Source organism: Talpa europaea (genome assembly GCF_964194135.1).
Source record: "Talpa europaea genome assembly, chromosome: 4".
Classification (NCBI taxonomy): Eukaryota; Metazoa; Chordata; class Mammalia; order Eulipotyphla; family Talpidae; genus Talpa; species Talpa europaea.
This window is the reverse complement of record NC_140070.1, coordinates 68,488,720-68,560,808: the sequence shown is the minus strand read 5'-3', so window position 1 is coordinate 68,560,808 and position 72,089 is coordinate 68,488,720. Positions and strand designations below refer to the sequence as shown.

The window sequence follows — 72,089 nt, the reverse complement described above, 5'->3', positions numbered from 1 at the left end:
ATATAAATCAATTCCCATTTAGTAGAGAAATGTACATGCATATCATTATGTACTATAAGATCATCTTTTTATTAGAAATTTGCAAAAATTAATGCTAAATTATTTCTACTTCTACTGTTTTTTTGTTTTGTTTGCTCTTTACATTTACTCTTGTATTCAGACTCATATCTCAGCCATATTCTCAGGTCACAACTTCTTTGCTTGTAATGCACATTTTCCCCTACTGAACTGCCTTATATTTATATTCTTATAAAGTTGTGATTAAAATGTAGGAGTAGGGCCTCCCTGGTGGCGCAGCGGTTGAGCGCTGGGTTGCGAAGCTGCCCGCGGCCTCTGCGGCGCCGGTTCGATCCCCGGCTGCTCCCCGGCCACCACAGGAGGGTCCCACATGGCGCGCAGACCTCTCCTGCCGCCCGCTGCTCCCCTCAGCAGTGTACTTCGGTCCTTCTGCCTGCTCTGCTCCCCGCTCTGGCTCTGGTGAATTCTCTCACCCTCCCGCGCTTCTGACTGTACCCAGTGCTTGTATAAACAAAACAAACAAACAAATAAATAAATAAACAAACATGCCTCTATTAAAAAAAAAATAAAAAAATAAAATAAAATGTAGGAGTAATTTTGAAAGGAAACAAAACTGATGTCTAACTTTAGGGTTGCACCTATGCTTTCAGATGTGTTGGTGAAAATTTATTGCAGATAAATTTGTGAAGACTTAATATTATGTTTTTGCATTTAATTTCCATTCATTAATTTTCTCAAACAGTATATTTGAGTGCCTAAAACATGACAAATCAATTTCACGATAACTCTATAGACAGTGCTTGGTAGTCCTGAACCCTGAGTTTTAACTATAGCCCCACAACCAATCAGCAGTTTGGTTCAGTAGAGTATTACTTAACTATTAAAAGAAATGGTCAACACACGGAAAGTGCTCTTTTGAGGTGACAGTATGATGAGGAAGTTGAAGGTTGTTATGTTGGGCAAGAATTTCACCCCTGTGGGGCCTAGTTTCCCCAGCTGAAAAATGCAGAGTTGAACCAGGTTCTATTTAAGTGCAAATAATGATTATTTGCTGGTCTAGGAAAGCTGCTAGCAGAAAATACTTGAATCTTTATGCCTTAGAATAAATTACACATGCTGGGAGACTAGTCATAAGGGCAAATGCACAGTAACAATCCTATTTTTGAGATGTCCACAAGTCTCCATAGTGTTTGCATTGCCACATCTGTGACTTATTCCAAATCACAGCAAGGACTCCTTTAACAATGTGAAATAGAAATTTATCTTGGTCAAAAAGCTGAAGAGTCATTGCTGAAGGAACCTCTGATTCTATTTTTCCTACTTTCAAAACCTGTTTTGTAAACCTACCCAGTCACAAGGCCAGATAAATTACTACTGGAAATGTTACACATGGTAATGACTGAATGTTTCAGGATTTTTATACCTAAAAAATAGAACTATTCATTTTTGAAAAAAAAATTCAAAAATATATAAATCAAGATCATATCCGATGACTTGTTCTTTTCCTATACTTTTAGTGGAAGTGGTTCCATTTTTGTCAAATGATTATATTTTTGTCATTGCCAGATAGTATTCAGGGCAGATAATTTGTTTTAGACTGTTACTTTCCTTTGTTTGATGTTTTGAGTTTTGAGGTTTTATTTGTCTCATTTTTCTTTTGAAATTTATTCTCAGAGCTGAGTTCTTGTATTGATAGCTTGAACACACTGTCTCTTGGGGGAAGAATGCATACAAAATTGCTAAATTGCCTGCAAGTCTTCCCTCGTCTGTTGCTATCATTTAGACCTTCTATAGCATGTTATATTTTCAATGTATTTTAACACTGTTTTAATTTGTGTTAAGCCTGTGAAATGAAAACACCATAAATAACCCCAAAAGTAGGTTAGTTTATGAAGGGTTAGCGAACTTCTTGATTTTCAAGAGAAAATAAAGGCCTAATATAAAAATCAGATATAACAGGTAAATAAATTTAAATAAGTGAAGTATGAAACAAGTCTAAAGAAAATGTTCTTTGCAATGGAGTGCGGGGAGGTGCTAATAACAAATGCTATTTTAAAAGATGTTTTAATAAAGACTCTGTTTTAAACAACTTTAAAAATGTCTTACATTGCATGCAATAAAATGCACACATCGTAAGTTTGCACAGCCCAATTAATTTTGACAAATACGCACTATGAACTTTCCTTTGTTACCTTGCCTTCCAAAAAAAATTATAGTTTCTCTGAAAATAAGGGCTGACACAGGCTTACCTGGTTCTCTATACCCTCACAGAGCCTGCTCAGTAAATGATGAATTAATAATTAATGGACATTCACTAATAAGCTATCCTGTTATTACTGCTTAGCTTTTCTGAGAGGCACAAAGCTAAGAAGAGATGATGAGGTTAAGGGTCATTAATACCTGAAGCAGCCTCAGCCTGAGAATGCTGGAGGGCAAACCATGATTCATGTCTCTTCTTAGATGTAGTTTGCTCCTCAGAGAGAGGTAATGAGGAAAAAGATGCAAGGTCCTGGGGCAGACTAATCCAGGAAATGAAAGACTGTTTCAAGTATTGTTTCTGGGAGCCAGAAACAAAGAGGTGATAAAAATCTAAATCAATATCTGTTAGTTGGCTCACTGGGTCTGTGCAATAAGATCCTTCAGGTGCCAGTGCTGGAATATTCTTCCTGAAAATGTCTTTCATTACTCAACAATTTTTGGTGAAAGCATCCTCATAAAAATCAGCATTAATTTTAAATAAATATCTTGTTGCTTGGAGACCACACTGTATTCTGAGATAAGTGTATCATACAGTACATTATTTGGTAAAATGTCAAGGAAAAGAAAGGTGAAAAATAGTGAAAAGGTATACAGCATGTTTATGAGGATAAATCAGCCATGTGCATGCTAGGAAAAGTCACGAACTGCTATAATAAATTCAAATTTAGTGACTTAACTGCACAGATTGTAGCTTTTGCTCATGCACAGCTCAAATTAATGTTCCTGATTCCCTGGCTCTTCTGGACATGTCCTCTCTAAGTAACAGCTCAGGAAACAAGGAATCTTCTTCTTAAGTTGCTTCCAGATCCTAGGGCCTGAGTCCCTCACCAGATATTCTGTACTCAGTCAGCAGATAAGGGAGAGAAAGAAGTGGGAGATAGGGAGGTAATATATGTTCACTCACATAAGTTTCACCAAAATTGTGTACCTTGGCTGCAGCTGACTGCAAGGCAAGGATATGAAGTTTCTGTGTGCCCAAGAGAAAAAGGAACTAGAGGTGACTAATTATTCTCCCCACTTTTTTTTTTTTTTGCCACATGGTTAGTCTTGCCTTTTTTTCCTTCCTAAAAACCATCATGTTCATTTAAAAAAAAAAAAATCTTTTGACCTCTTTCACCCATTTCCTCTATTCTCATCTCTAGTCTCTGGCAACCCCAATCTTTTTTATTTCCATGAGTTGAAGTTTAGTAGATTGGACACATGAGATCACATAGTATTTGTCTTTCTCTTTCTGACTTATTTACTTAGCATAATATGCTCAAGTTTCATTCAAGTTGTAGCAATGGCAGGATTTCCTTCTTATAGCTCTAAGCAAATGGAATATTATATTATATTATATATACATGTATATACACACCATGATATATATATATATAAATTCATGTATATGTGTATATATTTCACATTTTCTTTATCCATTCATTCATCCATATTTTATCTTCTATGAAAAATACAGCAATGAACATGAGGGTGAAGATATCTCTTTGAGATACTTATTTTGTTTCCTTGAGATAGATATCAAAAAGTGAAATTGCTGGATCATATGATAGTTATATTTTTAATTTTTGGCATCACCTTCATATTATTTTCTATAGTGGAGTACCAATTTATATTCTTTTCAACAGTGAACAAAGCTTCCTTTTTCTCTACATCCTCTCCAATATTTTATCTTTGTGATGTCAGCCAGTCTATCAGGTGTGAGATGTAATCTCATTGTGGTTTTTATTTGCACTTATCTGATGACTAGTGATGTCTAGCACTTTTTCAGGGACCTGTTAGCCATTTGTATCTCTTCTTTGGAAAAAAAAATGTCTTATTTAGTGTTCCTCTGTCATCTTTAATCAGATTGTTTGTGATCTGGGTTTTTTTGTGTGTGTTTTGGGGTTTGTTTTTTTTTTTGCTAATGAAAGTGATTTTTTTTAATTGTTTTTAAATTTTTGAAAATCCGATTCTCTATAAAAGATACCCTCTGGTTGATAGTAGCTTGGATTTTTACTTTAAGAAAAAGCAATAGCAGGTGCTAAGCCGGACCAAAGGAGCTGTTTGAGGTTGCAGGGCGGGTGTGGGAATGTCTTGGGTATAGTTTGAGTTGCCAGGATTTAGGTTTATTCTCCAAACAGCAAGGAAGTACTTAAAAAATACAAACAACCCCAAACATTTAAGAGCAGATGAATAAATAACACCCTTATGTAGGTTGCCCAAGAATTGCTGTTCCTGGTGGCATTCATGGAGAACTGTAAACTTGCTCATGTCTACCTTCCAGTCATATCACTGTCCAGAAATAGTTTATGTCTATCCATAGCTACAATTCTACCCTTAGGAACTCCAATCGGTCACCTTTTTGCTTTCATGGTTTAAGTTAACTGTGGTCAAACTTAGTCTGAAAATGTTATTTGCAATAAGATATTTGAAAGTAGATAGACCACATTCATATACTATTTAATAGAGCATATTATTGTAAGTGTTCTATTTTATTAGTAGTTATGGTTGTTAATCTCTTTGCCTAACTCATAAGTCAAATTTTATCTTAGGCATATGATATATATGCAAAAAAGCACAGTATATAGAATGCAGTATTATCTGTGGTTTAAGGCAAGCTAGAGATCTTAGGACATATCCCAGTGGATAAGGAGATAGTATTGCATATCCATGTTCTAGCCATAAAAATTCTTTCTATGCCAGCACTGGAATAATCTTCTTTACCTGAACCTGAATATCAGGATCAAAAAGTTTCCTGTTTCTGCCACGCTGGTGCTTCACACAGGTAGGTCTATCTGTGGTTTATCAAAGCATAGTGTTTTCCTAATCCCAGAGACTAAGTTTGGGGGATCTAAAATGCTTTCTAAAGTAGAGAGAACATCTAGCTAACAAGGCTTTGCTGTATCTTTATTCCCATTAAAGTGATTTTCTTTTATCTTTTCCTTTTTTACAGACCAGAGGATCAATATGTAAATACCTTTTTGTGGTAAGTTATGTGAGAAGCAGACAAGTATAGATTTCAGTATGATTAGGCATCCACATGTGCTTTACTTTAGAGACCATCTCTTTGGAAATGTTTTTTATATAGGTAAACAATTTCTTGCATTTTTCTTGTTTTAATAATGTCACACAAATTGCTTTGATTAGCTAAGTAGATTTATTGAGCTGAAAATAAAAACCTGAAATCATGCAATTAGGCAGGTTATCTTTCAGTACAGAGGGAAATAAATCAGCATTCCAAGTAAAAAAAAGAAAACAATCTTCTGATGCCTCTTATTTGGGATTTATGTAGAGCTGCACCTCTTTACCCACCTCCTGAGGAACTCACTATTTCATCTGTGCTCAGCTGCACCCAAAATTAGCTATTTTAACATCACCTGCCAATACAGCTGCCTCCTTGAACTAGATTTCAAGAACTTTTAAAACCTATTAGTTAAGTGTCTAATTATCCTTGTATCTCCAGTGTATGATAAAGTAGTAATTGTTAAGTGAATACCAAACTTCAGTAATAGTGATCCCCAAAGTCATTGGTGCCAGTCTTAGTTAAAAAGATTTGTTTTTGAAATGTTTTCACTAGAACCCATTTTATAAAATAAAGGGTGACAAAAAATGTTGCCTCTAAATCCATATATATGCAATCAGTCCTTTGTACTAAAACCTAAGGACTCTTCCAATAATATTTTTTAACATTCAAAGACAGTCTATCCACCAGAAATGATAAAAGCAGTCTTAAAACAACCAACTAAACTTACTTTCCCTTTCTGGGTTCATCAAAATAGCAGAAAGAGATATATATGGATTCCCCTTTAATCATTGTGATTTCACCGTAGGTTATGAAACAAGAATTCCAACAGGAAAATTAATAAGAATGGATACTTCATTTATGATTTGCTTTTCAAATATATAACCAAAATATATTTTCTTCTTTTATTATCCATGCTGTGTTTTTTTTCTCACAATTTTATCTCCATTCTGGCTGGCAACAGAATTTTTCACAGGCATCAAAGATATCATCAAATGGGTAGAAAGCACTTTCACTGTATTTTTTAAACTGGAACTTTTATTTCTAGTGAGTCACAAGTATTATTCCAATTCAATCTGAATTAGAAATAGGCTAGATGAAATAATGTCATGAAAATGAAGAGGATTTTATTTCAAAAGAGTAAAAGAGTATTATTCTATTCTCTGAAAGTTGTCATTGAAGGCCAGAGACTCATTCCAGGGTCTACTTTTCATAATTATATGTAGATATGGGAAGATAACTATAACATTACCAACTGCTTTGTATCTATTATCTTTGTATCTATTTGAGTAATTTTTTTCACCATTCTAATTTTAACTGTTGAAATAAAAGCAGTTACTAGTTTTATCGGCTTATTGGGATTACAGTGACATCTTGTGGCATATCATTTTCCCTTTTAAACCTTGCCTAGTTAAAAATTTTACACTTTAGTTCTTGCTAAAGAGTTTTAATTTATTAATGAAATATATACATTGATTTAAAAAAAATCAGAAACTACTATTTGAGGTAAAAGTCAAATGAACACAATACATTATACCTTATTTTGTTCCAATACATATTTCTGAATAATTTCAATTATAAAAATTATTTTGTCAAAATTAACATATGGTAGTATTTATTTTAAATTTTCTTTCATTGGAATTATCTTGGTATGACATAGGAAATACCCTAGAAGTTGGTTTCAATTTGATTTTTGTAAAGACAATGAAATTTAAAAGTTGGCTGGTAAGGAAATATTGTGTGATCATAGCTTCTATGAATTCTTAAGACCAACTATTTTGTATAATAGGTAAAGTGAGAATGCTATTATGCTATATGAAGAAATGTTTTTCTGGGCCTCCCTGGTGGCGCAGCAGTTGAGCGATGGGCTGCGAAGCTGCCCGCAGCCTCTGCAGCACGGGTTCGATCCTTGGCCATCGGAAAGAGGCTCACATGGCGCTCAGACCTCTCCGGCTGTGCCCACTGCTCCACTCAGCAGTGTACTTCATCAGTCTGCCTGTTCTGCTCTCTGCTCTGTCTCTGGTGAATTCTCCCACCCTCCCGCACTTTTGACTGTACACAGTGCTTGTATAAATAAATAAATCAATCTTTAAAAAAAATGTTTTTCTTTAAATTGCACTTTTTTAAACTGATATAACCTTTGTTTAAAACACTGTATAATTTAGGGGTACAGGTTCATACTCCTCAGATGTATGTTACCACATCACACCCACCACCAAAATACCCATAATCCTCCACCATAGTCCATTAAGCACCTGATCCCTTTGCTTCCTACCCCTTCTTCCAGCCCCCAGCCCCTGGTATGACAATTTTATGTTCAGATTTCTAGGATTTGTTTTGGCTTAATTTAGTCTGTTCTTATGTTTTATTTCTTTATATTCCACATATACGTAATGATCTTTTCTCCTTTTGACTTATTTCATTTAGCATAATCCCCTCCAGTTCCATCCATGTGTCACAAATGTTAAGGCATCATCAGTTTTCAGAGCTGAGAGGTATTTCACTGTGTATACATACCACATGTTCTCAATCCATTCATCTGTCATTAGGCACATAAGTTGTTTCCTTAACTATAAATAATGCTGTGATGAACATGGGAATGCATGTATCTATTCAAATTAGTGTTGTTTTCATTCTTTGGATACATACCTAGGAGTTGCTAAATTACAAGCTAGAGTTATTGTGAAAGAAACTATTAGTAAAATGAATAGACAGCCTACCAAATAGGAGAAAATATTTTTCCATCTTAGGTAAGCAACCTAAGTGACCAAGGGTAGATGGTGGACTAAGAAGATATATATGCGTGTGTGTGTGTGTGATATCGAGATATATATATATATATATGTGTGTGTGTGTGTGTGTGTGTGTGTGTGTGATCTATCTCTCTATATAGATATATGTATATATATGTATGTCTTGGGCTACTACTCAGTTTTTTACCATGAATCAACATGAATGGAATGGGAAATAATTTTGCTAAGTGAAATAAGTGAGAAGGAGAACAATAAAAATAGAATGACTTCACTTATATGTAAATATAGAGAAAGCAAAGGAATAGACAGAACTAAACCAAAACAGACTCTAGTAATATGACTGTAAAATTGAGACCGCCAGAATGAAGGGTGGGTTAATGAGCAATGAGGGAAAGGATCCCAAGGATGCCCAGTGGCAGGTGTGGGGTACAGGAACACCATGAGAATAGGTTATCAGCTTGTACTTATACTGAATCATATGCAGTGCTATAAACTATAATTACCTCAAAAAATATACAAAGAAAAAAGACAAAGTAGATTCAATATTCCTACTCTAGGACTCTGGTCTCATTGGAAAGAGAGTGAGAGAGAGAGAGAGAGAAAGAAAGAGACCGATTTCATTTATTAACATTCACATCTACATGAAGGATATCAGAAAAATTCTTCTTTTGGATATTTTTTCATGACCAAGCTTGGTTTGCGTCAGGTACTGTAGACATTTGTTGAGAATAATTACCATTTGCAAGTGGCTTGTAAATATTTGCTTTTCTTTTCCCTTCCTTATTTCCTCTCTCTTCTATTCCCTTCCTCCCATACTTTTGATTTCAAACTTTTAAATAATCTTTGGATAGTAATGAAAGCAATCCCTAGAGTAACAATAGATGACATTTCTACTTTTTTATATACTTTACAAAATATGTTCCTTCACAAGTCTTAGTGAGAACAAGATGCTATTTCTCCAATTCAAAACATTAAAACAAAATACAATGATTTGTAAAACAGAGCCTAGTCCTAAATCTTTGGATACTTTGTGTATTCTTTTTTTTTTTAAGATTTATTTATTTATTTATTTATACAAGCACTGGGTACAGTCAGAAGCACAGGAGGGTGAGAGAATTCACCAGAGCCAGAGGGGAGAGCAGAGCAGGCAGACTGACGAAGTACACTGCGATGGCAGCAGCGGGCGGCAGGGGAGATCTGCGCGCCATGTGGGACCATCCCTTGCCCAGTGGCTGGGGATCGAACATCTGCTGCAGAGGCTGTGGGCAGCTTAGCAACCTAGCACTCAACCTCTGCGCTACTGGGGAGGCCCGATACTTTGTGTATTCTTACTGATGTTTACCTGTATCACTGATGTCTAATTATATCAATATCCTCTATGCCAAAAAGCATTGGCAGCACAGCAATGCCTCCAATACACCAACTATTGTCTTTAGGAATTTCTGCTATGCTATTGACCTGCCCTGCAAGTTTTGAAATTCTCACTGTTTATTATAGAAAAATCAGCAAAAGATTTTTAGACAACAACCAATATTTATGATACTTTCTCAAACAGTCATTATGATTTTTTTCCTCAAATAGTTTGTTGACTGAGATTCCAAGGCATTCCTCTTAGACAAGAACTGTGCAACAAGATTATTATGTATGCTGGTACGGTCATCTAAGTCATGACTGTTAACTTTACAGCAATTTAAAATCACCTTTGATCTCTGGACTTTCATAAATCTTAATATATGAAAAATGATATACCTTAGAAAAGCCAAAATACGATAACATTAAATTTAATAGGTAGTCGTTCATGAGTGACTGATGTAAGTCAAATACTTCTTATATGCTTCATAAATATTATTTATTTAATCCTTAATATAAACCTATGCAGTAGATGTTATTTGAATATATAGATAAAAATTAACCAGCAGGGAAGGATTCATGGTGCTGTGGTGGTGGGTGTAGTTTGTAACATGCATTTGAAGAGGTGTGAACCTCTATTTCTACATAATATATGTAGTGTTATAAACCAATGTTACCTTAATAGAAAATAATATTTTCTTTAAAAAAGAATATTAAGCAACTTGTTCCAAATATAGATATCTAGTAATTGTCAAATGTCAGATCTGGGGTTTAAAGTTGGTTCTTTCTCATCCCAAAGCCCTTGTTTTTCCATAGGCATCAGGTTATAAATGTTTGGGCAAATAATAACAAAAGAGGATATTCACTTAATTGTATGGAAAAAATAGATACTTTCTGTTCAGCAATTTTCCTTGCATAACAGAACAAGGAACAATTGTGTGAACAAATGTCAAATTTATATATTCACTAGTTATCACAAAACTTTCAGAAAAATGAGATGAAACATTGTTTCCTACTTAAGAAAAAGAAAAAAAAAACTGTGATATCATTTAGAAGCTGTGATGAAAGATTTTCTGGAACCTGCCATATGTCAGAAATAACTATTTTTCTAAAAATAAACAGAGAGGCTGTAATTTTCAAAGAGAGGAAAGTTTATCTATATATAATACATACTAAAGAATTTAGACAAAGGATAGTATGATTTCTTGTTTGCACTTCTTTTATTTCATTAATTAAACATTCCTTTCACAAATCTGTGTCTCATAAAAATCAGAAACCAATATGAACATGATGCAACTTTAGCTTGTAGCCCATTAATGTTAAATGGCTTTCTATACTTTGAATAAAACTAGTTAAAAAAAAAATTTTTGAGTCTTCTCTGGAAACACTATCCCTGTCTTCATAAGGCACATATTTCTGTCCCTAAGTTATTTTTATGTGCATATAGAAGCTTCAAAATTCCTTCAAAAATAACTTTATTGGGCAAGAGAGTAAAGATGGTGTCTGAGGAGTTTCCCTACATCACTCCTGTGAGAATATTTAAAGAACTCCAGGCAGGCATTGGATTTGTTCTCGGGATGCTGTGACTTGGGGCAGTATTAGCATAACCTCTGGACATCTGAAAAATGCTGATCATACATGACAGAAAAGACACTGAGGAAATTCAACTCTAAACAACAAGAAGCACTGGTCACTAACGCAGACTCTAGGGTTCATATTCAAATTCCCATGATAACATCATAACATGGAGGGCAGAACTGCTTAGTGTGGACCTAACAAACCATGAGGCTATGTGCGTAGAAGTGCTGGGATGAGGCAATTATAGAGGACCCCAGTGAAGACAAAGTGCAGAAATGTGAGACTCTCTCCCCTTACTTCTCTGTGGCTGGAGTGGATACTGTGAAATAGAACTGGAAAGTGATGCATGAAGCTGCACAGAAAGCTTTCCCCTCAGTCTGAAGAGATTTTAATCTGAAAATAGAGATTAGGGCTATCAGTGGCACCACAGACATGAGTTGCCTCCCTTGTACCCACAAAAAACACTTACTAGTTATAGACCCCTCCTGACCCCATTTCCATCCTCAGCAGCAACAGATTAGTTCTCACTGACATACAAAGCTATCAGCTGGAAGCTCTGCACTATTAAGAAACAAAAACAAATAGCAACTTTAAACAAAACTAACAAGAGGGAAATTGAAAATTACAACAAAGGGCACCTTGAGTCCTAAGGAGAATACTTCACCAGAAAGAGAGAACAAATCTCACAAACCACAAAGAAATGGAAGATCTTTTCCCTATATTAGGCACAGAGTTCAAAATTGCCAAGAAAAAGAAATTTAAAGAAACGAAATAAAATACAGAAAAACTGATCAAAGATATACAAGAAAACTCAGAACAAAACAATGACTATGATGATAAATAAGATTAATAAACAGAAGATTAAAATAGAAACATTAAATGAAAAAATATCAGAGAATCATCATAAAAACAGATCAATGGGGTGGTAAAAATTCTGGAGAAAGCTACATACAGAAGTAGAACATATGGCATATAACGTAAATGACCTTAAAGATTATAATGCACCAAAAAAAAAAAAATAGGTGGAAGAAGAAAGAGAGATATGGGGGAAAAATGAAGAAACACTTTAATTATTCAATTCCATGAGAAAAGGTGAATATAAAAATAATGGTTATTCAAGAATGGAAAGAGAGAGGAAAGGGAACAGAGAACTTATTTAAGAGAATTATTAAAGGAAAACTTCCTAAACCTAAAAAAGAAACTAAATATTCAAACCCATGAAGCAAAAAAAGAAATAAAACAAAACAAAACACCAGGTTACCTATGTGCAATGAGACCTATATCAGACTATAGCAGTAAAACTTCTAGATGTCCAAGACAAAGAAAGAATATTGAAGCTGGATAGAGTAGAAGAAGCAGATAACCTATAAAGGAACCTTGATCAGGTTTTCATTTGACTTTCTTGAAGAAATACTCTGGTCAAGGAGAGAATGTAATGACATGATAAAAAATACTTAAAGATTAAAACTGCATTTTTTTGTTCCAATCTCAAACTGTTTTAATTATTATGGCTTTGTAGTATAGCTTGAAGTTTGGAAGTGTGATACCTTCTTTCTCCTTTGTTTTCATCAGTAGGGCTTTGGCTATTTGTGGTTTTTTGTGGTTCCATATGACTTTCATCAGTATTTGTTCTATTTCTTTGAAGAATGTCATTGAGATTTTTATTGGAATAGCAGTGAATCTGTATATTGCTTTTGGGAGGATGGCCATTTTAATAATGTTGATTCTTCCAATCCATGAGCAGGGGGTGTCTTTCAATTTCTTTGTGTCTTCTTCTATTTTTTTAAGTGTTTTATAATTTTCTTTGTATAGGTCTTTCACCTCTTTTGTTAGGTTTATTCCCAAGCATTTGATTTTATTGTTTCAATTATAAAAGGGATTTTTTTTATTTCTTCTTCTAAAGATTGATTGTGTATAGGAAGGCTACTGATTTTTGTGTTGATTTAGTATCCTACTATTTTACTGAACTGGATGAATATTTTGAGTAGCTTTTCTGTGGAGTTTTAGGGTTCTCGATGAATATTATCATAACGTCTGCAAATAGTGATAGGTTTACTTCTTTCCCTATCTGGATTCACCTATGGAACCAAATAGAAAGTCCAGAACTAAAACCACACTTTTATGGACAACTGATCTTTGACAAAGAAGCAAAGAATATGCAATGAAACATGGACAGTTTGTTCAATAAATGGTGCTGGGAAAACGACCTCCACATGAAAAAAAACGAAACTAGACCACTACCGTTCACCATGTATAAAAATCAACTCAAAATGGATAAAAGAACTGGACATAAGACCTGAAACCATATAAACATAAGACCTGAAACATAAGACCTGAAAATATATAGAAGAAAATATAGGGAAAACACTACAAGACATACATCTCAGAAACATCTATAAAGACTCATCACCCAAAGCAGTGATAGTGAAGGCAAAGATAAACACCTGGGATTACAACAAACTGAAAAGCTTCTGCATAGCAAAAGAGACATTAACCAAAACAGAGAGATACCCCACTACTGATAAAAAAATCTTTGCATTCTATTCAAATGATAAGGGACTGATCACAAAGATATAAAAAGAACTCACATGACTCAACAAAAAGAAAATAAACAATCCAGTCAAGAAATGGGCAGAAGAACTTAAAAGGTATTTCTCCAAAGAGGAAATGCAAATGGCCAACAGGCATATGAAAAAAATGTTCAAAATCCCTTATAAGCAGGGAAATGCAAATTAAAACCACACTGAGATACCACCTTACAGCAGTAAGAGTGGCACAAATCAAAAAACCAAGCAACAACAAATCTTGGCGAGGATGTGGTGAAAAAGGAACTCTCCTACATTGCTGGTGGGAGTACAAACTGGTCCAACCACTATGGAAAGCCATCTGGAGGTTCCTCACTCTACTAAAAATAGAGCTACCATATGACCTGGCAATTGCACTCCTAGAGATCTACCCATAGGACACAAAAACATTGATTCAAAAGAACACCTGTACACCTATGTTTACTGCATCACTATTTACAATAGGTAAAACCTGGAAACAGCCCATATGCCCAAAAATAGATGATTGGATCAAGAAGATGTGATATATATACACAGTGGAATGTTATTCAGCAATCAAAAAAGATAAACTCATGCCATTTGCAGCAAAGTTCCTAGAAGGAATTCCTAAAATGAATTCCTAGAAGGAATTCCTAGAAGGAATTATGCTCAGTGAAATAAGCCAGAAGGAAAAAGAAAAATATCAGATGGTTTCACTTATAGCGGGAATATAGGGGAACCAAGTAAGACATCATTGTAAAAAAATAATAACAGTACAAAACACAACAAAGCAAAACCAGACAATTATAAATCAGAGACATCCTTCAGGGGAGGAGGAGGAAGAGGGATCAGAGGAGGGAGGGAGAGAGGGAGGACCACAGGGGACTGTGGTGATGGTGCACAGGTGCATTGGTGAAGGAAACTCCATGGGGACTACACCTGAGGGGGTGGGGGAAGCAAATATTGCTTAAAAATGAACAATGATGCAAAAAAAAAAGTTTAAAAAATTAATAAAAATAAAATTAAAACTGCCAGCTAAGAATACTCTGTATTACAAGATTCTCCTTCAGATATGAGTGAGAAACAAAGGCCTTCTCAGCCAAACAGAAGTTGAAGGAGTTTGTAAACACTAGCTTCTCTGCCAATAAAATTAAATATCTATATCAAAGAGAAGAACATCAGCAAATAGCTGAACAAGGAAATAAAGAGAAACATTCTTTGCACCAAATGGGAGTATCAAACCTTTATACCCAAAATAATCACATGAAATATAAATAGACTAAGCTCTCCACTCTAAAGGCACAGAACAATTGTTGGCTGAATCAGAAAGCAGATTCCAACTTGTCCAAGAAACACACCTGAGTTCCAAATATAAACATAGGATTGTTTGTACAATCCTATAAACAAATGGAATCCAAAGTAAGACAGGGACAGTCATACTCATATTACATAAAATAGATGTTCAGCTAAAAAAAAGTAACCAGAGAAAGGTATGGACAATATATAATGATTAGGGGAGCAATAAACTGAGATGATAGAACACTCACCAATATATACTCATGTATAAAGGGATATCAAAATATATAAGGCCTTTATTATTGAATCTGAAAGCAGACACTTGGGGAAAAATTACCACATATTCACCATTGGACAGAAAAAGCAGATAGAAAATTAATTAGGACAAAACAGACTTCAAGAAAGAATTAGACCACCTGGGCTTAAAAGACATTTATAGGGTACTGCAACCCCCAAAATCTGAATACAGTCTTCTCAAGTGTACATAGGACATTCTCTAGGATTGACCAAATATTGAATAACAAAGTAAGTATCAATAAACTAATGAAGATGGAAATCATATCAAGCAACTTCCTGACCACAAGGAATCAAAACTAGAAATCAGCCGCAAAAATAAAGCAGAAAAACCTCTAACATGTGGAAACTGAACAACACACTAGTAAATGACTATTGAGCTAATGTGGGAAGCAAAGGAGAAATCAAAAAAATACCTTGAGTGAAATGAAAATGAGGACACAACCTACCAGAAACCATGGGACATAGCAAAAGCAGTAATAAGAGGGAAATTTGTAAGTATACAAGTCCATATTAAGAAACAAAAAAGAACTGAAACAAATAATCTATTCTCTTATTTAGGAGAACTAGTAAAGGATACGCAAACAAAAATAAAAGGCAGTATAGCAAAGGAAATAATAAAAATAGGGTAGAAATTAATGAAATGGCAATAAAAGACAGTCCAAAAGATGAACAAAACAGACAAACCTCTAGCTAGTCTCATAAAGAAAAAGAGAAAATTCAAATAAATAGAATCAGAAATGAAAGAGAAGTTACAACAGATGTCTACAAAATATAGATAATCATAAGAGATTAGTATGGACATGTATATGCTAGTAAATTGAATAACCTAAAAGAGATGGGCTGATTCTTAGAAATCTACAACCATCCGAGACAAACCTGGGAAGACCAACTACATACAAAGGGCAATCTGAAACAGTAATCAAAACTCTCCCAAAAAGTGAAACCATTTGATATTTTTTTCCTTCTGACTTATTTCACTTATGGGTCAGGAATAAGACAAAACTTGCAAGCTGACCATAATTTGAGGCAAACAGCAAGGGAGAAGGGTCAGAAGAGGGGAGGAAAGTGCACAAGGGACTGTGGTGATGGTTCAGGGGTGCTGTGGTGGTGGGAGAACTACAGGGACTACACCCAAGGGGAGTACAATGATGTGAGAAAATAGACAAAAGAAAACAATGCTCCAAAAAAACCAAAAGAATATGGTAGGGCAAATAAAGATATTCAAGTTCAAAATACAAAAACCTCCCACAAAGAAGAAATTGGAACATATCTGTTGCAGCATTCAACTCATGGCCTGTCAGTTTCCAGTATCTTTACTAGCATGGTCTTTTTCTTAATCCTCTGGTAACATACCAAAAGGTATATTATTAATTTGCTCATGATTCATTTTAGGAATTTTGAGAGTTTGTTTTCCTTTGCATTTTGCTTGTGGCAAACAACAACAACAACAACATGGTGATATACCATGAGTGTACTCTACATCAGGTTTATAAAGTCAAGAGTATTTTTTAAAATTATGTTTATTGAGTTCAAGTGGATTTTTAAAGACATAGTAGTTACAGCTATAATCTATAGGTTTGCTCAGTCCTACTACCATTGTAAGTTTTGCCATAGAGCCATGTTGAGTCTGCACTCTTTTATATTACACAATATGCCATCTTTAGATAAATGACAGTTAAAACCTTTGTGGAGCACTAGTCTTCACCTTACTTATTATCCCTTGTTATGTAATATGGGACTAATGTTAATATACGTCTGTGCTCTGATACTGCATGATTGAAAGATTAAAGGTGTCCAGAAACATTCTTGTTTCCAAATTTCACCTAGAGGTATCTTTATACCTCAACTTCTAAAATGAAAACCAGAGATAGTAACAAGTTTGGTATGTACTTTTATTTTAGATACAGGCACAACAAACACAGTGACATGACAAGACCATTACCCCAGTAACACTGATAACATTCCTAGACAAGTTTGCTTATAATTTACAAACACTGTTTTTTATCTGCAGCTATTTTAAATATTATCTTTAGATACACTCTAAAACGCAAATCTTAAATATATACCAGTTGCAAACATTATGAACTTAGTTACTATGTTCCTTGTTACTCAAATGAAATGACTTAAAGTTCCTCAAAATCATGTCCATTTGTGTTCATTGATTCAGGATGCATGACTCGTCCCATGAATAGGATTGTACCTGCATTGGTTTGGAAGTGAACAAAAGAGGGTGAACAAAAGAAAGGGATATTTATTTTCCTTCTTGCTTACAATTAGTGATGTTCTAAAAATCAAAAGAAATAATTTGTTTCATTAAAAAAATCATTCAAACATTATAAATTATCTGATAACTCTTGTGGGAAAATGTTCTCAATATTAAAAAAAAAGTTTACTTTTGGCTCATTAAGTAAAGTTCTGTTCAACCAACATACTTACCTGTTTTCCTGTTCCTGATAAGAAAGAAAAATGGATGGTCGACAATAACTTGAGGATACAGCACCGCCATCCTACTAATTGCAATCATTCCTACAGTGCAGAAAGAAAGTAATTATACGTCTGTGGAAGTGTTACAGGGCAACCCCAATGTGAAATAGGTTGGCCTGACTGTGGGCCCTCATCTGCATGCTTCAAAGGAACGTAGAATGAGACTTAATTGCAGACGCACACAAAAAGGCTAATAAAGGTTTCTTTACAAAAAGAGGAAAATGAAAAAAGGAATAACTCAAGTAGAAATAAGGAGAGATAAATTGGGGAATTCGTCCTACCAGTTCGGCTGAGCTGGGACCCCAACTGCATGCTGAAGTCCAGCGAAAAACCAACCCCAGGCCCAGGTGTCTGGTTATATACCAGGTCTGGCTGCTTAACTCCACCCTCATTTCCCAGCAGTCCTCCCTTCGGTGGTGATGACATTATGGGATTTGTAGGCCTTGGTGCCTTGGTATCTCTTTGGGCTGAAGCGGGGATGGGGTCCATAAAACCTGTCTGTAGAGTTTGTTCAGGACGTCCTTACCACCCAACAGAAGTATAAGGACTAATGAATAATTTCTCCAAACCATTTATGTCTAATGTAAAAAGCAAGGATTCAGGGCCTCCCCGGTGGCACAGCGGTTGAGCGCTGGGTTTCGAGGCTGCCCACAGCCTCTGAAGCGCTGGTTGGATCCTCAGGCCCCAGGCGAGGGTCCCACATGGCTACCTCTCCTGCAACGCCTGCTGCTCCCCTCAGCAGTGTACGTCAGTCTGCCTGCTCTGCTCTCCGCTCTGGCTCTGGTGAATTCTCTCACCCTCCTGCGCTTCTGACTGTACCCAGTGCTTGCATAAATAAATAAATAAATAAATCTTAAAAAAAAAAAAAAAAAAAGGCAAGGATTCACAGGAAACAAATTCTAATGACTGAAAAAGAAAAACTGCAAATATGCTAACATTTCTTCTTGATCTTTAAGCAAACACATATAGCACACAGTTGACACTCTATATCCCACCAAAAATAATAGGGCAATTTATTCTGCCTGTTACAAAAATTTTATTCTCACTATAGCTTTACTAAAATGACCTTTGATTGAAGAGAAGGAAGAAATAAAGAACAGACAAAACAGGAAAAAAAAAAACCCTAAGAAAATTTCTTTATATTCTCAAATTATTATTTCTTTTGTCTGAAATAGGTATTTTTATATTACTAGTCACAGAATGGCAGTGATTAAAGAGAAAACACAACAGTGAGAAATGCAGTGGTGTTTCCTGTACTGAGAAACTAAATTCCCCGGGGATCCTTATTATGGAATAAGCATTTTAAAATTGCTGCAAGATGATTCTTTGTCATGAAGAGGTCAATATTAAGTTGCATAAGATTTAAAGCTTTCTTGATAGCCCCAGCCTACAATAGACTACTGTGTTTTTGTTTCTTTCTGAAAATACTGTTTTAATTGATAAATTCTTTTAATGGACACATTTATGCAGAAGTTAGAAATAATATGTGCAAATATGTTACATTTTACCCCAGAGTCCAGGGGATGAAGGGAATCTTATTCCTATTTGATAACAGCTGTTGATCATGATATTGAAATACATCTAAACAAACAAAAGGAGGGAATAAAGGCAACAGAAAAATAACTCTTACTGATCTAGGAAAGACAAAACTATCAAAATTATCAAGAGTATTTAGCATTTTGTTTTGGACATGTGATTTATGTCATTTTTTATTATTTAGCTAAAATTATTATCATCATTATTATTCCATTTAAATCACTGATTACATGTTATCATATATTCTTGTTCACATGGATAGTTTAAAAAAATCAAAATTTTTATTGAAAAAATTGAGAACTAACTTTCATAAGTAATTATGTTCCACAAGTAAGAATACTCAGATGTGTAGGTAGAAATATTTAAAATATTAAACAGGCAATACCACAGGTCAATCTATTCTACAGAGCAACCAGTCCGAGGGAGAGTACATCTTGGCAACCTCCCAGCAGGACCTGTGCACCCCTGGTCTCTAATTTGAGAGAAAATAAGATATAGGAGTTACTCTGCATAGGAACATTGGAGTGAGCGATGCTTGACACACTATTTAGAAAATTCTAGCTGGTTCAGCATTAGCCTGATTTCTATGGAAGAACAGAGTGAGAGCAAAACTGGTTTGGGGCATGGTTCAGAAAAAGACCTCTACCTCCCATCCAAATGTGCTTCAAAAAATACAAATCTAGGGCCTCCCTGGTTGTGCAAGGGTTAAAGTCTCAGCACAATCATGCTACTACTGCTGTGGCCTGAGTTCATTCCTGGCCAGGGAGCTAACCCACACATGGCTCAGAAAACCTCTGCTGTCCCTGGTGAATCTCTCTCTCTCTCTCTCTCTCTTTCTCTCTCTCTCTCACACACACACACACACACACACGCACACACACACATGCACACACACCCCACATACACCCCTCTGGCCTACACCCCAGTTCTTGTATGCATAAATGAATAAAAATAAATCTTAAAAAAAAAATCTAGCAAAAGTGAAGATTTTAGAAAACAACTTAGCACCTGAAGTGGCAGCAGCTTCTGAGCCTTCTTCATTAACCTCTATGAAGGACTTGTGAATTGCTTTAGAAATGAAAATCTCTTTGTTATCTGCAAATGAAAGGGATAATAAGCATTTATTCAGTATCAGAGATAGGGAAGCACTTTGCCTCTAATTAAACAGATTTGAAAAATATAAGCAATATAAGATACTGATATAAAATGTAATATTAAAAGATTACATTTATGATTTAAAAGAACAACTGAAGGGCCTCCCCGGTGGCGCAGCGGTTGAGCGCTGGGTTGCGAGGCTGCCCGCAGCCTCTGCAGCTCTGGTTTGATCCCCGGCCACCTAGGGTCCCACGTGGCGCACAGATCTCTCCTGCCGCGTCCGCTGCTCCCCTCAGCAGTGGACTTTGTCACTCTGCCTGCTCTACTCCCTGCTCTGGCTCTGGTGAATTCTCTTACCCTCCCGCGCCTCTGACTGTACCCAGTGCTTACACAAATAAATAAATAAATCTTTAAAAATTAATTAAATAAATAAAAGAACTGAGGCTGTCCTGATCTGTGCACATTTTATATTCTCTTGTTAATATCCTCAATGTTTATTTCTTATATTGCCAGAATAAGTTGAAACATGATTGTTTTCATAACAACTCCAACTTAGTTCATAACTCAAGATAAAATCATGTTACACATCGCACTCTGCTGTGAAATTTAAAAACACAAAATGAAAACCAGCAGAAATCCAGATATAACTGGAATAAGAAATTTTTAAAAATCTAATACTGAGATAATGAAATTATTCTTGGCAAAGGAAAATAAAATCAACTTCAAACCAATTTGTAGAAATGTAAGTATCGAAGAAGTTTCCATTTTGGTTAATTGGTTTATCTGAGGATTCATAAACATGCTTTACCCAAAAGTTAGAGAAAATAACCTATTTTCATTATTAAGAGTACTTTTTTCTTTTGAATTATCTATCTGTTGATGCTTAATTTTAAATTAATGGCTATTATAAGATGAATTATATTCTTTCAAAATTCACATGCTTAAGTCCTCATTCCCAAGATTTAGAATATGGCTGTATTTGGAGACTGAATCTTAAATTAAAACAAAGTTATCAGAAGAGGGCCTAATCCAATATAACCAGTATCCGTATAAGAAGAGTAAATTTGGACAGAGATAGAAAATAGGGAAGAGCATATGTGATGGTTAATTTTATCTGTCAACTTCACTGGGTTATGGTACACAAATACATGGTCAAGTATTATTCTGGATGTTTCTGATACTATGTTTTCTGGATGAGATTTTAAATTGGTGGACATTAAGTAAGGCAGAGTACTCTCTTGATGTGGGTGCGCCTCATCCAGTAAAGTGAAAGACTTAATAGATCATAGACTGACCTCTGAGCAAGATGCTGCTTTGTGACTGCCTTTGATTGGAATGGAAGTTCTTCCCTGTGTCTCCAACATGCCAGCCTAACCTGCAGATTTTAGATTCCAAAGTCTCCCCAGTAGAAATTGAAAAAGCTTATTTTCTTAAAATTCTCTCTCTCTCTCTCTCTCTCTCTCTCTCTCTTTCCATCCTGTTGGTTCTGTTTCTCTGGATAATGCTGACTAATACAACATGTGAAGACATGGGGGAAGATGCTTGACTTCAGATTTACAACTTCCAGAACTGTGAGAAAGTCCAAAACTGCTGATTAAGTCACATTATGGCAAACCTAACAAACTATACAATAGCTTTCAGTCTTGAGTTTTCAACTATTCCATAAGATTAAGCAAAAGAAACAAAAGTCACTCAGATACATAAAAGGAAAAATAGCACAAGGAAACAAGATACAGGATTACTCAAGTATGTACCCTTTCCCCCCCTCCCCCAATTTCAGGGGCTCTAATTAAACTTTAAACAAAGAACTTGGGTTCTGTAAAAGCACATCTCACAGCAGAGCAAGACTTTGTAAGTAAATGAGTCCTGCCCAAAACGTAGGTTTTCCTTTCAAGCTTTCAAAAACACATAATTTTCTTATATGCAGGGAGGATGATATTCAACATTTTGGGTACATCTGTTTGTTACTCAGCACCTGCTAATTTTGAATGAGGCCCAAAACAACTAAGAGTGGCATCTCTGAATATACTTCTAATCAGGATAGTACTTCCTCAGTTCATATAATTATAAGCACTGCATTATGAAAGAATTTCTCACATTTTATGACATTTTATACTACAATGCACTTGAACATAAGAAAAATAAAAGCAATAAAGTTTTTACATGAAACAATGAAGTATAATTAGCTCTCTCAAATCCAAAATACTAGGTGCATTCTTCTTTTTAACAAAAAGAAAAATATGAATTATATTAAGTAACGGCAAATATATTTAGTCGGTAAAACAAACACATGAATTTTGAGACAGTAAAATATATCAGCTATTTAGTAGTATTAACTGGTATTGCATTATATTCAGATTCCATTGTCTATTTTCATCAGTCTGCCAGTTAAGGAAGGTTTATGTATGGAGAACCAAAATCATGAGTCTGAATGCAAAAGTGACAGAACCCAGTTCTTAAAGAATCTACATTGTTGCAACGCCCTCCTCAAGTATTCTGAGGGATGTTCTCAAAGACCAAATGATATTTCAGCCCTTTCAATTTGCACAGTGGAAACTGCCTCCTGTAGCTCTTGAACCCCATCTGCTAGCTATCCTGGGCAGCTGAAAGGAAGGAATCCCGTCCGTCCCTTCAACTCTTGAAGTCTGACCTCTGCCCCAAGTGTTCCCTCTTGGGTCATCTGGGCTTGCACACTCTTATTTTCTCACACATGTTGCTGGGAGGGATACTATAAGGTCATGTGGCATCAAGATCAGGGACACAAGGGTGCTGAGGGCTTTTCCCAGAGAGCTAGTTATTTCACAGATAATGAAACAGACAAACCTTTTAATAAGACTCATGAAGATGAGATTAACCTAAAAAGCAATATTAATACCCAAAAAAACTATCTAAAAGTACAAACGATAAATTTTTAGATCATAATAATATACTATGTATAGTTTTCTTGGATAAATGATAACCAATGTTATAAGGTATAATTAATTTATTTACTGTGAGTTGTGTCTACAAAACACAATTGCCATATGTGTGCCTATGTGACCCTCCCTTCACAAATAAGATACAGAATGTCCATCTCCTTCAAAAGATTCTTGTGCTTCTTTATCCAGATAACTTTGAAAATGAACAGATTTGTTATAAAGTAGGCAATTTTTTTAGAAATGAATACATTATAGGATTCAATCAAGAATAAAAAGAATATTGTTATAATCCAGTAGCCATTAAAGAAATTGAATCAGTTAAGAAAAACTCCCCATATCCTCAAAATTAAAGACTCTAGATAATTTGTAGGTGATATTAACTGAACCTTCAAGGAAAAAAATAGAATTTTCTATTATAAAATATCTCTAGACTCCAGAAAATGAGTGAAGATACATGCGATCTTTACCTAAGTAGTCTTACCTTGCTATCAAATTGAACAGAGACAGTCTAACAAAATCATAAAGCAAGCTCACTTATTAACATGGAGATAAAAGTTTTTTAAAAGTCAAAAAATTAAACTTAGTGACAAAAATATTTTTAAATGATTGTTAAGGGTTGTCTCAGTTTATCATAACACAGCAGTTTGAACTACTCTGTCTCTATTTCACTTTAAAGCTTCCTACAGGATGGATCTCATAAAAATACAAACCAATTTATGCCACTACCTTGCTCTAAATCCTCTGTCTGCTCTCCTGCCTGCTCCACCACCCACTTCTCCTGCAGTACCTACCAATAACTCAGTGTACACTGAGAAGTCCATGAGCTTGACTCCGCTTTCTTCATTAAATATTCTTTACTCCATACACTGTACTCCAGATTATTTGAACTACAGCAGTCTGAATGCACTACTCTGTATCACCTCTGTGTCTCTGCTTCTTCAGAAACTCCCTCCACCCTTGCTATACAGTAAGATGTCTAACCTACATTTAAGGCTCAACTTTGAGCCCTGTCTGGCCTGTTCTGCACTCCTCTGACTCCTACCTCCCACTAAAGTAGAGCTGACTACTCCTTTCCACTGAAATCAGGATTTAATTTTATCGGTCTTTATAGTGTTTCATATTTGCATTGATATCTGACTGTCAGTTTCCTTAAGGTAAAGATTGTGTAGCTCCTCATAGCAACCTTGGCTTCTGAAATAGAGTGGGCCTAATGACCAAACTACCCTATGGACAGGGAGTTTCCTTAGGTAATGTGTACTCTTCCAATATTTAATATAGTATACAACATAAATAGGAATTTAGTTGTTATTGAATAAAATGGGCTATTTAATACTGTAAAACTTTGGGTGTAGTCATTCTTTGGGCACAAGGTCCACAATTCTTTCTTTTTTTCAAGATTTATTTATTTATGCATACAAGAACTGGGGTACAGGCCAGAGGTACAGGGGGTGAGAGGATTCACCAGAGACAGAGCGGGGAACAGAACAGGCAGACTGACTGGAGTACACTGCTGAGGGGAGCAGTGGGCGAGACAGGAGAGGTCTGCTGCGCCATATGGGTAGCTCCCTGGCTGGCCAGGGATCAAACTTGTGCTGCAGAAGCAGCGGATAACTTCACAGTGCTGTGCTTAACCCCCTGTGCCACCAGGGAGGCCCTAGGTCCACAATTCTGATCACAATTCTGGCTAAAGTGTTTATTCTAATAATAAATAAAACATAATAAATGAATTCAACATAGATGCTCTAGGAACAGCAACAGACACGAAAAGAATATAAAGACCACACATACACATAAAATGTTTTTAAATAAGTAGAAGAGCAAAGGGGATAGGATCCAAGAGACCAGTTCAAGGGTAGCAAAATAGAGATCAAATCCAGTGTTCTAGCTCCTGCAGAGTGATTAAGTGCCACACAATGGACAGCAAATATCTGCAGATGTAAATGAGATCTCATGACACTGAACCTTCAGAAAATACCACCCCTTTGAATATACAAGTAGGACAAAACCTAACAAATAAGAAATCACATCACCGATACTGAGGGGGAAAAGTGAAACATTTTTTTCTTGGGGGATAAACTTGAAGCAGTCACATTAAAATACAATATAAACTGAAAGTGGTTCCAACAAGAATGTATCTGTTGCCAAATCTTTAGAAATACAAGGTCTCGCAGGAATACAGGCAAGCTCCAGATTTGTTTGCCTCCAGTGTTACCAATCCTCTTGTAATTATGTACCAGTCAAGGCTATCTTTCTTGTGAGGCCATCCACTTATGCCTCGAGGGCCTGAACCTTGCCTCTCCTTTTCCTCTCTTAGGAATCATCTCAAGAAACTCTAGCCGCAGCTCCTTGCATGCTGCCAGACACCAAGTAGGCACTCAGTTGTTTGATGAATCAGAACATGAGGGGAATTAAGCTAGTGAGCTGGTCTTAATGACTAGAGAAAAGTTAACCATGCCTAAATAAGAAAATAAATGGATTAAAGCAAGCAGAGAAACAAACAAACAAAAAAAATTATAATTCATACACTGGCCCCAAGCGGTCGTTTGCAGCTACATCAGATATTGCTGCCAAGTGACTGGTCCTATTTTCCTCCAGCAGTGTGGAGCCAGGCTTTTCAGAATGAGTAAGATGGGAACAGGGCCAGCAAGCCCTAGGTTCCCTTAGAAGAGCTAGGCAAAAATTCAAGGCTCTTCAGAAGAAATCAGGACAAAATACCAAGACATTCATTCAAGCACTAGCAAATATTTATCGAGTACCCTGTTCGTATAGGCATTGTGCAGTCACCAAAGACATAACGGTGGTGGAAAGGCCTTCATGCAACTGGATGCCACTACTTTCTTTGTGGCACTGTTCCTAAACCCAGCCAAATTAAATGGATTTCTGCGTCACCAAGGGCATGCTTAAAATAACAAAATGAAAACAGTGCCATAATGGAACCCTAAAATACCAAAAATGGCTGTGTACTTTAGTTGCTAAAATATTTTTAGATTCAGCCACACCCATGAACTTTAGAAAGTCCTAGATTGTATCTCTTTCAAGGTGGGAATGATGTTTATTTTTTGAGTTTTTTTTTTCACAAAGCCAACAAATATTCATTCATTCGTTTATTTTTGTACTAAGCACTTCATATGCCTAACACTACAGAGGCACTGGACATGCTTTGGTGAGCTAAACAGTTCCTTCCTAGTAAGGGGAAAGTAGAACTAAATAACAAGCACAATTTTAAAAAAGCAAATCAGTAAATGACCATAATTTCAGGGTGTGTTAAATGTAACCAAGACAATAAGGTGATGTGTTTTTGTCTGGTGACTAATGCAGAGAGGAAAATCTTTTGACATAGAATATTAGGAAAGGTATACCTGAGGCCAATTTGAGCTAATACCTAAAGAATACAAAGGAGTCAGCCATTGAAAGATCTGAAGTTGAGTTTTTCTGCAGGAGGGAAAAGCTAACACAGAGGCAGATACAAGCCCCAAATGTTTAAGGGCCCAAAAGAAACCCTGTGTGGCTAGAGCATGGGATAGTTGAGGGTTTGAAAGAAGCCCCCACACTTGGAATAGGTAAGGCCTAGTGCCATTTCCTCACTGCCCACACCCATGCCATCTCTCCTCCACCCCATATTGTGCAGGGCTCTGGAGACAGTAAGAAGTCTATCACACAGTCCCAGCTTCGAAAGGTTCAGAGGCAGGAATGTGAACACGCAATCTAACAAAAGTGAAGAAGTGTCATAACAGGGGTAGGTGCAAAATGCTAGAAGAGCAGACCATCATGGAAAGGAAAGATGTCAGGGGGCTTCTCAGAGGTGGTGACATTTGGACAGGTTATTGAGGAGTAAGTACAAGAGTGAAAGTCAGAGAAAGGGGCATGGACGAGCCAAACAGTTTCACACTCGCAAAATGATAGAAGCAGCGGAGATGACCTGAAGGTCCAATGAAGGCTGGGTTGTGAGGACATGGGGAGTGGCAAGGGAGCCACAGGACTTTAAGAGTTTGGATCATGATGCTGGAGAGCCTGGGCTTTGCACAGAAGTAATTGGACACGACTACCGTGATTTTAGAAGATACCCAGGGCAACAGCTAAAGAGGGTAAATTGGATTAGCTAACAACTAAGGGTAAGATCAAGTTTGTTGGCTGTTTTAATAGTCTAGAGAATTGAGGAGAAGGAATTTGCAATGAAGAGAAATACAGTCCTCTCATTTCCAGGTACAAGGAGAAAGAGAACAAACATGGGCTAGATATAAGAGTCAGTCCAGCATAAATCTAAGCACTTGAGTCTGACCTGAATATGGCTCTTGCTGTGTCTTCTTAATTTCCTTACTTTATTGGCACCTTCATTAAAGCTTGTACTTTATGCTGAAGGATTTAGTACTCTCTTTCTCCTTCTCCTTCCACCTTTCAAGAGGATTATCTATTAATCCAAATGCTGACAGTCATTCATTTCCATTACAAAAATAACCCTATTCTGTAACAGGATCCTCACTGCAACTAGATGAACATTTTAAATCAAGTCTGTGAAGAAAATGATTCTCAGCACTCTCTAGATGTTTATTGTATGAGCCTTTACCGTGTTTTATGTTGATGGAATTCAGCGTCAAAAGCAATGGACATCAAATTGAGATGAAAAAATAAACACAATAAATACAGAGCATTTCATCTTAATTCATTCCTTCAATCGTGAATACTAAACAGAAAGCTGGGTGCTTCCTAAACACATGTAAGAATCTTCGGGAGATTTATATTGTGGCTGGGGCTATCTGATGCATTCATGATACAATGAGACCAGCTGAGATAAGTGGATTAAGGAAAAATGCAGGATATTGTAGAATTTAAGGAGTGATTACTTCTGGTTGGTGTAATCATGGTGGCCTAATGGAGTTGGGGACATTTGAGCTGAGATACTGAGAGATATTTTGGGTGAGAGGTTTCATGAAAGTGGGGAGCTGGGAGGTGTGAGGCACAGAGTTAGCGCTGTTTGGTTGGACACAAGCTTTGTATAAAGAATCACCAGAGTTAATTCTGGAGGGAGCTGAAGTCTTAAAGTCCTGCAGAGCAGTAGACTGTGCACAACAGACCAAAGGGCAGGTTTTGAATAGGAACTGGAATGAGCTGACTGAGTTTTAAGGTGATTAATCTTGGCAGTAGTAGATAAGACAAATGAGGTAGGAGAGAAACTGGAAACCATTTAGGAGGCTACTGAAATAGTCTAGGGCAACATTAATGAGAATCTAAAATGAAGGTGGGTGCCATGGAATAGAAAATGAAAAAGTGAATTCAAGAGGCCTTAGCAAATGATTCTCAAGTCACCCATTTCTTCTAAAAACAAGAGAAGGTGAAATAGGCTCCTTTTTTTTGTCTACTGCTAAGTCACATATGCTAATTTTGAAGAAAGATACATTTTGATTCTCTAATTTAAGAATGCAGCAATGTTAATAGTACAAAATTGCAATTATTTTCTGGGCACTTCAAATTTACAAATTCTACTGACAATGTTATTTTTAAAAGCTATTCCTGGTTTTTAAGTACGAATTTTAATTGAAGAAGTAACACATAAACAAGTAAAATTCCAAATTATACCCTGTGGTATATGAAATGAAAAATCTCATTTAAGAGCCTCTGAACCATATTCTAGAGTCATTTACTGCTGTCACTTTCTAAGATGTTCAAAATGTCCTATGCCTCTGCAAGTCTATGTACATGCTGATATTCTCTTCTCTCCTTTGATCCAATATGTTCCCATTCTGCCCTTTGATTTTCTTTTTCCCCTCTCTGCTTCCACAATGCTTTATTCTGCTACAGGGCTTCTCATCTAATCACTACTGGACATTTAAGGCTGGATAATTCTTTGTTATGGGTGGCTATCCTGTGCACTGTAGATCACCAGGCTCTCCCTAGCCTCTAACCAGTAGATGCCAGGAACATTCTCTTGCCAAAAGGCAAGAATTCTTTTGCCAAAAGGCAACTCTGTCTTGATTGAGAATCACTCCTCCAATAAAACATTGCTATCACTCTTCCTTTTATTAAATTCAGTTGTTCATGTCTTTCCCCCTGTAAGTCTGTATGCTTCTTTAGAAGAGGCCAGATAACTTAATCATTTCTTCATTTTTATGACATAGTACTTTGCTCATACCACCGACCTCACAAAGGAATAGACAAGGCATGGTTAGACATCTCAAAAAACATAAAATTATGACTAAAGCATTTAATAACACCAAAAGCATACTAATAATTTTCCTGGAGTTACTAAGTGTTGTACACATTTTAATCATTAAGGTTTCACATTACTTGCAGAAACAAAAAACTAGACATGTGAAGAGGATAACAGCCATATATGGCAGAGCACAGGGTGCCCAAATAAATGATGCAGGCAATACATGCCATCACAAACTATTGTGAATGAATAAGATCAGACATAAATTGAGAGTGATGGATTGGTTGGGGTGGTTAGCTGGCAAACTGGTAGATAGAGCTACCAAAAATCTGGCAAAACTAAGAATATGAAAATCAAAGAATTTCCATTGACACTTGTGAAATTTGCTTTATCTCTCTAATCAAATTGTGTAGTGTTTAAGGACAGCCAATCCTGGATATCTTATTGGTGCTTTAAGAAGTTAAATAGTCCAAGAAGTTTATGTATCAGGTGGCTCCAAATAAGCATTTCTCCTTCCCTCCCTTGTTTTATCCTTTAACAAACATCAGCACTGTGCCAGCTATATGTCACTACTGTACTGAGAATGAAGCTGTGAGAGAAGGATTTGGTTCTGTTGAAGGCTTAATCAGAGACTTTGCATATGACTATAAGAACCTGAGAGATCTTAATGTTATTTCAAGTCTCTAAACCATACGCATTCATAATGTGTATTTATGCTTTACTGTCTCTATGTAAATGCAATTAAATATTATCTTACAAACCTTCCAAAGAAGTAAAATATGTTCAGCTACATTAACCACAATAATTGATTTGCCATTGCAGAGCTACTCCCTTAGGACTGTGCTTGTGAAATAACTGCCAAGACGTTTGGGTGAGACAGCAAGGAATCTCTGATCAAACTGAAAATAGAGTCAAGGTAAGAGAGCAGAACATAATCATCCAGTTGGAATTTGGCCAGTAGGTAAGACAGATTCTCTTAATTCCTAAGAAAGAGAGCTTAAGAATTAAAATATACAATGCTTGAACCATGAATATATTTCTCACTCAAATACAAAGGTAGTCATTACTTTTTGAATCCCCACCAGTCCTATGTCCTTGACAATTCCACCAGAGAACTGAGACTCCTAGGATCTTGGATATGAGCCACAAAAATCTTTGCTCAGGTAAAATTCATTTCTCTTGTGTAGACAGGAACATTTATATAGTAGACATTTAGAAAAGCTCTATTAATGTCTTGGGCTGCAAGCTCTCCAAAGCGCTCTCTAAACTAACCCTTAAGCTCATGGGTATCTTATAATCAATGATAAATGTCTTGATGTTAGCGGCTTCAAAATATTTCTATAAGGATTTCACATGTTCTAAATAATTTAAAAGTTATAAATATGCTACAATTTTTACTAAAAACAAACTAGGGCTTCTAAATTAAATAATTCAACTGGATTTTTAATCTTGGGATATTTAAAAATAAATTACTTAGCATCCAATATGCTAGGGATATTTTGAAGCTATCTCTTGAAAACTATTTTTTATTTTAGTATTGAAAACTTTTTACATTAACTCACTGGGTCTAGTTCTCATAACAAGAACTCATTTTCTTTCTTTTCTATATGATATATTATAAGAGGACATATTGAAATATTTAATCAACATATTTATTGATTGATTATATACTTTATAAGTCATTGTGTTAGATGGGATGGGAAAATCAAAGATGTATAAGATAGGTCCTCTGGAGAAGAAAATCTATTATCAAAGATAAGAAATGGACCAGAGGAAAATTAATGTCATGACTATATTTATAGGTTTGTTTATAGAGTTAAATATATTTCTTTTATATTTTATCTAGCAACTGATAACTATACTTCAGAACACCATAATAAATAGAGGTTCAACATGACCATTGTTAAAAGCTTTCATGGAATAACATTTTTAAAATAGGTGTGTTCCTACCAGACAGGGCTGTGAAATTTGCGCCTTGGATGAAGACTTCAGTTATTCCGAGGGCCTTCAAAACATCTTTTAAATCAATTTCCTGTTCCACTGTGAACCTGGAGAACACATAGGAGGAAAAGTATTTAGTTACAATATTTTAAAAGTATTTAGTTACTGTACCTTGTTAACTGGGACAAAGGTAATATGCTAGATATAGTCATTTTATTTTATTTTATTTTTGTTGAAGATTTATTTATTTATTTATACAAGCACTGGGTACAGTCAGAAGCGTGGGAGAGTGAGAGAATTCTCCAGAGCCAGAGCGTAGAGCAGAATAGGCAGACTGACGAAATACACTGCTGAGGGGAGCAGCGGGCTGCAGGAGAGATCTGTCGCGCCATGTGGGACCCTCTCCTGGCAGCAGGGGATCAAACCGGCGCTGCAGAGGCTGAGGGCAGCTTTGCAACCCAGCGCTCAACCGCCACGCCACCAGGGGAGGCCCCGATATAGTAATTTTAAAAGCCTATTTTATAGAGAGTAAATTATTACTAAAACTTTTTACTGCAAGTCACATTTAAATTCCTAAGTAGGAAAAATATGTAATTGGACACAAAATTGCAAAATATGATGGAATAAATGTTCTGAGATCAAGGATCATCACCACAATGCTATTTAAACCTTTGGAGCAAATGAATAGCTTTCAAAATCTTTCTATCTAACAAATATTATATTTGATTTATATTTATTTACATTTGATTTGTGTTTGTTTTGATAAGCTGATGACTAATCATACATCTACCTGAGGTAGCTCATTCTCTTCTTAATATCCAATTTAGGATGTCTCCCTAAGGAAAGGGTTAATTAAGAGCCCAGTTTCAAAATACAATGGCTTTAGCATCTGAATTCCACAAAACTCAGAGAAAGAAAACATAATAGCTACCACAGCAATACCTATATCTTCATGCTTCTATTAGTCTCTAGAACACAAGCCTGTTCTCATAGCAGCATCACAGAAACATGGTGAATGAATGAATGTGAGTTAAATACTACATCTTAAAAACCATGCCTTTTTTAGAGGTACTGTAGAGATTTTTCAAACAAAAGGAAAATGTTATCTTAATTTTTCATTCTAGTTTTTCATTCACTTTTTTAAAAAAAATTTTTATTTATTATGTAAATCTGGGGTATAGGCCAGAGGTGTGGGGGGGCGAGAGGATTGACCAGAGACAGAGTGGGGAGCAGAACAGGCAGATCTACTGAAATACACTGCTGTGAGGGGCTTCAGGCAAAACAGGAGAGGTCTGCTGAGCCCTATGTGGGTTAGCTCCCTGACCGGGGATTGAACTCAGGCCATCGGTATTGACAGTGCTGAGACTTAACCCCTAGGTCACCAGGGAGACCTGAAATGTTCATCACTTTCATAAGAAGAATAAAAGAGTGTTTTAAAACATATAAATAAGTACAGTGGCATAAACAGAACATTAATTTAAAAAAATAGTTTCACAGAAAGCCATGACTGATACTAATATTGAGTCTGGGAATCTCCTTCAAGGCAATTAATTACATTACACATCTTAAGAGTGAAAGATAGGAACCAAGCATCATGGCTGCTTTAAAAATAACTGCTTTTTTTTTCTTTATTGGTATATAGTTGTTTTAGAATACTGAATTAATTTAGGGGAACAGATTTATACTTCCTCAGATGTATGTTATCACACCATTCCCAACATCAAAGCACCCACAGTCCTTTAGCCTAGACCAATGTGCCCCCTCCCCACTTTTTCCCCACCCTCATGTACTTCCCCTCTGTAGCCTCACTTCTGCAGTCATATTTCTAGGGTATCTTTTGGTTTGGTTTTGTGAGTTCCTTTATTCCCCAGTATCCCCTCCCCGCCCCCATATTCCACATGATTGAAACCATCTGGTATTTTTCTTTCTCTTTTTGAGTTACTTCATAATTCCCTCCTATTCCATCCATGTTGTCATAGACAGCAAGAATTAATGCTTTTCTATGGCTGAATAGTATTCCTCTGTGTGTATATATACATATACATACATATACACACACCACATCTCCTTAATCCACTGCTCTGTAAATGGACATTTAGGATGTTTTCATAGCTTGGCTATTACAGTGTTGCAATGAACACAGGAGCGTATATATATCCCTTCATATAGTGTTTTGTTGGTTGGTTTGTTTGCGTGAATTCTTTGGGTATATACCTAGGAGTGGAACTGCTTTATCATATGGTAGATCTATTTTCAGTATTTTGAGGAACCACCCTACTGTTTCTGCAAAGGGGCCAGACTAGTCTATATTCTCACCACCAGTAAATGAGAGTTCCTTTTTCACCACACCCTCCCCAAAAATTGTTGAGTTTAGATTTTTTTTTTTAATATGGGCAGTTCTCACAGATGAAAGTGTTATCTCACTATGGTTTTGGTTTGCATTTGCATTTCCCTGATGATAACTAATGTTGAAATCTTTTCATGTGCTAGTTTTTCATTAGTACATTTTTTTTGGAGAAATGTCTATTTAACTCTTCTGCCCATTTTTTGATTGGGTTGTTTCTATTGTTAAATTGTCTGAGTTCTTTGCAGATATTAGATAAAAGCCTCTTGTCAGATGTATGATATGAAAATATTTTCTCCCATTCATTAAGGTACTTTTTTTTTTGTTTTAAAGATCATTTCTTTTGCTGTATGGAAGTATTTTAGCTTGGTGTAGTCCAATCACTGATTTCTACCTTTTCCCCCCTTGCAATTGGATTCAAGTCTCCAAAGATATCCCTGAAGTCAATGTCATGTAGTATTTTGCCTTTGATTTCTTCTGTGCTTTATGGTTTCTGGCCTTAAAGTTAAGTCTTTTGCCCATTTCAAGTTAATTTTGTGTATGTGGGGGAGAGGTCTAATTTAATATTTCTATATATTATAGTCCTGTTTTCCCAGTACATTTGTTGAAGACATTTTGTATACTCTTTGCTCTTTTGTCATAGAATTACTATCCATATAAATGTGGGTTTTTTACTAGGTTCTCAATTCTGAGTCAGATTCTACTTTCAATTCTACTCCAATGATCTGTGAGTCTGTTTTGTATACCAATAGCATACTGTTTCAATTACCATAGCCTTATTGTTTAGTTTGAAGTTGGGAGCATGATACTTCCTATCTTCTTCTTTTTGGTCAAGATTGCTTTGGCCACTCATAGTCTTTTGTGATTTCATATAAATTTCAATAATATTTGTTCTATTTCTATGGAGAATTCCATTGAAATTGTGGTAGGAATTGCATTGAATCTATTGATATGTATTGCTTTGGGTAAGATGGTTATTTGAAAATGTTGTCTTCCAATGTATGAGCATTTAATATGTTTCCATTTCCTTCTGTCTTTTTTATTTAACAATGTCTCATATTTTTCAATGAAAAGAACTTTCACCTTCTCTGTTGGGTTTATTCCTAGGTATTTAATACTTTTGGTGCTACTAAAAATGGGATTGTTTTCTTTATTTCTTACTCATTATATTAATATAGGAATGCAACAGACTTTTGTATGTTGATTTTGTAGCCTGACTCTTTACAGATTTATTATTTCTAAAAGGCTTTTAATGAATCTTTAGTTTTCTGTATGTATATTACTTATCATCTGCAAACAGTGACAGCTATATTTCTTCCTTTCTAAATTAGATTCATTTTATATAATTCTCTTGAAAAAATTGCTCTAGCTAGGATTCCAATATTATGTTGAATAGTGATAAGTGGATATTCTTGTTGGGGACCTGATCATAGAGGAAAAGCTTTCATTTTTTTTCACCAGTGAGTATAGTGATAGCTGTAACTAAAACAAAAATATACCCAACCAAATGGAAGAAAATATTTGCACATTATACATCTAAGATATACAAAGAAATCATACAACTCAACAAAATGTAAACAAATAACCCACTAAAAAATAAGTAAAAGTGTTAAATATATAGCTCTCGAAAGAAGATACATAAATGGCCAAATAAGCACATGAAAAAATATTCAACACTTATCAGCAGGGAAATGCAAATCAAAACCATGATGAGGTACCATCTCACAACAGTGGGAATGGTTCTTATGATAAAGACCAAAAATGAGAAGTGATGGCAAGGATATAAAGAAAAAGGAAAACTTTTACACTGTTGATGGGGATATAGACTGTCCCACCCTCTATTGAAAGCAGTATGAATGTTTCTCAAAAGATCAAAAATGGATCTTTAGGATCTTTAGGTCCTTCCCTCAGGACCCAGAAATTCCACTCCTAGATGCTACCCCCAAAACACACTAATTCAAAAGGAAACTTGTACTCCATATTCATTGCAACATTATTTAGATTAGCCAAACTATAGAAACAACCTAAATGTCTAAGTGGATTAAGAAGATGTGGTATACATAATGAGATATCACCTCACTCCAGTGAGAATGCCCATATTAAAAAAAAAAAAAAGGCAACAACAAATACTGGCAAGGATGTGGAGAAAAAATAACACTCTTACATTTCTGGTGGGAATGCAAACTGGTCAAGACACCATGGAAAGCTGTGTGGAAGATCCTTAAAACAGTAAAAATGGATCTTCCATATGATCCAATGATTTCACTCCTGGGAATATAACCAAAGGACACAAAAACTAATTCAAAAGGAAACCTGCACTTCTATGTTAATTGTAGCACTCTTTATAATAGCTAAGACATGGAAACAACTTAAATGCACCAAAATAGACAAATGGATCAAGAGCATGTAGTGTATATATACACAGTGGGATACTACTCAGTGATCAAAAAAGATAAAATCATGCCATGTACCACAACATGGGTGAGACTGGAAGGGATTATACTACATGATATAAGTCAGAAGGAAAAAAGAAAAATATCAGAGGGTCTCAATTATAGGGGGAATATAGGGAAACAGAACAAATGATCAAGAAAAATCAAAACATGGGCCTCCCCGGTGGCTCAGCACTTGAGCGCTGGGCTGCGAAGCTGCGCGCAGCCTCTGCAGCGCCAGTTCGATCCCCGGCACCAGGTGAGGGTCCCACATGGCGCGTAGACCTCTCCTGCTGCCCGCTGCTCCCCTCAGCAGTGTACTTCATCAGTCTGCCTGCTCTCCTCTCTGCTCTGACTCTGGTGAATCCTCTCACCTTCCCGTGCTCCTGACTATACCCAGTGCTCGTATAAATAAATAAATAAATCTTAAAAAAAAATTAAAGAAAAAAAAATAAATAAAAGAAAAATCAAAACTTACAAGCAAACCATAGATCTGAGGTATACCACAGGGGAGCAGGGAGAGAGTAGACAAAACAGGGGAAGGAAGAGCAACGGGACTATCGTGATGGTCATGGATGCCATGGGAGGAGGAGAATTATAGGAACTAAACATGAGGGGAGAAATAAAACACTGTACAAAAATGAACAACAATGTAAGAAAATTTAAAAAATAATTAATAAAAAAGCGCTATATAAACAAAATGGAGTACTATTCAGCAATCAAAAATGATAAACTCATGCCATTTGCAGCAATTGGATAGAGCTGGAAGAGATTATGTTAAATGAAATAAGTCTGAAGAAAAAAGACAAATACCAGATGGTATAACTTATATGGTGGAATACAGAAAACCAGGCAAAGGGTCAGATAATGTCACTCTCGAAAATTAGCCCTTGAGAACTGAGACATTCAGAGGGGGAGAGGAAAAGGGTGGGAAAGGGGTGAGCACAAAGTGGGGAGGGAGCACAGTGAACTGCAGTGGTGGACTTCAGGTGCTCTGGTTGTGAGAGTGCTATGGTAACATCAATGGAAGGGAGGATCCTATACTCCCAAAATACAGTGATGTAAACCAACATAACCTCAGTGAAAAATAATTTTAAAAAATAATTTTCTTTTGCTCTGTAATAAAGTAAAGGAAAGCATGAAGTCTATGATAGTCATTAAATGTTGCATTAGCATCATTTCTCATGCATAGTTTTATGAAAATAATAATTGGATAATTACTATAAAACAGATGCCAACAGGTATAATCAGGGGAAAAGGGTTTTAGCAGATCCATATTTATGGAAAAATAGGACCAACTCATGAGTACATGTATATGAAAAATACTAAACTACTGAATTTACTTCTATCTTACACTTCAACTTGGACTTAATATGTTTTCGTTTTTGTTTTTACGGAAGCAAATGACTGTGAAAGTAGAAGTATTCTATGGCTTGATTAAAGTGGTTTTATTATTATTATTTACTTTTTAAAATAATTTATATGGAGCTTGCTATATACCAAGAGTATGAAAACAGACTAAATTAAATATCACCACAGCCCTATGAGCCTTATTACCACCTCCAGTTAACAGAAGAAGAAGCTGAAAAATAAAAAAGCTAAAAAATGAAATAATTTGACTAAGGTTATATAGTTAATCAGTGGCCAAGCAGGGATATAGATCCAAGCAATATTATGAATGTTCGATCCATCTAAAATAGAAAAGTGAAGGAAGATCTCAGTAGGGATTCTTCTTAAAACCAGATAGGTATGTTTTACACATCTAAGGCTGGCTGTTCAGATAAGGATGAGCAATTTAACCAGATGAACCTGGGCAATTTCCAGAATTTCTGAACCTCAGTTTTAGCACTTCTATTGCTGGTGTTATAACATTCCTATTACCATAGACATAAAAATATAGTACATCTGCATTTTTTAAATTTTTATTTGTTTTAATTTATTATTATTATTTTAATTTTATATATTTTTACATGATTTTTCATTTTTGCACCTTGGTTATAGTCCCTATACAATTCCACCCCCCCATCTTAGTAGTGGTGGAGTAAACTGATTATTAATTTTATTAATATTAACTCTTGCTACTTTAAGTGTAAATTAGTAAAATCTAGTGTCTTATTCATATAATATTTCTAGTATCTGATAAAACACACAATTGAAGTAAATAAAAAAGGTGTTTGTGAGATTGTTTATTCAAAGTTGAAGAAGTATAATTCCCACCTATCCATTCTTTGTCTTTTTTTCCTCATCAATTGAAAAGTAGCCATTATCCATTTATTATCTCTTAATATAAACTAATATTAACATAATAATTATCATTGCCCATATACTGAGTGCTGTCACAGTGCTAAGCAAATCCTTTTTGTATAGAATCTCATTTAATCACCCCTGTGATATCTTACACAATCTTATGAAGAATAAACTAAGTTCAAGAAAGCTAACAACTTGACCTAATTAAGCAGCTAGTAGATGGTAGAATGAGAATATAAGGTTTTTCTGACTACAAGTGCCCCTACCACGAATCACTGTAATTCCAAAATGACTAATTTAAAAAGAAACAATGAACAGATTTATATTTCACCCACTGAATTTAAAAATCAAGCCCACAGCACTGCTTTTGTAAAATCAAAAGACATGACTGCTTTAATCTTTCTGAGTAAGTTGAAGAGATATATAGAGGGCAGAAACATTAAACAAATGTGTGGAATACTGTTAGAAAAGAACATAATATATTTTAATATAAGGAGATTCATAAAATTTATAAGCAGTTAAAAAATTAATCAGACACTTTGTAGAAAAACCTAATAAAATGCACTTATGTTAAAAAATCAGATGATATATGAATTGGTTTTCTTTCACAATTGCAAAACTAAAGTGATTTATTATTTCATTTCAAATAACAGGATGGCGATCATTTCAAAAAACTGGATGGTTTCTGGTTACAATATGAAGAACTGCTTTATATCCTCTAATTTCTAGCACTCTACTCACAAATAACAAATGTGAAACTATGAAAGTCATTATGGAAAAAATAACTACAGCCAGGTACAATTGTATTCCAGTATCAGGATACTTGATTTTTACTTGAGAAAAATCTTCTTCTACCTGATAAGCTATATCAGTGAAAACTGAAAAGCAAGAGTAAATTATGAAGTAATATTCATCTGAATCAAATTTTTTAAAATTCTACTTAGGAAAAAATATACATAAAGTTACCCATATATTAGCACAAGAATAGTAACAGGACTTAAAATATACACTGAAAAATAAACAATTATAGCTAATAATTGCATGATGTCTACTTTGTGTCAGGCATTATTCTAGAGCACTTTTAAAATACTTTATTTTTTTTATTTGACATAACTATTTTTGCTACAATTGATATATTGGAAGAACGTCTGACAATCTCATTTAAATTTTAGAAATATATGATTGCATACAGACCTTGTGGAATTTGGTGATATCACATAAGTATAGCAATCTCACCCTTTTTCAAATAGATTTTAGTATTTTTGATAATACAATTTCAATTCAACATCTGATCCCTATAGGAATTACTGTTCAGGGAATGAAATTACAAAAATATAAAAGCAATTGCATCTTTTTCCATCTCCCCATACACACTTAAGGATAGCAGTTTTAAGATGTTTGTATAAAGTCTATGAATCAGTACCCCAGGTAACAGCATCTTTTTCTAGCAGGAAAAATATATTTCTATCACCACAAACAATAAGTTTGTATGACTAGTTTACACAGTAAGCCTTCAATAAATACTACTGGATTTAAAGTACAAAATTTCCCTAATGACATCCAGCGTAAATTATTTATTTATTTTTCCTTTATTTATTTATTTTTCTTTATTGAGTTAACAATGGTTTAGGCAGTAGGTTCACCTCTCCTCAGCTGGATGTTACCACAGCACCCACCATCAAAATATTCATACTTCTTTATATAGGCCTTTGGGCCCCTCCCCACTTTGTTCCCTACTCTCAATTCTGCAGTCATACATCCAGGGTTTTTGTTTTGTTTTATCAGTTCCTTTGTTTTCCCTCCATATATTTTACATACAAGTGAAATCACCTAGTATTTTTCCTTCTCCTTCTAATTCACTTCACTTAGCATAATCCCCTCCAGTTCTGTCCATGTTGTCACAAATGGCAAGAGTCCACCTTTTTTTCATAACTGAGTAGTGTCCATACAGACACACTTCAGTAAACCTAAAACATAGCTATTACAAAATTCTTACTTTTGCTTAAATTCAATTGCAGAAATCATGACCCTCTTTGAACAAATATTGGACTTTATACTATAAATTGGAGGGGTTAGTTTCCCATTAATTGCTATTGAGGCATATGAATTTGAAAATAGCCAAACTTAACTTAAAAAGTGACAAACTTGGGCCTCCCCGGTGGCGCAGCAGTTGACCGCTGGACTGCGAAGTTGCCTGCAGCCTCTGCAGCAACGGTTCCATCCCTGAGGGCCACGAGGGTCCCACATGGCGCGCAGACCTCTCCTGCAGCCTGCTGCTCCCCTCAGCAGTGTTTTTCGGCAGTCTGCCTGTTCTGTTCCCTGCTCTGGCTCTGGTGAATTCTCTCACCCTCCCGCTTTTCTGACTGTACCCAGTGCGTGCATAAATAAATAAATAAATAAATAGATAGATAAATAAATAAATAAATAAATAAATAAATCTTTAAAAAAAATTGACAAACTTAACTTATTGTGCCATTTTACTTCCCCTCTATGCATTAACCATGCAGAAGGAAGTCCCTAGAAATTCTAGAGAAATGCATATATAATTGGCAGTGCTCAATTTAGTAGTCAGCATTAATAAGAGCAAGTAAGCTAAAGCATTTCAAAATTGAAGAGTATCTCTCAGAAAATGAAAATTTAATTTTCTTATGCTGCCACATTTAAGTTCTCAGAGGACAGGCCCTGGAGGCGAGATTTTCTAGTGAGTGTGGTTATAATAGATTATGTGATTCTTATTAAACATTCATTTAGAATTTTGTTAAAATTCTTCTAAATAAATGCACCCTCATAGAATTGAAGCATTTGAAGAAGCTACATTTAATTCATGAAATTTAATAATGGAAGCATTAGCATTGTACTGAAGTTCTCATTTTATCAAAATGAATTCCTTATAAAATATAAAGAAAATATAAAATTAATGATGAATGGTCACTAGATGAGGGTTTAGATATGATTTAGTAATTTACATTTAAATATTAATGTTCAAAAGCAAATTGTTCTTTTAGAGTTAGGATATATTGTAGGTGGGTATTAGTATGTATGTGTCAATTATATATAAAAATGTGGTATTATCTGCTATATATTCGTTGGCTACGGCTCTTTGAGAATAGACTTATAGTGGAATTTTTCTACATCAAAATATTATCATTGAAATTTATGGAATATAAATATCTTAGTAAAAACTAAAATTATGATAACCTTAGTTTTTATATGTAGACTAAGAAATGCATGGCTTTATTATATATGGTTAAATACTATGAATATATAATATTAACAAAGGTAGGTAGATGACAGACAGATAGACATATATGTATGCATGATAAACATACATGTTTATAACCAAAAATGTGTACATTTCTAAGTAGACTTCCTTCATTAACATGAATAAACTAAGTTTTGTAAAAACAAGCATATATAATAGGTGACTTTTAAATGACAATTCCTAAAATTAGAAAAAAACATGAATGAATTTGGGCCAACCTGGTGGCACAAGGGGATAAGTTTCAGCACTATGAAGCTATCTGCAGTCACTGCAGCATGAGTTCGATCCCTGGCCAGGGAGATAACCCACATGGCACAGCAGACCTCTCCTATCTCACCCACTGTGCTCCTCAGCAGTGTATTTCAGTAATATGCCTGTTCTGCTCCCCACTCTGTATCTGGTGAATCCTCTCATCTCCCCCCCCCCACATTTCTGGATGTATAAATAAAATAAATCTTTAAAAAAAAAATGAATGAATTCACTAAGTTCACTAATTCAGTTTTAAAACTAAGTCTCAAATACATTGCTTCTTGGCATTTTGGCTAAGATCAAGGGAAGACTAGCCTCATATTTATCACCTTTCAAGGCTCACATTAATTAATCATATTTGTATAATTGTCTTACTATGGAATAAGTGTTAGCACTGTACTTTCACATACATGAATATTTTTTTCTGTTGTTTATTTACATGTCTTGTGCCTAGCCTAAAATACATATATTATATTTATAAACATGTTATATGTATTTACTGGTCTGGTTCCCTTACTGAGTTTCAAGGTATTCAAGAAGAGAATAAACACATTCGGTGCATTTGGTTTTGCAAACACTTATGGTATTTCTATTATGGGAGAAAGAAGTAACAACAACCTAGAAGAAATTACAGAAGGAAAACAAGATTTACCAAAGGTCATTTCATTGTGGGGTGATTAGCGAGGCAATAGTGAGGGTCACCTGCTCCTTTAGATAGCTAGTTCGTGGAAGACTTTCTTGAATAACTGGGGACAGAGCTGTACCCTGAAGGCTAAGTAAACAATATGTGGCAATGAAATGCGAGGTGGGCATTGTAGGACAAAGCAAAAATATACACAGAGATGGAGAGGCATGAAAAAGAACCTGATGTCTGTGGCATAAATAAAAACACATAGGTGGTACATGCCACAAAATATTTGACGTGGTTAGTGAGCAGAGGCAAGATTGAAGATGTGGATGGTAATCAATACATCAAGGCCTTGTACAGATTTTGTTCTTTCAGCCACAAGGATTTTAAGCTTCTTCCTGTTTATTTTTTGTTGCATCTCAAAGCCTAGCACAGAGATTTCTCGCACTTCTTCCAATTAAGTAGGGGTTATAATCAACTTTAAATATTAGTGAATTACAGAAAATTGTCAGGGATATTCAGAGATAATCTATTAAAAATCTTATAAAATGGAGCTAAGAATATTCACTCGTATCTGAATAAATCAATGAGTGAGCATGTGTCTCTGGGTAGGACCACGTGAGTATGAAAGAATTAAAAGGAAGAAAGAAGAGGTGGAGGAGCAGAGGAGGGAGGGAGGGAAGAAAGGAGAATGAAGAAGAGGAAGAGGAAAAGAAGAAATGATTAGCACACTTAAAATTAAAAAGTAGCGGTAAGCGTTTTTCTGGGCTGCATCCTTCATTGATATTCCTCCTCCTAAGCTGTCAGCTGAAGTCAGCATCCTCTTACCTGGGCAGGTACACTTCCACTTTTTGCTTCTTCACAGAATTTGCCCATTCTTCAATCAGCTGTGCCTTGACCAGTGGCTCCAGAGTAGCCAGGGGAACTTCCTGTCTAGACAACATGAGCATCATACTTATTTCATCTCCCTCATATGGTATTTCTAAAACTTGGTAGATACCACCAGCTTCATTGGAGCCATCACTGAATTCCCCTAAAAAGAAAAAAAAAAAAAAGATGATAAAAGATCCATGTAAAAGCTTAAACAAAAAATTAAAATTGTTATAACTTTCTTCCAAAAACAGTGTACAGGATATAAAATGTTGGCATCTGTAAAAAGCATTTATTTGAAAATAGGTCTTGAAATTCAAGTGAATCCTCAGTCATGCAGAATTTATTTTATTTTAGAATCCCCAGAATTATTTTGCATTTTGTCATAACATCTTTTCCTTTTTAAGTGAGATATGTCAAATGAATATATATTTAAGGATATCATTAGAAACAGTGAAAAGTTCTGGTTAGAAAAATAAAGTACTGACTACTAGATGAAATTAAAATCTCTTCTCTCAACATTCACATGATTTCTAAGAAAAGAAAAAATTTCCACAAAATACTTGGTACTCAATTGTTACCACAGCTGTAAGTTTTCAGGTTAAGTTTACACAGACAGAATGAAATCTAGGGCCTCCCTGGTGGTGCAAGGGATTAAATCTCAGTGCTATGAAGCTATCAGCAGCCACTGCAGCACATATTTGATTCCCAGCCAGGGAGCTAACCCACAGAGTGCAGCAGACCTCTCCTGTCTTGCCCGCTGCTGCCCTCAGCAGTGTATTTCAATAGGTTCGCCTGTTCTGCTTACTGCTCTGTCTCTGGTGAATCCTATCACCCCCTGAAACCCCCACACCTCTGGCCTGCACGCCAGCTCTTGTATGCATAAATAAATAAATACATCTAAAAAAAAGAAATCTAAGCATTCTTCAAATGTTATCTAGTATATTTGTGGCTATAAATACCTCCAAATTAGGTAACTAGGCAAATTTGGTAACTGACTTGGTACTTAGCTAATTGATACAGCTTTCATAAAATAATAAAGATGTCTCAAAGACAAACTGAACTGCCATTTCTTCAAAATGTTCACTTTTGAAAAAAAATTATTGTGCTTTTGTTACCAAAACTTTTCTGTAACTTATCTAGGCCACTGAGATATCATGTTAAACATTCTGGTTCTCATGTAAAGGGATATTATCCTGTTTTATTTTGACTGTTAACTAGTTTAACTGTAATTGTAATCTTACTTTTACAATATTTTTTAAATAGAACAAACTATTAGTTCTAACATATACTTAGCCTAAATTTACTTTTCTGCTTATAACTTCAATTATTATAGTTCATTGTAGTGTATTAGCACTCTGAACTTCTGAAAAGTTTAATGAAACACCTTTGAAAATAATGCCAATGATACTGAGTTATATCACAAATTATAGGCTCTCATTAAATGTCTGGCCTATACATGCACAAGTCTAAATGTGAAATTTTAAAGGAATGCTTTTAATTCACAAAGCGGTGAGGTGTCTAAATCAAGAGTTAGGTGTAATATGTGGTTTACAAAAAAACACACCTACACCAATGGCTCTTTGGAAACTCAAAATAGTCTTGCCCAAGGTCAGGCACTTTTACTTTCTTTTATTACTCTACAGGTGGGGTTAAGTTTGTAAATTAAAGAAACATATTGAAAAACTTTCAGTTCATATAATAGTCACTCAGTATTTAGTTCTTAAATTGAATATTTGAATTTAAAGTGGAGCCTAGCAAGTTGATTTAAAGTCCCAGAACTTGATTGACAAGCAATTTGAGAAATTATTTATTTTGTTGTTATTAGAAATGTGATGAGAGGAGCCTCCCCTGGTGGCTCAGCGGTTGAGCATTGGGCTGTGAAGCTGCCCGCAGCCTCTGCAGCATTGGTTCAATCCCCGGCAGCTGGCAAGAGTCCCACATGGCACGCAGACCTCTCCTGCTGCCCGCTGCTCCCCTCAGCAGTGTATTTCGTCAGTCTGCCTGTTCTGTTCCCTGCTCTGTCTCTACTGAATCCTCTCACCCTCCCGTGCTTCTGACTGTACCCAGTGCTTATATAAATAAATAAATAAATCTTAAAAAAAAAAAAAAAAAGAGAAATGTGATGAAAGGGCCTCCCCGGTGGCACAGTGGGTTGAACACAGCACTGTAAAGCTGTTCACAGCCTCTGCAGCGTGGGTTCAATTGCCGGCCAGGGCCATATCCACATGGCGTGGCAGACCTCTCCTCTCTCGTCCGCTGCTCTCCTCAGCAGTGTTTTCGGTCGTCTGCCTGTTCTGCCCCCTACTCTGTCTCTGGTGAATTCTCTCATCTTCCCAAACCTCTGGCCTGTACCCCAGTTCTTGTATAATAAATAAATCTTTAAAAAACAATTATATAAAAAAATGTGATGAGAAATAAAAAGAGAGGGCAAAAAGTCAAAATGTCTTACCATAATAAAATTCTCCTTGTTGATACATCATTGGAATTTGGACTTCACTTTCATCATCTTTAGTGAAAGAAAAGGTTCTAGTATTTTCGGGTCTAAATTGTGACTTCCAGTTCCCCTTGAAATAGATAGCATTGATAAGGGCCAGGTGAGTGACAGCATCAAAATCTCTTGGAGATACCAAATCTTTCAACAAATCTATTCAGGAAAAAAATGTACAGATGAAAATTAATATTTAATTGGGAGGTGAGAGGGGACCAAAAGCTTATAAAACTGACAATGTAAGCCAGAAAAATGTATACCATTTCCAAATTTACAATAAAAAAAGCATCTTACAGGAAAAAGAAACACATGCAGAATTACAGAGTCAGGGCTTCTAAAACACCATGTCACCAAAAGCAACACCAGTAGCATCTTCATATTTGCATAAATTACAGAACCACAAAGAATAGAATTTCTCAGGTTTCACCACCACTTTCTAGTTGTAGTGATAGATGTGAAACTCAACAGGGCAAGTTCTCAATGAATCTAAGTTTATTCTTGGACAATATACATCATTAAAACGTTGTCAAATTCAAACTTTCCCCCAATATATATTGGCTATCCTTCTAACAAATGTAGCAACTGGTGAAAACAAAAGTGGGACAGCCAATGTAACTCATGATGCCTTATTTTCTATTATTTGAAATGTTCCTTTCTAGATCTATTTTGAATGGCATTGGATCTTTGTTTGCTAAAGTGTTTTTTAAAGTTTGGCAACAAAATGCTTTTAATAATTCAACCTGTTCAAGGTGGGTTATTATTCTTGACTTTTTCTTTGGATGTTAGAAAAATAAACACATTGCTTTAACCTTACCTTTCTACCTCTTAGTTGAAAAAGATGAACCAAATTTGCTCTGTATTCTCTCATTTTATTAATCATAGTACTTCCTTAGGGCTTAATGGTGCCTTAGCAATTGGGACATAGGTTATAAAATCAAGCTTTTTGTTGTTGCAGACTAACATAAAATGTACTATTTTAACATTATTTGGGGGGTTTTGACAGTATAACTTAATTTAATGAACAGCTTCAGTTTTCTACTTTTAATTTGTTCTTTCTTTAAATTCTAATTTTAATCATTTTGATAGTAAATTTGGAAATAAAATACAAAATATGAAATATTTGAAAACTTTATGCTTTGAAATGTGATTAAAATAATTTTTAATTAAATATATATATTTCCAATTCTGTTCCACTTATTTGGATGTGATATTTTGTTTGTTTAAAATGTGATATTTTCTTTGAAAAGAATCCTATACTAATTTTTTGATTATCAATCAGTTCTGTGGTTTAAAAGCCAATAAACATCTCCAAACTCTGATTTCTAACTTTTTCCTATTTTTAAACGTATTGCGCGAGTCAGCTATTTGTATTTTAACTACTACATAAGTTATTAAATAGTCAGTTCAAGCAAAATTTCATACCATACAGAGAAAACCCATTAACTGGAGAGCACATATTTCTAATTAATTTATCAAACCTAAAATCCTATACTTGCCAAAAGATTTAACTCCTTTTTCAAATAATTATTTATAAACAATGCTTTGAAAATAGACTGCAATCTATATGTAATAATTACTATCTATTCAACTTAATAGTAGCTAACATTCAAAATGCAAAAGGAATGAGGGGAAAATGTAATTTCAGAATTAAAAGAAAGTTAAAACTAAGCTAATAGAGAAAGAAAGAAAATAAATTACATACTATTTGTGTTATTCTCCACCCACTTATTGATATAGCTGGCCACAGCTATATTTTGACTGAAGTCCACGTGATTTACTTCTGTATTAAAGTATTTCTTCATCATGTGCAAAAACTCATCTTTGACATGAATTCCATTTTGCACAAAGAGGGAATTGGCAAGTTTCATCACATACTGACTCTCTTCTGCAGTTACCAAGTTAGAAAGATCCTTCAGGAAAGAAAATTCTTCACCTGCAAAACACAAAGGAAAAGTTCACTTTGGAGCAAACAGTGAAATGTGAAGGAGAGTGGAGAAAGCACTAAAATATCACAAGGCAGATTAATACAACATAGGCAATAGGAAAGAACATTGGCTTATTTAACACTGACATGTTAAAGAGGTTCTACTATTTTGCTATTTCTAGCAAAATTCTAGTTAAATTTTTTGCATTTAGTATTATCGATGTATTATTTTTCTTTTTTTTTTTTCTTTCTATTTCTTTTTTTTTTTTTTTTTTTTTTTATAAATTTTATTGTTATATTCCCCATACAATTGCAGCCCCCCATTCTGACCCCAATCCCTCCCCTCCCGCCCCCGCCCCCCTAAAAGTGTCTCTGGTTCATAGTTTTTTGTTGATTTTGATTTTCACTTTCTTATAGTTATTCATTTTCCTGGTCCCTTATTTAAGTTTTCTAGATTCCTGCTATGAGTGAGACCATCCGGTATTTTTCTTTTTCTTTTTGGCTTATTTCGCTGAGCATGATCCCTTCGATGTATTATTTTTCATTTCAACTTAGTTGTTGGTAGAATCCACAAAGCAGAGCATTATTAGTGTCTTGCCTTCAAAGTACTTAGGTTCTTATCATTAAGTTAATCTTATTTTAATATTATCAGGAGTAAGAACTAAATCCAATTACCTAGTTTAAAAATAATTAACCTTTGAAAAAAGAAAAATACCAGATGGTTTCACTTATCGGGGGTATATAGGGGATCAAAGAAAAAATAATAATAATAACAACCAAAAAAAAAACACAAAAATATAAAGACAACTGTAAATCAGAGACATTCTGCAGGGGAGGAAGAGGAAGAGGGGATCAAAATGAGGGAAGGAGGAGCACATGGGGCTGTGGTGATGGTGCATGGGTGAACTGCTGGTGGAAATTCTATGGGGACTACACCTGAGAAAAGAAAGTAAATATTGTAAGGAAAACAAAATAACCATATCCTTTAAATATTATATTCACTAGAATTTTTTAACTTATAATTAGAAAATCAATTAAAATTGCTTTAGTTTAAGATTTTAATGAGTTTATTCACATATATATAGGAAATATTAGAATAGAAATCTTTTATCACAGTGATTATGAAATAATTTTTGACTAAAAATGTCTCTTATACAATTTTCATAACATTACAACACTTAAAAAAATCCCATGGGTGTTATTTAAACAATGAAGATACAACTGAATTAAGCAAAAATTTCTCATAGTCTTAGACTTTTCTTTATAGCAATTATAATTGTAATTTTGTATTTATTTATCTGATGATTGATCAAGAAATGCCTCTCCAGACTGGAACTGCAGAGCAAGAATTGTGTTTGCTTATGTTTATCGAGGTACGTAGGGTTATTTAAATAACAATAATAATGCCATTTCCTGAGATTTATTTAGCCAGTGGTAAAGTCAGGAACTAACACCTTTCTTGTGTTTCCTCATTTTTTTTCCATGCCATTTAAGTGAAATCACCTTCTTACCCTGTGTAAACACTTCTGACTCTCACATTACACAACAATGTAACTGGCTTGAAAATTAAAGTCAAACCACCTTGAGGAATCCAACTTAAGCACACATACCATTTTTCAGACTGTCATATCCCATTGTGTGGCGGATTTCTTTTAGTGTTGACCCTTGGGTCCCAAGTTCCATCATTCCCATTGCAAGGGTGATGCTCAATGGAGAGAAAAGAATATTTTCGTCTTCTCCAGTGGCTCGAATATGGTTATATATATTCACTGACAGCTCAGCAATGGTGTCATCAGGGAAAGTGGCTCCTAAAGCCAGACTTTGTGAAACCAGCAAGGAGAAGAGTCCAAGGAAAACCATGTTGTAATAGTTTCAAGCCTGGAAGAAAATGATATACATATTAATTATTGATTTCAGAAAGATGAGGCATAAGTTTAAAAAATAAGAATTGGGCCTCCCCGGTGGCGCAGCGGTTGAGCGCTGGGTTGCGAAGCTGCCCGCGGCCTCTGCGGCGCCGGTTCGATCCCCGGCTGCTCCCCGGCCACCAGAGGAGGGTCCCACATGGCGCGCAGACCTCTCCTGCCGCCCGCTGCTCCCCTCAGCAGTGTACTTCGGTCCTTCTGCCTGCTCTGCTCCCCACTCTGGCTCTGGTGAATTCTCTCACCCTCCCGCACTTCTGACTGTACCCAATGCATGTATAAACAAAAAACAAACAAACAAACAAACAAATAAATAAATAAAACAAACATGCCTCTATTAAAAAAAAATAAATAAAAAATAAGAATTATTTCTTAGCAAAGTTCTAAAGCAGACCAAATATTGTAAACACAAAGTTTTTAACATCTCTAACAAAAAGCCTCATTAAAGGATATGTTGGAAGATCTTATTTATTTATTTATTTTTTAATACAAGCACTGGGTACAGTCAGAAGCGCCGGAGGGTGAGAGAATTCACCAGAGCCTGAGCTGGGAGCAGAGCAGGCAGAAGAACTGAAGTACACTGCTGAGGGGAGCAGCGGGCGGCAGGAGAGATCTGCGCACCATGTGGGACCCTTCTCCCGTGGCCGGGGAGCAGCTGGGGATCGAACTGGCACTGCAGAGGCTGCGGGCAGCTTCGCAACCCAGTGCTCAACTGCTGTGCCATCGGGGCGGCCCGGAAGATCTTATTTTTTAATAGCAATAGTCAAATGAACACATAACATTGCTAAGTTCTGAGCCTACTCCCAAGAACAAGCCAGTTCTAGTTCCCATCTTCATAGGGTTAAGAATATGTAGATACAGGGCCACCTTGGTGGCACAAAGGGTTAAGTCTCAGCACTACCAGGCTATAGATAGTCACTGCAACATGAGCTCCATTCCCAGCCAGGGACCTAACCCACCATGGCACAGCAGACCTTTCCTGTCTCGTCCACTGCTCCGCTCAGCAGTGTATTTCAGTCAATCTGCCTGTTCTGCTCCCCACTCTGTCTCTGGTGAATCCTCTCACCTTCCCCCCCACCAGTCCTGCACCTCTGGCCTATACCCCAGTTCCTGTATTCATAAATAAATAAAAATAAATATTTTTAAAAAAGAATATGCAGGTACATGTATAAATAATTACAGGTCATGTTTAGTGAGACTAGTTTGTTAATTTTTCATAAACATGATTTTTCACAATCATATTGGTCATGATTTTAAAAGTTTACTCCAACTAAAAAATTATTTAAGTCCAATACAACCTATAATGTAAACAAAACATACTTAAAGATTTAAGATGCACTATCAAAGAGAGACATTTGCTTTACCCACTCACCAAATTTCTAAAGTTTATGCACCATGCAGTTGGGTTACCAACTATGGGAAGAGATGAAACACACACCTATATCAAGCCAGTTTATTCAGTCAAGATGTGGAAGACACAGGAAGTAGTGGTAACCGGGAGAAGCAAATTCAGCAAATCCTCATGTGGTTTTTATTTACATAGTCTTCCCTATGAATTACTGCTCCCACTGATAATCACTGGACAGGAAGGGGCCTCCTACAGTTCCTTTTATACTCAAGGTTGTTACCATTTCAGCTTCTAGCAACAAATTGGTGATTCTATTCATTTTTTTAAACATCTTTTTATAAAAATATTTTATTTTATATAATTCTTACATCATTTTTCATTTTTGCACAATGTATGCATTTTCATTTTGGTTATATTCCCCATATAATTGCACCCCCCCCTTATTTTGACTCTAGTCCTTCCTCTCCCCACCCCCCACACCCCCCGTTGTGTGTCTCTGGTTTATAGTTGCTTATTGATTTTGATTTTTACTTTCCAAATGCCCAAAAATAGATGACTGAATCAAGAAGATGTGGTACATATACACAATGGAATACTACTCAGCAATCAAAAAAGATAAACACATGCAGTTTGCAGCAACATGGATGGAGCTGGAAGGGATCATGCTCAGCAAAATAAGTCAGAAAGAAAAAGAAAAATACCGGATGGTCTCACTCATAGCAGCAATTTAGAAAACCTAAATAAAGGACCAGGAAAAAGACAAATTAATACAAAGTAAAAATCAAAATCGGCAAGCAACTGGTGATTCTATTTAAATGAATATCTCTAAATATGAGATTTACCTGGCTCTTGACCCTTTTCTGGTGGAATGAGAAAGCATTGGCAGTACCCAGAGAGCTACGAATAATATGTCAGCCTCTTGCCACACCAGTGTTCCAAAAGTCAGATCCCCACCACTTGGGGACAAGATTCCTTCTCTCCTTGACTTTCTATACTCTGTTACTGCCTATGTGCACCTCTGTTTTTATATTAAGGTTTAAATTATTCTCACTTGTTTGGGACGTTAAGGCATTCTCACCACCAGCACCGTGAGGAGGCAAAGGATGGCAGCTCTTGGGAGATCCCTTGCACTGCTCTAGAACAGCAGCTGTCATGCACACAGCATGGAACAGGAGCCAGGTGCTGGGAGCGCAGCTGTCCTGCTCATCGACCAACTTACACACTGATAGGAGGCTACTGTGGGATTATCCCTTCCTTTCTGCTCAGAAGAACCCAAGAAAAGGTGGAAGTAGAATAGAAGGAGAATTTACTAGATTCAGGTGAACATATAGCAGGTACCTTTAGCTAAATTTAGCAGGAGTTAAAAGAAATTAAGACATATATGGTATTTGATACTTAGGATGTGATACCATTTAGTAGAACTTTAAAATTCAAGTTAATCCTAAAAGCTCCTGTTTTTTAATCAGGACACTACACTGCTCTTGGACATTACATCTTATCTTCTACCCTGGAAAAAACAAAACACCACCTTATTATTTTTATTTAATGTTATCTGGTAGAAGACCAAGAAATTAAGGTCAGTATACAATGGAAGTATCTGCCATTCAATAACAACTATAAGAAAACCATTGCATTTAAAATGTTTATCAAGTTCCAGACTAATGAATGATTTCATTTACATAAAATAAAAACCAACCTATTGTCAACCAATAAGCACTGCAGAAAATTAGGTCAAGCCTATTATTTCATCGGCATTTTAATTACAAATGAAAGTATCATGAGATAATATTTATAGCTAACATATAAGGTATGACTTGGCTAGTTACCTGCATTCTCTCAGACTTCCTCATGAATTAAAGATATTAAATCATGCTCCACACCACTAATAAATAAATGAGATAGAGTGTATGAAGCACTCATTTAAAGCTATGTTATTACTTATAAAAGAGATTATCATAAAAAAGTATTTCTTAGGTTTACATATTTGCTAAATCAAGCAAGAGGCTATAGAGTCAAAATGAGTGCTTTATTTTTTTCTATGGCCCATTTAATGTAGCGTAATTAACTATTCATTCAGCCAAGACTATAGGGCCACCATGAAGACACTAAACTTCATAAGCACAGGCTTTTACCCTTAAGGAGCTAACATCATTGTGTGAGAGTATATGATCAATTACAGTAGTTCTTATCTTTTTAAGATATTCTTTTAAGAACCAGCTGAAGGATAAATCATCTCTTCAGAAAAATGCACACACACGGATAACTGAAAATTACATGTGATGGTCAAAACATTCACTGGTTTCATGTTAGGACCATGATCTACAGCAAATTGTCTAGATGCAGATGGAAACAGTGATTCATGAGCCTGTAGCTCAGTGACATTCTCTTACTGGGGAGATATCAAACCACTAATGTATCTCCTGATTTCTAGAGGTCTCCCAGAAGTAGCACCCATATGTTTACGAGAAAAAGTCCTTGCAGGGCAGTGAGCAGCAGACCACTGATTTACATTTTCTGATAGGGAATGAGAAGCAGTATGGCCTATAAATGGTAGGAAAATAATGTGCCAAGGTGGGCGGGGCCAGGTCATTTTTTGTGGGTTCTTACCCATGCACTCAATTTCAAGACAACACTCAGGCTCAAGGTGCAACAATGTGGTTTATTAACAAAAAGGAGATGGGGGAAGAGTTTCTAAAGCCATAAGTGGCCAACTGTCTTACCCCAGATAGTGTTGGCTGCTCATGCAAGATAGTACTGTCCTTTCAACAGGAGTCTGGAGCTGGTGGCACACTAGTAAGTGACAGACTAGGATTCAACTCACAGTGGCAGCTGGGGGTGATCACCAGGGGGGCTGATGAGATAACACTGTATCAGCCCACAGCAAGAGTGTTAAGGTTGGGTTGGACAGCCCCAGATGCAGGGCTGGACATCAGTGGAAGCAATATGAGGAGGCAGTGCCAGATGTAACAGCACCAGAGGACAGTTCCCAGAGGTGGCCTGACATGGGTCAGCAGTGCTTGATACAAGTCAACAGGGCTTGTCAGCACTGGTCAGCAGTGCCAGTCACCAATGGTTGCCAGGAGACGGTTTCAGAAACAACAGTGTTACATGTCCTTGTGAACTACTGGCATAATAGCTCTTTGAGACACTGGGACCATGCCAATAGTGCTAATGGTGGTATCAGAAGCAGGGTAGGTCTGAAAATCTGTAGAAGTCTAAAAAGGTCTGCAAAGTCTATAAAGGTCTGCAAAGTCTATTAAAATCTGTTAAGTGTCTGTGGAAGTCATCTCTGAATACCCTCAAGCTGGCTCCTGCTCTGCCTTATATCAACTTCAGGTTCTCTACCCTACAAGCTATTTTTCAATACTGTTTGATTGATGACAGTCAAGCACCAATTAACTTGCTCCATTTTCAGTTTGCATAATGCATGCAAGTCCTTGAATGGAGCTGAAGAGCTCAAACCCAATTGGCCCATTCATCTTGAACCTGATTGGTCCATTCATAATTCTAGTGCCAGATGCAAAAGGAAAAACCCCAGTACCTAACCAGAACTGACCTGAACTGATATCAGGGTAAGGCTGTGGGCCAGTGGTCTCTGGGGAGCCATGGCCAGAGCTTGTCTCAGTGGGGCCATAGGTTTGCTGCACCTGGCACCCCTTAGTAGGGTCAGGTGTAACAATTCATGGACTCTGCAAAAACAATGGGTCCCATAGCCCAATGGGTGGGCTGTTACTGAGAGCCTGCTATGTTGGCCCAGCATGTCTTGGTACCTATCTTCCTGTGGCTTCAGGAAGCCACACCATTGAAGCTGCTTCTCCCATCACCCCCAAACCAGAAGCCATAGAGTTTGGGGGTTGCCTCTCCTTTTAGACCCCTGGGGCTGGCCTGGGCACTGCTGCAGTGCAGCCCAGGCCAGTGCTGCCAGAGCCAGGGATCCTGTTTCAGAAGTGTAAGGTAACAGGAAACTTCTTTTTTTTTTTTTTTTATAGAGGCATTTTATTTATTTATTTATTTATTTATTTATTTATTTGTTTGTTTGTTTGTTTGTTTGTTCATTTGTTTTGTTTATACATGCACTGGGTACAGTCAGAAGCGCGGGAGGGTGAGAGAATTCACCAGAGCCAGAGCGGGGAGCAGAGCAGGCAGAAGGCCCGAAGTACACTGCTGAGGGAAGCAGCGGGCGGCAGGAGAGGTCTGCGCGCCATGTGGGACCCTCCTCTGGTGGCCGGGGAGCAGCCGGGGATCGAACCGGCGCCGCAGAGGCGTGGGCAGCTTCGCAACCCAGCGCTCAACCGCTGCGCCACCGGGGAGGCCCTAACAGGAAACTTCTTATTGAATAATTAAAAAAAAAAACAACTTTGCTTTAGAACATACCTTTAGAACATACATGGCTGAGTGATCTTTCCTCCTTTTAAAGGCACAATTTCCAGCATATAAAATGACCTCCTGCTGCCTGAACCAAACTTTCTGATTCTATCCAACAACCCCTGCCCCTGGCTCCCTTCGCTACTGCCTCTGACACCCTTTCAGAGTCTCTTTTGGGACAAAGACAAGATTTTCTTTCCTCCTTTTACTTCTAAGAACAGGTATTCTCTATGGCACTCCTCTCTTCTTTGAAATGTTCTACTTCTGCTGGTGAACTCCTCTCAAAACAAAGATATTTCAACTATTATTCCTATTTATATTATTTCCAAGTAAGTAAAATTCTAGCTTTATTTTCATCTTAATTTCTGCTATGCCTTGAAAATTGTTCACAGGCTGTCTAGTCTTCAATTCTTGATCCAGAGCCAGCACATCAAATTCAAGGTGGTTCAAACAGGATTCCTTATCGATCAAACAAACCCACTCCTTTTTTTCCTCCCTTAAAATCAAAGTCTTCGACTCCTTTCCATCTTGTTCCCTTATGTTCAATGAACTGTTAACACTTATTCCATAGTCATCCCTGACACCTTTCCTCTCCATCATGCCATGACCATCCCCAAGGCCACAGTGACAGTTCCTCCTCTTAATGCATTCTCAGGGACTATAGCAATAATCCCCAGTCATTCTTTGAACTTCAGCTGCTGCCTTCTTCAACCCAACACAGACCTAGTCTCCAGATAAATCATTTGGATGTATAGTTAGGACCAGGTATCCCAATATTTATAAACTTTTAAGAATTCTTTCATGCCTGTAGACTAACCCATTGTACTGTGATCCACCACAACTTTCTTTTCTTTTTTTTTTTTAAATTTATTTATTTATTTATGCATACATGAGCTGGGGTGCAGGACAGAGATGGGGGAGTGGTGAGAGGATTCACCAGAGACAGAGTGGGGAACAGAACTGGCAGATGTACTGAAATACACTGCTGAGTAGCGGAGTAGCGGGCAATTCAGGAGAGAGGTCTGCTGCGCAATGTGGGTCACCTCCCTGGCTGGGTATCGAACTCATGCTGCAGTGGCTGTAGAGTACTTCACAGTGCTGCATCTCAATCCTTTGCGCCACCAGGGAGCCCCCACCACAACTTTCTAATTTTCATAAAATTCTAGCTAGAATTTCTTTTTCAGTACATATCTTGGAATGTCTCATCCCTGTTCCTGACTTACGCAGTTTCCTTTCTGAAACTACTTACCCTGGTCTGTATGTTCGAATCTTTACTGTTTCTCAATTTTCTGCTCTACTTCTTTCATGAAGCCTCTCCTGTTTCCAGTTAAAACTGGAAGGATTTCCTGGAATCTTGGTATATTTTATTTCTATCTCTTTACTAGCATGTCCTGTTGTTTTCTTTTACAGATAACTCCATAGCTGCCTAATTTCTTTTTCTGGGCTTCTTGAAGACAAAAATGGAAATGCATTTATCTTAGGATAATTAGAATAAGCATCTAACGCATTACACATAGTAGGTGCCAAATACATATTTGCTGAATTAATATAGCGTGAGATGTAAAGGCCCATAGCACTGCATTATAAGGAACTGAAAGAGTAACTGCTTCTAAATTCTCCAGGCTAATTTAATCTAAACCCATAGGTAGTAGCTCATTTCCATTTTTTACTCCCTTTGATAAAGTGTTTCCTGATTGAGTCTGAGGCCATCTTTCCAATCTGACAGATTGGAAAGCTCTGTCACCAATGCTGGCATAATGAAATGGCTGGACATGGGCTGCATTAACAAACAAGTACACCACCTTGAAAAATCACAAAAGGTGGTACCCAAATGTTACTGTATTAACATTAGTCTGCAAAATGGCAGGTTCCCCCTATTAATTATAACAATTAGCACATCCCAAAATGAGTTACTCTAACATGGAACATAGCTTTGTAGAGTCATTATTTTTAAGCTATTGAAAAAGAGAGACTTTACATAAAATCAGTAAACATCCTCAGTGCCACTATGGTAATAGGTCCATTGTACTGAGAAAAGCAAAAGTAGATGAGCAAAGGACAAACTACTGATCCTATTCATTTTTGCCTTTCTCCTTCTTGTTAGGTATAGATTGTGGCATATGTATGTATATATACTGCTTTAGAAAACACTTCATTGAAGCAGATGAGGGAGCCCAATCTTTTTATAATTGAGTAATAAAGAATTACAAAACTAAAAGTTAGCATGAAAATGATAGTTTTTAAAAAAGCTTTCCTTTTAATTAATTTTACTTATCAAGAGACTACTAATTCGTTTCTTGTTGCTTTTTTTAAATAATTATTTGAGATTTTTTAAAAAATGAAATTTCTAAAATGGTTTGTTCACAATTCATTTGTGAGTTGGGAAGAAAAGAGGAAGTGATCTTTAAAGTAGGTAAGACAAATAACTGAAGAAGTTCCCAAGGTCAAAAAAAATAGTCATAGGAAATAACTAAGCAGAAATGTCTCATTGAAAGATCACAGTCTTAGAAGACCTCTAAACTATTAATTTTCAGACTTTACCATTTAAAGGACTAGTAATTTTTTTAATTCAAGGAACCTCAATATGGTTACTAAATAATTATTGCCACATAAATACATTGGAATGGGGACCAAAACACGAACACAATTAATGCCTCTTACAATCACATAAAAGAATAAATGTATCAGTCACAGAGAAGAATAAGACATAAACCACAGACAAGGATATATTTGGTGAACACAAAGAACATGAAAATCAGACAGTTCTTAAACTGGATGTGTTTGAATATGTGAAGTTTCACTGCTTTTTCTGTCATCGGCAGGCATCAGGTGCTTGGAAATCATTGTTTTAAATTTAGTTAGTAATAGTTTATCGGTGAAATCTGGAACAAGTTGAAGTCTTCAAGTCTTTGTTTCCTGATTTATTAAGAGAAAGGATTAACCTAGAACAGTGTCAATGAAGCTGTAAAATTTGTCAAAGAATTTGTCACACATGAAAAAAGAGTCATTACCTTAAGAAACAATCTATATTTTAGCAATCTGCAATTTAACAAATTCCCTCAATTATAACATGTGTGGTGTTCCTGCCACTTTTTGAACTATTCTGAAATCAAGATAGAGCTTATAATTAATGTCCAAAGAAGTCTACTAGTCCTCAGAGATGCAAATTGTGGCACAGTTGTCATTTCCTGTGCAGGGACCACAGTCTGGAAGAACCCTGTCCTCTTAGTTGATTTATTTCCATTACTGCTGCCTCCACAGCTGGGTGTTTGCTTAAACGTAGAGTCAGAATTGTCTTCAGCAGAACTGTACTATATAGGTATGCGTAAAAGACCAGATCACAGGATGTAAAGTTTTGTAAGTGATACAAATATTCATCACAGGAGAAATGAACTGACTTTCTTGTGAAACAGCAACCAAATGCTTTACAAAGGACCCAATTACAGAAAACAAGTAGTTAATTTATGTAAGTAGTTAATTTATGTAAGCCGATAAATCTTTTGTTCTTGGGATCTGTACAAGAACATGTCTGGATGTCAAGCAGAAGAATTTTCCAAATCTCTAAGAATAAATCATAGTGTGTTCAAAGCTAGGAAAGAGACATGACCCATGCATGCTTTGTAAACAACTATTGTTCAGGTGCTAAGCTGTCAAAAGCTTCCTAACTTTCTAATTTAAATATATAGATGCATGGAGGATAAGGGTCAAATGGAGGATTAGACTAGTCAAATAATCAAATGGGAAATAATTGTAGAGAAAACACCAGTGTACCTTGAAATGACTTTGGATTACATTTTCATTCACAAGGTACTAAAAGGGTTTTAATCTGAAATTCAATATGAAAAGTATTGCGTCATTTGCATGATAAATGACGGTGAAAATTGGTTCAGAAGAATTTGAAGAAGGTTTAGACTTAGATTATTAAAGGAATAATATGCTAAGATATGGATAAATAAGGCCTCCCCGGTGGTGCAGAGGGTTGAACACAGCTCTGTGAAGCTGTCCCCAGCCTCTGCAGCAAGGGTTCGATTCCCAGCACTCCAGGGAGATTCCTACATGGAGCAGCAGACCTCTCCTGTCTCTCCCGCTGCTCCCCTCAGTAGTGTATTTCAGTTAGTCTGCCTGTTCTGCTCCCCACTCTGTCTCTGGTGAATCCTCTCAGCCTCCCACATCTCTGGCCTGTACCCCAGCTGTTGTATAAATAAATAAAATCTTTTTTTTTTAAAGATTTATTTATCCAAGCACTGGGTACAATCAGAAGCATGGAAGGGTGAGAGAATTCACCAGAGCCAGAGCGGAGAACAGAACAGGCATAGTGACGAAATACACTGTTGAGGGGAGCAGCGGGCGCAGCAGGAGAGGTCTGTCGTGCCATGTGGGACCCTCGCCAGTGGCCAGGGATTGAACTGGCGCTGCAGAAGCTGCTGGCAGCTTCGCAGCCCAGCGTTCAACCACTGCGCCACCAGGGGAGGCCCTAAATAAAATCTTAAAAAAAAAAAGATATGGATAAATATATACCATTCTGCTATTTCTTGAAGTGTTCATTTTCTTCCTTTTTAAAAATTTATTTATGCATAAAAAACTGGGGTAGAGGCTAGAGGTGCAAGGGGGCAGTGAGAGGATTCACCAGAGACAGAGTGGGGAGCAGTACGGCAGATCTACTGAAATACACTGCTAAGGGGAGCAGCAGGCGAGACATGAGAGGTCTGCTGTTTCATGTGGGTAGCTCCCTGGCCAGCAGGGGATGGAACTCATGCTGCAGAGGCTGCAGATAGGGTCACAGTGCTGTGCGTAACCCTTAGTGTCACCAGGGAGGCCCCATTTTCTTTCTTTTGAAATGATTTTTCTCTAAAAATGGTGTTATTAAATTGAGATATCTCTTAAAACTAATGGGTCAGAACCAAGGTAATAAGGCAAGCAGAGATTTAATTCTGTATTCACGTCTAAGTTACTATGATATAAATAATTTAATCCTTTCATCTTTTTCCTTTTCTTTTGCTTTTTACTTTAACTATCTAGCCCACTCTGACAGTTTCTATACTCTTTTTTTTTTTTAAGATTTATTTATTTATTTATTTTTATAAGCACTGGGTACAGTCAGAAGTGTGGGAGGGTGAGCGAATTCACCGGAGCCAGAGCAGGGAACAGAACAGGCAGATTGACGAAATACACTGCTGAGAGGAGCAGCGGGCATGGCAGGAGAGGTCTGCGCACCATGTGGGGACCCTCACCGGCAGCCGGGGATCGAACTGGCGCTGCAGAGGCTGCGGACAGCTTCGCAGCCCCGTGCTCAACCACTGTGCCACCACTGGGAGGCCCAGTTTCTATACTCTTTTAACTTAAATTTTCAATATGATATATCTTTATGTTCTTTTTATGTTTCTATCGAATCAAGCAAAAAGGAAAATTCATCAAGTGTTGCTCAAACAAGATGAACTTAAGGAAATGGTCAGGCAAATCAAAGTGGCAGAACTATGGAAAGAGTAACCTTTGAATATTTAATTTACCAGAAAAAAAAATAGGAAAGACTTGCAAATAGCCGAAGATAATTACTGGATGTCTTCAAGGAAAATCTACGCATTATCTAGGATATTCCCTTCCAGGTTATCTGACCCTATGGGATTTGGGCCTTTCATTGTCTTTGAACAATTTTACAGCCCCTTCACAGTTGCAGAAAATTGATAGTTATGTAAACAATTCTTGTCCATAAAAATGCACAGTATACTTCTGTGGTTGAAAGCAATTGATTACTGTCTTGTCTATATTGACCAGATTTGTATCTTTTAAGCACATTTAATTCCATCTTATTTATTGTTTTTTTTTAACAGCACAAACTTTGTAAAGAGCAGGAAAGCATATTTTCCCACATTTTACTCAATCCAACAGAGCCCAGGCTGTGTGGCCATTGTTCTTAATCAACAGTAGAGGCTTCAGGTTTTGCCATCTAGTACACTCTTTTTTTTTTTAAAGATTTATTTATTTATACAAGCACTGGGTACAGTCAGAAGTGCAGGAGGGTGAGAGAATTCACCAGAGACAGAGAAGGGAGCAGAACAGGCAGAGTGACGAAATACACTGCTGAGGGGAGCAGCGGGAGCGGCAGGAGAGGTCTGTCGCGCCATGTGAGATCCTCGCTGGAGGCCAGGGATCTAACCGGCGCTGCAGAGATTGCCGGCAGCTTTGCAGCCCAGCACTCAACCACTGCGCCATCTAGTACACTCTTCAAGGTTCTGGTTACCTGGTCAGACTGAAACTGTAAAGAAACATTCCTCTTTTGACCAAATGCTTACCAGACCCAGAACTTGAGATGCACAATTGAGCACTTGTGGATTAGGATGGCAAATACGTGGTTGCCACCTAGCTCCACATAAGTATTTTTCGATGAAGTCCTGACTCCCTGGCTACAGGGTGAGCACTATCATAGTGGACAAATCTCATAGTTTGGCCCAGATCTCTGTACTCAGATCATCAACTAATTGCAGTCACAGCCATCTCCAAGTTTATATATTCATAGGCTTTATGGATTCTCTCATGAACTGGTTGTGGCATCTTACTGTTTCTCTCATTCATTTACAAACTAAATGACTTTAATTTCACTTTTATAATTGCAAAAGAGTCAAGATAGATCTTTAAAAAAATATTTTTTTAACTTTTTAAGTCCTAATGTTAGATATTGTTCTTTCAAAAAAAAAATATTTTATGAGATGCTCCAAAATCAAATAGGAAAAGAATTGGAATATTATTATTATTATTCAAAATAGGAAAGAATTGGAATATTATTATTCCTTTCTTAATAACTGAATATGCATTCTTTAATCATTGTTTCAATTAGTAAAATGATCTGATATAACTGTGTGATTTGGAATTACTTATTATGCTAGCCCTGAAATGACTGTGCCACATGTCCCAGGTTATAAGGAGCATATTTGCCAGCCTTAAATACATCCATAGGCTTAGAGTCAATATTCTGATCACCTAGGAAGGCCCTTCTAAATAAAAGTCATGGAAAAATAGGGGCAGCACACAGCCATTGGAATACATTCTTAAAGCTTCGTTATTATTTAGCTATGATCTCACAAACCAAAAAATAAATTAATAAATAAAATGCTTGTTTTAAAAAAGGCAAGCAGAATGATTCATAATAGGATGACCTCTAATTGGGGCAGTTTAGTTAACACAATTATGAGTTAAAAAAAAATAGTTAAAATGCACCTTGCCATTTTACAGACTGGGAAAACATAAGCAGCTGCTTATTTGGGGGTCCCAGTTTAGCGGAAATGTTGGGAGATGAACATGGGAAATACAGAAACAATTTAAATAGCAACTACGCTGGACTTCTTTTAATATAAAAATATATTCTGAAACTCCTGGGAGGAAAGTTTGCACTTTTCCTCTGCCCCTAGAGGTTATAAACCAAACAATATCCTGAGGGACTGAAGAAAAAAAATGTAAATGGAATTTTTTTTAAATACAAAGCTGTCTCTCCCTTGACTTTTAAATTTCTATTAAAGGGCTTCCCTGGTGGCACAAGGGGTGAAGACACAATCTACGAAGAAGCTATCCCCAGCCACTGCATCACGAGTTCGATCCCCACCCAGGAAGCTACCCACATGGGGCAGCAGACCTCTCCTGACGCGATTGCTGCTCCCCTCAGCAGTGTATTTCAGTCAGTCTGTCTGTTCTGTTCCCCACTGTGTCTCTGGTGAATCCTCTCACCCCCCCACTCCTCTGGCATGTACCCCAGTTCTTGTATGCATAAATAAATAAATCTTAAAAAAAATAAATTTCTATTAAAAAATCAAGGATTCTAAAGAATCTACACACCAATCTCTTGATTATTGAGTTGACAAATTAGTTTAACATAAGATCCATTTTAAAACTGTTCCTTTTAGCACTACCTGTTTCCCAAATCTCTTTTTTTTTAAGAAATGAGTTTTACTAATTTTAATAATGAAAATTCACTAAATAGCTACATTGTTTTACTAAAATGTTGTTTACTAAATATAGGAATTACTCTGGGGACTAAAGAGTATGTTTGGTCTATGTGTGAAATAATGTTTTATGTCGCCTAAAAGAAATTTAAAAACATTTTAAATTTCTTTTAAAGATTTATTTATTTATGCATACAAGGACTGGGGTAGAGGCTAGAGGTGTGGGGGTGAGATGATTCACCAGAAACAGAGTGGGTAACAGAACAGGCAGATTGACTGAAATACACTGCTGAGGGGAGCAGCAGGTGAGCCAGGAGAGGCCGTCTGGTGTGCCATGTGGGCTGCTCCCTGGCCAGGATCGAACTCATGCTGCAGTGGCTGCGAATAGCTTCATAGGTTGTGTCTTAACCCCTTGTGCCACCAGGGAGGCCCCATTTTAAAAAATATTAAGAGGTATTTAAATTTTCTAATTTAAACAAAATAATGGTGTAACTGATTTTATAAATGCTTACAATCTGGAAAATAAGGAATAAAGGTTTTAATTGTTAAAAGTTCTAATTAGGGGCCTCCCTGGTGGCACAAGGGTTAAGACCGCAACCTATGAAACTATCCGCAGGCACTGCAGCATGAGTTCGATTCCCGGCCAGCCAGGGAGCAACCCACATGGCAGGGCAGACCCTCCTGACTTGCCTGCTGATCCCCTCAGCAGTGTACTTTGGTTAATCAATCTGCCTGTTCTGTTCCCCACTCTGTCTCTGGTGACTCCTCTCACAAGCTGTGCTGCTGGCCTGTACTGCAGCTAGCTCTTGTATGCATAAATAAACAAATCTTTAAAAATAAAAGTTCTAAGTAATGTATAAAATGAAAGCTAATAAAAAAACTTATGTAAAAATGTAGGGTGTATGTGTATAAAGATATAAGAAATAAATTTATTTTTGTTGAGGACACACATATCAATGTCAAGATGAAGCTGGTTATTTTTGAAATGAAAAGATGCAAAAAATGGAAAAACAAAAACAATGTTTCAGAGGGGAATCTTGGAAAAGGACTTTCAAATCAAGCTAACTGAGATTAAATCACTTATAATAAGGCTTTTTAAAATTAAGTTTTAATATCAAATGAGTACTCAAATGTAAAACTAATCTAATTTTCTTCATTGGCTTGTGGGACAAAAGTATTCCTAAAACTGTGGTCAGTATTTTTTGTTAGCTGTTTAACTAAAAATTTGGTGCTCTTTTATGCCCAGGTTTAATTAAATTAGGGAAACAGCCCCATCAATTGTGCATATAAGTTAAGCCTTATCAGAAAAATAGATTTCCTCTTAAAATATTTAATGATCACCCAGGGTAATAAATTAATGTTTTATGAAAATCTATAGAAATCTTTTAATACTTATGACAAAACTTCACTAAATTCAAAACTCAAAATAACAGACTTAAATTAATTAAAGGAAAATGTATGAAGGCATAAGGAGAATATCTAAGACACCCTATAAAATTTGTTCTCCTTGTAGAAAGATATTAAACAATAGTCTATTGTTTATATTAAAATTTTATGAAAAGCTGATAATGGATTGATATCAGGAAGAGCTCACACAAGCAAACAATCCTTTTAAAAAGTGGGCAAAAAAGTTAAAAAAAATTCCTCCAAAGAAATGCATATGGCCAATATGCATATGAAAAAAATGTTCAGCATTATTTATTATCAGGGAAATGCAAATCCAAACCACAATGAGATATCACCTCACACCTGTGAGAATGTCCCATATTAAAAAAAAAAAAAATGAAGCAACAAATGGTAGCAAGGATATGGTGAAATGGTGGCGCAAAGGGTTAAGATGCAACCTATGAAGCTTGGCATAGCCACTGCAGCAGGAGTTCGATCCCTGGCCAGGGAGCTACCCACATGGCACAGCAGATGTCTCCTGACTCGCCTGCTGCTCTGCTCAGCAGTGTATTTCAATCTGCCTGTTCTGTTCCCCACTCTGTCTCTGATGAATCCTCTCATCCCCTACATCTCTGGCCTGTATCCCAGTTTGTGTATGTATAAATAAATAAATCTTAAAAAAAAAAAAAAGAACCCTCTTACACTGCTGCTGGGAATGTAAAACGGTTCAGCCACTATGGAAAGCTATCTGGAGGTTCCTCAAAACACTAAAAATGGATCTACCATACGAATCAGTGAATCCACTCCTAGGAATCTACCCAAGAGACACAAAAACACTACTTCAAAAAGAAACCTGCTGTTTACTGCAGCACTATTTACTATAGCCAAGATATGGAAATAAACCAAATGTCTCCAAACAGATAAATGGATCAAGAAGATGTGGCAGGGCCTCCCCCGTGGCGCAGCGGTTGAGCACTGGGTTGCGAAGCTGCCCGCAGCCTCTGCAGTGCTGGTTCGATTCCCGGCTGCTCTCCGGCTACTGGAGGAGGGTCCCACATGGCGCGCAGACCTCTCCTGCCGCCCGCTGCTCCCCTCAGCAGTGTACTTTCGTCCTACTGCCTGCTCTGCTCCCCGCTCTGGCTCTGGTGAATTCTCTCACCCTCCCGCGCTTCTGACTCTACCCAGTGCTTGTATAAATAAATAAATAAAAATATATATTAAAAAAAATCTCTTTAAAAAAAAAAAAGATGTGGCATATCTACACAATGGAATACTACTCAGTGATGTAAAAAGATAAAGTTATGCTATTTGCAGCAACATGGATGGAGCTGGAAGGGATTATGCTAAGTGATATGCCAGAAGGAAAAAGATAAACACCAGATGGTTTCATTTATATATAGAATATAGAGAAATTGAACAAAGGGTAAGGAAAAACACAAAACTTGCAAGCTACTATAAACCTGAGGCAGGGAAAAGGGGTTAGGGGATGGATCAAATGGGAGGGAAGAACACTAGGGAAAGTGGAGATGAATTGCAGTGCTATGGTGGTAGGAGAATTATGGGGACTACACCTGAGGGAGAAATGAAATACTGTCCAAAAATTAACAGTGATGTAATAATTGTTTTAATGTTTTTATTTTTATTAAAATAATATTTTATTATTTATTATGTAAATAAGTTACTTATATACAAAAAGCATTGGAATATAAGGAAAAATGCTAAACGTTTTTAGCATGTATATAAATAAATAGAAATTTTCTAAAATCACATAAACCTTTCCAAAAGCCTAATATGTTCTAGTGAAAGTGAAAAAGTTACTGGAAATTTCTGGTTTTTCTAAAATATTATATATCACAAAATTGAGCAAACTTCCTTGCAGTTGCATTATAATCAGATCTTAATTATAGCTATTTTTAAGACTACTGCTATTTACAGGAGTTAGTTACTTTGCTTTATATTCAGAAAAATTCACAGAAAAAGGCCATACAGGTTTGTCATTCTAAGAAGGAAAGAACTGCAGAGTTTAAGGGAAAGTTGGACTTAATTGCTAACAAAAGATCAGGATTTGTTACATGGGACTGAATGAATTGTAGATAAATACTATAATTTTAATAACTTTTTGAAATAATTTTGTTTTTTTCCCCCAGAAAATTGTTTTGAGTTGAGCTATGATCTGCAGCAAGGGCAAAATGAATGTTTCTGTTAACAGAACATAAGCATTTGCTTTTCTCTCTGACAACCCAAGTTGTGAAACTTTTAGTAATTATTTTTATTTCACCTAACAACATATTTGCATAAATTCACTAAGATTCTTTTTTTTTTTTTTTTTTACTTCTAAAAGACGATTGGAAAACATATTTGAATCACTGAGGTTTTGAGAGGATTGTGCCAGACTACTTTCAGTAGTCCAGATTGAACTCAGAGTCTTCAAAGAAAAGACAGCAAGATACGCTGTTTTCAGGTCTATTAAGAAAGGGATAAGGAAAGTCACCCCTTGGCAGAACTTGAAACCCCAGGACATTCTGGGGAACCTTGAAAATAACAGGAACTAACCCTAGGACACAAGTATTGCAGGCAAAGTCTGATGGTGAGGCAATAGCATGGCCCTGAGTCCTTATAGGCAACATTAAGAGTTCTTCCAAAGATTCTTTATCGGAAGTTCCATCAAAGTAGATTTTAAGAGAGTATATGGTTGTAGTTTAGAAAAACTAGTTAATTTGCAAATAATTTATTATTTGATAAAATTTGGGTAGAGGTAGAGAGAAAAGTATGTTTCAGTAATAAAGCTTTTTGTGGATATCTGATTCTGGCATTCTTAATCATTTTTAAAGTTTTTTTTGTTCGTTTTTACTTTTTCTTTGTGAACAGGCCTGGATCCTAAATTTTTCTAGTATTTAACAATGACTTTCCAAACTAATGTTTCAGTTTTTCTTCCACTCTTTTTGACTTGGATTAATTAAAAACTAAAACTACAACAACTAAAAATGGAAAACTCACTATCAACTTCAGAAAGATCACCACAATGACTGTGCCGAAATGTGACTATTGCTGTTTTCTAAATCCTGGGGACATCTAACTGCATAATCGCCTATCTTCATCCCGTCTGAAGATGCCTTGATACTGACATCTGAAATTCTTCTCGACTAGCTTCCCTCGGAACTCCTTACAGACTCGGGGTTTGCTTCAATCTTTAACCTTTGTTCTTCTTTATTGTCTATTAAATGTCTTTTATTATTGCTTGCACAACATAAACTTAACTTTGGGACTCAACTTCAGGACTGCCTCTGGAAATTGGTGACAGCCTTTCAATGGGATTGATCTATTTACAGGACCAAGAGACTAATTATATAAAATAATTAAAGAACAAGATACCTCTATAAATTTTGAACAAGGAAAACAAGTAACAAATGGAAACAATCTTTTATAAATTGACAATTTGTGTTCAAGAGCACAGGCCCAAAAGATGTAAGATGACAGATCATTTTCTGCACCTAAAATAGTCATGCAAGATGGAACTAAGTTGCCTGAATCTAGGTCAGAAGGACATCACTTAGAAGGAAGACTCTCAGTCTGTTGTAGTTCTGGATCTAAATTCAGCTCACACCATGATTTAGCAGAAAGCAATCAGACTCTACCAACTTGTACTTTCTATATTTGGTCCTCAGACCCATAAAAACAGTGCAAAGCCCCATCCTTGGGGACACCGAGTTAAGTCTTGCCTACAGTCTCTTGTGAGGTAACCTCTTCTGGTTCTTTTCTCAAAGCTGGTGGCATGGTTCTTGGTTTCTGTGTTATAGGGGTAGTAGGTACATGCTCAGTAATATCTAAGTAAAGATAGGGGCTATAAATGTTCAAGAATTATTTCACAACAAAGATAACCTCTTAAATTGTTTGGACTCAATAAATAGATACTGGCCTCCCTGGTGGTGCAAGGGGTTAAGTCTTAGCACTATGAAGCTATCGGCAGCCACTGCAGCATGTTCGATCTCCCAAAGCGGAGCTAACCCACGTGGTGTAGCAGACCTCTGCTGTCTTGCCTGCTGCTCCTCTCAGCAGTACTGTATTTCAGTAGATCCACCTGTTCTGCTCCCCACTTTGTCTCTGGTGAATCCTCAACGCTCCCCCACTCCCCGCCCCTCTGGTCTACACCCCTGCTCTTGTATGCATAACTAAAAAAAAATCTTTTAAAAAATTTTAAAAAATACTGAATAACGAAATCCCTGGTCAAATTTCCTCCAACCTTAAGCCACAAGGAATTTCTAAATTTAAAAGACAAAATACTCAATTACTTCATATTCTGCAAAAAGTTAGAAAAATGCTATCTCACAGAACTTTCTGTGATTATAGAAATATGTGTGTATGTAGCCACTTGTGGCTATAGAGTACTTGCAATGTGGCTAGTGCAATGAAGAAACAAGAATTTTTATTTTATTTAATTTTAATTAAACAGCCACATGTGTTCAGTGGCTACCATAATTGACAGTATGAAGCTAGAAGTAGGCTACACAGCAGCATCAGTAGTCCCATAAAACATGTTTGCTGCCTAAAATATTTTAAAAATACACTCCCTTTCTTCAGGAGAACTTAACTGACAAAGAGGCTCTTTTTGGAATTCCAGAAGTTTTGGTTAAAACAGGTGACTAGAAAAAAAAAAAAAACAGGTGACTAGAGTCGGAACATTTTAATCAATGCCAACAAAAAACCAGTAAGCTGGTAGGTCCCAAGGCCTCCTGTAAATTCAGTTTTGGCTTTCCATAAAATGGCAACTAATAGTTCTCGATGGCACATTGGGGAGAATTTTACTTGCCAGTGAATGATTTCTTTTGGAATCCTGTCAGGAGAGGATACACAAGCCTGAAGGAAATTCAGTGAGACCAGTTAAAAAGTCATCATCAATCAAGGTCATGTGTGGTCCAAGGCCATTTAGAACTGAGCCAGACATTAACGTTCTTAGCTTACCCATTAAGCTTTTAAGAAATCCCTACTGATTGTTCTCTTCCCCAGACTTTAGAGTTGACTGTTTATAAGACTAGAATATTCCTGCTGGAAACATCTGTCCAGCCCAAACTACATTCTGAGCATTTGTTGTGTGCCAGGTTGAAGATTAGAAAGTTCACATGCTATTCATATATTATATAGTTGTTAGGATGTTTTGAAAAGTCACAGTATCTCATATTTTAAAAATGGATACAAGTTTAGAAGTCTGGAAAAAATTATTTTCTTTCCTCTTCACCTTGTGCTAGAAATGCTAGGAATGGACAGAAGGAACTCTGATATAAAATACCAACTAAAATTAAATGACTCCTTAAAAGAAGAAAAAATGCCATTGGCTCATACCTACTTTACTCTAGGGAAATTAACTACTCTACATTATTTTTTGAGCAGTCCTATAGGACTAAGGAGTACAGAAAGTGAAAGTAAAAAAGAACGTGTTAAAAATAACTTTATGGCTTTGTTATTTTTTAATATTCTTATACACTTAAAATATAAATTTTCTGATATTGCCTAATGCTGTATTAATGCTCCCTGAAAATATTCACCTGTTAACTCTATAAACCTATCACACATGTGATATTATGTGCACACTTCTAAAAGAAATTTTAGTTTCCTCTTCCTGTTCATCACTGTAAATGACTGAAAAGGCAACTTGTAATTTTTATGGCAGAGTGTGGGCAGACAAGTAAAACTTAAGTACATATAAAAAGGCTCTGTGAAAGTATTCTAGTTACATTTCCCTGTAATTTTCAGAACAACATTTACAATATAGTAACATTAAGAAGCATGTAGCAAGATGAAAATCAAGGAAATCAGTCAGGTTAACGTTGCACAGGCAAAAACTTGGAAGAAGTTAGGGAAATTTAGTATTTCTTCTCTAGAATTATACCACTTTAAATAGGAATCAACCACTTATTTTCAGAGCTCTGGAGAGAAATAAATGGATGTAATTCTTCTTCTCCTGATCTCTTCCAAGTTTTAACAGCCCTCATTGACAGGAAATTGTCCCCTATCAATCTCTTTTTACATAGAAAGGTAATGAATGCTATTCTCTCAGTGGACAGGTAAAAAGGGAAGGATATTTTATGGATCTTGTATTTGTTAGCAGCAGTGCTCACTGCCCGGACACAGGCAGGTACATCATAAGTTCCTTTCTGGTTAACCACTGAAGAATCTCAGGAGGGCCATGGTATAAAATGCAGACAAGGATGCTGACTTTTAGCTTGGTTAACTTGTTAGCTGCTTCTTACTTGTCTTAAGCACTATTGAATTTTAAAGCTAGTTTGGTCAGAAAAATTTCAGAGAATAATTTTATGATACCAACGTAGGTGTCAGAGCCTGGTACAGAGATTAGACTTGGGTATAAATTAGAAAAAAATGAAACAGTTTTTTCAATTCAACATTTTAAAAACTACAAAGGGCCTCTCCGGTGGCACAGCGGTTGAGCGCTGGGCTGCAAAGCTGCCCGCAGCCTCTGCAGCACCAGTTAGATCCCGGCCACCAGTGAGGGTCCCACATGGTGTGCAGACCTCTCCTGCCGCCCGCTGCTCCCCTCAGCTGTGTACTTCGTCACTCTGCCCGCTCTGTTCCCCGCTCTGGCTCTGGTGAATTTTCTCACCCTCCTGTGCTTCTTACTGTACCCAATGCTTGTATAAATAAATAAATAAATCTTAAAAAAAAAAAAAAAACAACTACAGATAATAAGCCTTGCAGAGAATAAGTGAATGACGAGTGTCATCTTACCAAAAGGCTCACAGATTTTACATTGTTTACATTGTAACAGATGCATAAATCCATATTTTCAGTGTACAATTTTATAGCCTCCAAAAGAAAAACAATGACGTCAAAGCTGAAGTTGAGATAAATGCAAAAGACTCTTATCAAATATATGTCATATTTTCTTCTTGAATTGCTGAAACTCTCCAAGACTCAATTTGAATTTATGGTCACTTGGTCCATATGGACTGAATGCAGAAACTCCTCTACAAACTGATTTTGCTTAAATCCTGTGTGTCTCTCTGTGTGTGTGTGTGTGTGTGTGTGTGTGTGTGTTTATGTATCCACATCAGTTTTAGATAGGCTTTCTAGCTATGGAGGTGAGGTGTGTGTGAACGTTTACATAAAATCTCACTTCACTTAACATTGTGATCCCATTTATGACAAATAATGCTACAACAGATTTTAAATGTAAATATATTAACTGGGATCTTAGCTGAACAAATGATGCCTTGAAAAATTTAAATTACTTTAACTGAAAAAGAAATTCAGTAAGATTCTTATTGCACAAAATTCAATATATATATAAAATGATAAATAGTGAAGATTCTCTTTTCAATACCATCTTGTACTTTAGTCAGACAATTTCTTTTGGTGGAAGTAACCAATAAAAACATCTAGAGATAGCTGATGTACATATAGTATATGTACATATACATATATATATTCTTTGTTTACAGAAATAATAACATAATATACATTCTA

At 36.3% G+C, this 72,089-nt stretch overlaps 1 protein-coding gene across 1 annotated transcript; it reads right to left on the bottom strand.

The window, feature by feature from the left end:
- Nucleotides 1–17,218: 17,218 nt before the first annotated feature.
- SERPINI1 (serpin family I member 1) lies at nt 17,219–50,004 on the bottom strand (the record flags this gene model as incomplete). The annotated part of the gene is made up of 8 exons (XM_084232481.1): nt 49,275–50,004; nt 47,443–47,673; nt 45,702–45,896; nt 43,208–43,412; nt 31,227–31,324; nt 20,124–20,210; nt 17,532–17,621; nt 17,219–17,295 (listed from the first exon to the last, which is right to left on the bottom strand). The coding sequence occupies exons 1-8, from the start codon at nt 49,522–49,524 to the stop codon at nt 17,219–17,221; spliced, it is 1,233 nt and encodes a 410-aa protein (XP_084088607.1). The 5' UTR covers nt 49,525–50,004.
- Nucleotides 50,005–72,089: the final 22,085 nt, after the last annotated feature.